Raw genomic sequence first — 62294 nt, 5'->3', positions numbered from 1 at the left:
CAGGGAAACCAAGATTCTAAAGACAAGGAGCTTACGTTTTGGTGGTCTGTGAAAGTGAAGGAGGAGAATGGGACTGAAAGAAGAACAGAGAAAGAGCATGGAGAAGAAGCAGCGGCAAGATGCAGAGCCTTCCTCCCAAGCTGCCCCTCCATGGTCTCCCTGACCCCTGTCCATTTGCCCCTCACTGCCAGTGATGGATGCAGAAGAATGAGGACCTGCAGGCAGGAGGCCTGAGGAGCTGGGTGCATGTGGTACCAGCCCCTGAGAACCCTTGTCTCTGCTTCCCAGGGAGGACATCCAACTGTTTGAGCCTGGTGATGAGGGTTAAGCTTTGGCCTGCTCACATAAAGAGGGCAGTGGGAGCCCACAGCTGCTCAGTGGGAGAAAGATGTGGCAGTTGGCTTCCATAAAGATTACAGCCTTGGGGTAGTTCTCTTCTGTTCTATGGGGTCACTAGGAGTCAAAAATGACTGAATGGCAGTGGGATTTGGTTTCTGGAGTTGGGGAGTTGGGAAGGAGCCCCGGTGCACAGTGGGTAAAGCCCTCAGCTGCTAACAGAAAACGGGTGATCTGAACCTACCAGCTGCTCCACTGGAGAAAAATGAAGGAGTCTGCTTCCGTAAACGATTGCTGCTGTTGTTGTTGTTAAGTTGAGTCAGTTCTGACTCATAGCGACCGTATGCACAAGAGAACAAAACACTGCCCGGTCCTACATCATCCTCACAATTGTTGTTAAGCTTGAGCCCACTGCTGCTGCCACTGTGCCAATCCATCTTGTTGCCTTGGAAACCCCATGGGGCAGTTCTACTCTATCCTCCAGGATCATTATGCGTTGGAATAGACTCCACAGTAGTGGTTTGGGTGGGGAGCAAAGGGGGTGATAAAGGGAAAGAGCCCCTGGGTGGCACAAATCATTAAGGTGTTAAACATTTAACCAAAAGGTTGGAGGTTTGAGTGTGCCCAGAGCTTCCTTGAAAGATCAGTTCTACCATAAATCAGAACCAACAAGAGAGCCACTTGCTTTTTGTATGAAAGGGACAACCCATGCGCTCCACCCAGCACTGCGACATCTGTGCGTGATGGAGGCTTCAAGACACGCTACCCCTTGCCGCAGACTACCACATTCTAGGCTTGTCACTGTAGCCAGGTGAGGGTGGCTGGCCACAAAAGGGAAACACCTGTGGTTCTTTGATTTAAAAAAAGAGGTTTTCTCCACATGGATGTTTCCCTCACCCATACGCTCAGTCCCAAACAAACCCTCACTGCTATCTGCCCTGAGCGTCGTTGGCTCCCTCAGACAACCAGAGCTCTGGAAGGTGCATCTGCAGACTACCCTTGAGTGGTGAGGTCCACCTGTCAGTCTGCTCAGTTTCTAAGCCTGGGCTGCTCCTGAGGTTGGAGGGAAAGGTAAAGCTGACATCTGCATGAGCCAGAGACAATAGGTGGGAAGTGTCCCAGTGCAGCCCTGTGACAAACGGTATTAGTAGCTGTAAATGTAGCCAATCCCTTTAAGAGCAGCAGGCATTAGAGGGATTACCTCCCCCTCAGGTCCCGGGAGATGAATGCAGTGACCTACAATACAAATGAGATGCTTGTGCTCTGCTGCCAGCCAGCCCCTCCTCAGGGAAATCGATCACCTAGGGGCCCAGATAGAACCCTGGTGCCTTGGAACCCTGGTGGTGCAGTGGTTAAGGTGCTCAGCTGCTAACCAAAAGGTCAGCAATTGGAACCCATTAGCTACTTCACAGGCAAAAGATGCAGTAGTGTGCTTCTGCAAAGATTTACAACCTATGGGGCTGTTCTCTGTCCTACAGGGTCAGTATGAGTTAGAATCGACTTGGTGGCAGTGGGTGGGTGTAGGCTGTGTCCGTGTACCCCCAGACCTTCATCTGCCCATTTTCTTGGCCCCTCAGCAACCAACTAGCCAGACAGCACACCCTCTGGGACCTCACAGTGGAAGCCCAGAAAGATCTCTATTTCTACTTCAATCCGTTTCCTCTTGGTTTTATTTATTTACTTGCTTTTGGCCCTTAGCTGCTACAAGGGGTCCAGCCTCCCTTGGCCCCCCAGATTGTGAGGGAGTTGGGTGATGTCACAGGCAGCTTGCTCTGGGCTCCAGAGACCAGCAACCTAGAAGCCTTAGGGCTTGTAAGGCTGTCTACCTGCCCCAGCAGGACAGCAACTCCACAGATAGAGGCTGGGATCTCAGATGTGGTGTGGGCCTCCAGCTCACCTGGTGTTAGAGCTGCTCACTACATCCATGACCTCCTCCCCACACCTTCCTATGGTCTGCTCCATATGTTGCTTTGGCGGTAAAACGACCCAACCACCCCCTTCAGTTACTCTGCCCTATGGTTCCCCCCCACGGTGGCCCTGGATACAACGCCTGGTCTCCCGGATGCCTTCCCCTCCAGCCCTTCCCGAGTCTATAAATGGGGCTGTCCTCTTTGTTGGCTGTCAGGCAGCGCCAAGGCACAGGTCACTGCCTGCTGAGTGTGTGGGAGGGGAGAGACCTAGCTTCCCACAGCTGCCCAGAGGAAGCCATGGGAACCCTTGAAGTGCAGCCCCCACACCTCCTGCATTAGCCTGTCCTCCCCCAAACCCTGTTCCCTTACATCCAGCCCACTCCTACTACCAACTGTTCTGATCAAGGCCATAATAGATGACGCTGGAAAGTAAGGAGGAAAACTGGCACAGAACTCAAATTCTTACAAAGACTCAAGGGACCAGGTGAGATGAAAGGAAGGTGCCCCAGTGGCACTGTGGGATAAGCATTGGACTGCCAAGCACAGGTCAACAGCTCAACCCCACCAGCTGTTCCATGGGACAAAGATGAGGCTTTGTGCTCCTGTACAAACGTACGGCCTCAGAAACTTCAGTCGAATCACTATGAGTCGAGATTGACTCAATGCTTGTGGGGATGTTTTGGTTTTGAGAGTAAAGGACTCCCCAAGACTATCACCCTGAGATGCTCTTTAAACCTTAAACCAATGATCCCTGAAGTCACCATTGAACTAAACAACAGATTGGCTCAGAAGATAAGGAAATATCACTCAGGAGTGATATTCCCTTATCACTCCCATCAACTCCCTTACAAAATCTCTATGAGATCAAATGGGCAAAAATTACTCCAAAGCAAAGATGAGAAGGTAAAAGGGAAAGAGAACTCGAACACTGGAAATGGCACAAAGTGGAATGAACGAGAATGCCAATAAACACTGTGGCAAATGTAACCATCATCAATGACTAATCTGTGTAGACATTGATAAACAGGAACCTAATTTGTTGTGTAAACTTTCACCAAAAGCACCATAAAATATTCAAGGGTTTTCACAAGTACGTGGGAAACTTCCATTAACTTTCCATTCCAATGTTCCACTAACTTTTTGAAGACCCTGCTATTAAAAAACAAACATGTATATATATACACACAGTGTGAGTGTGTGTGCATGTGTGTGTGTATATTGTTGTTAAGTATCAGCAAGTCGGTTCTGACCCATAGCAACCCTGAACAGGGTTTCTGAGGCTGTAAATCTTTACGGGAGCAGAAAGTCTCATCTTTCTCCCACAGAACGGCTGGCAGTTACTATGCTACTGTTGTTGTTGTTGTTAAGTGCCATCTAGAGCTCTTTATATATGGATTCCTGGTGTGGCACTGTGCTGGACTGCAAAGTTGGTTTGAACCACAAGGTCAGTAGTTAAAGTTCACCAGCTGCTCCTCAGAAGCCCTACATACAGTTGCTATGGGTTAGAACTGACTTGATTACACTTAACAACTATTTATCGATCTACACTTGTATACATACATGTATGTATATATATGGAGTCCTGGTGTGGCACTATAGGGGAAATACTAGATTTCTAATTACAAGGTTGACAGTTTAAGCCCACCAGCTGCTCCTCTGAAACCCTAAACAGAGTCTGTATGAGTCAGAACTATGTAGGGTTTCTGAGAAGCAGCTTCTGGGTTTGAACCACCAATTTGCAATTCAAGCTGACCTTGCAGCCCAGTGCTTATCCTACGGCAAAACACCAGGACTCCAACATACATACAGTAACATAATACACACACACACACACACACACACACACACATATATATATACACATGCACAAATGGAGTCCTGTATGGCACTGTGGGTTAATCAGCTAGACTGCAAAGTCAGTTTGAACCACAAGGTCAGCAGTTCGAGTTCACCAGCCGCTCCTCAGGAAAGGGTCGCTATGGGTAGGAACTGACTTGACGGCACTTAACAACATCATATATAGAGAGAGCGGGAGAGAGGCTTTTGGAGTGGCGCTGTAGGATCAGGATTGGACTTCGAACCACATGATTGGCAGTTCAAACCCATCAACTGCTCCTCAGAAACTCTATACAGGGTCTCTATGAATAGAAGCAACTCAACAGCATGTAACAACACCATATCTATAGCTTTATACATATAAAGATAGATAAAGAAATAGACATGTTATTGTTAGTTACCATCAAGTTGGTTCTGACTCGTAGTAATTTTATACACAACGAATGAAACACTGCCCTGTCCGGCACCATCCTCACAATCGTTGCTACACTCGAGCCCATTGCTGTGGCCACTGTGCCAATCCATCTAGTTGGGGGTCTTCCTCTTTATCAATGACCCTCCACTTTACCAAGCATAATGTCCTTCTTTAGGAACTGGTCTCTCCTGACAATATATCCAAAGTATGAGACATGAAGTCTTGAAATCTTGGCTTCTAAGAAGAACTCTTGCTGTATTTCTTCCAACACAGATTTGTGTGTTCTTCTAACAGTCTACAGTACTTTTAGTATTCTTCTCCAACACTATAAATCAATTCTTTTATGGTCTTCGTTATTCACTGTCCAACTCTCACATGCATTTGAGGCTACTGAAAATATCATGGCATAGGTCAGGCACACCTTAGTCTTTTAAACTGACATCTTTGACCTTGAACACTTAAAGAGTTCTTATGCAGCAGATTAGCCTAATGCAGTACATCATTTGATTTCTTGACTGCAGCTTCCATGAGTGTTGATGGTTGTCTTTGACAACTTCAATTTTCTCTCCATTTGTCTTTGATGTTATTTATTGGTCCAGTTGTGAGGATTTTTTGTTTTCTTTCCATTGAGGTGCAATCCTTGCTGAAGGCTGTGGTCTTTGATTTTCATTAGTAAGTATTTTAAGTCATTTTTGCTTTCAGCAGGCAAGGTTGTATCATCTACACATCACAGGTTGTTCGTAAATCTTCCTCCAATCCCAAAGGAGGATCATATACTCTAGTTTCTCAGATTACTTGCTCAGGATACAGATTGAATACGTATGGTGAAAGAATATTACCCAGGTGCACACCTTTCCTGATTATAAACTATTTAGTGTCCCCTTGTTCTGTTCAAAGGACTGCCTCTTTGTCTATTTACAGGTTCCTAATGAGCACAGTAGTGTTCCATAATATTCATTCTTTACAATGTTGTCCATAGATTGTCAAGATCCACACAGTTGAAAGTCTTTGCACATTTGATAAAGCACAGGTAAAAAAGCATTCTCTATTTTTAGGCAAGATCCATGTGACATCAGCAGCAATATCCTTTGTTTCATGTCCTCATCTGAATCTGGTTTGAACCTCTAGCAGTTCCCTGTCAATGTTATTATTGTTAAGTGCCGTCGAGTTGGTTCCAACTCATAATGACCCTGTAAAGGGTTTCTGAGGGGCAGTTGGTGGGTTTGAAACATTATCCTTCTAGTTAGCTGTCCAGTGTTTAATCTAAAGCACAACAGGACTCCATGTATATATACACTTTGTTAAGTGCCGTAGAGTTGGTTCCAACTCATAGCGACCCTATATAGGGTTCCCAAGGAGCAGCTTGAGCTTGAACCACTGACCTTGAGGTTCAAACCAACTTTACAGTCCAGCGCATTAGCCTGCAGTGCCACACCAGGACTGGTATGGAAATTCTCAGTGTTTCATTGGTCCATACCACAAAGTGGTGGGGCTTCCAAGATGTTGCTGATCCTGTGGGCAGTGCCTGGGCTGGCGTCAGGATGCCTAGGTTACAGTCCTGCTCTGTCACCAGGTCACAGGAATTTATTTATATTTATATTTCTGTATGCATAAACATTTGCATAAATATTTCCATACCAACCGTTTTTAACGCATACAATTCAGTACCATCAAATCTATTCGACATGCTGTGTGGCTGTCACTACAATCTGTTTTCCAGTTTTTCCATTGCCCTTAATATGAATGCAGTGTCCCTCCAGGAGACTCGGCATTTCTGAAAACTACCAGAGGATGCTGTTGCTGCCAGTCCTGACACCACACTTGAAATAGCAAAGGTCGAGAAAACCTCTCATACCCCTTCTATCATATCAGATATCCCATCTGGTCTCTATGTGTGTGGAATTAACTAGCCAGTTAATTGGTCAGTTCCCTGGAGGACCTCAGGTAGAGCTTGGGGCCAGGCCGGCTTACAGATCCAGACCCACACAACAACACCTGCTCAGAGGCCTGCATAGCTGAGCTTCAAGTTCAGGGACTCTACACAAATACCCAACTGGTCTGAACACACTGTTGTTGGTGTCGGTGGCCTGCAATCTAAGATATGGGACCACCATGAGTCCTTAGAGCATTCGGTTCCTTCACCAAGCAGATGAGGCCCAGGGGGAGAAACTCTGAGACTTGCTGAGAGGGAGTAACTCCGGTGATTCTGGACAAAGCTTGGAACACAGGTTCCCCAGACTCCCAACCCTTCATCAAGAGTTAGCCACGCTCAAAGAACCTCTGCTGAGGACCACCTTCCCAGCCTCGGTGACTGTCAAGGTCTTCAGATTCCCAGCGCTGTGCTGGGTTGCAATCATTAATACCGGGCAATTCAGGCAGCACAGATTTCCCTAAATAACAGCCAACTCCCACGCACAGCAGCATCCTCACACCCTACTGAGTCTCCACTCTGTGCAGGGCCCTGGACCAAACCCTGTGGTCCTTCAAGAAAGTTCATGACTTGGCCTTCACTGCTCTCTCCCTCAATAGACATTGCATAATCTCTAGGAGTCACTGAGGCATTGGACTGGTTCTTGCAAGTTGATAAGGGAGAACTGTGATGAAGAATGCCATGTACCAACTTGGCTAGACTGTGGCAGACATTTGAATGGCTGCTATTCCTCAGTGTAATCACCTTCCATGATGTGATCTGATGTACTCAGCCAACTCATTGAAAGGGGAGTTTCTATGGTGGTGTGGCCTGTCTCTGGTGTATAAGTAAATGTTCTGGTAAGTTCACTCTCTCTACCCAGTACCCTCCTTGGCATCTGACCTCCAGTTTTTAGGGTTTAAGCTTGAAGAAGTCTCCAGCTTGCTGCCTGACCTGAAGATTTTGGATTTTCCAGCCTCAGCAACCCTGTGAGCCAGCAGAGGTCTCCAGCCTGCCTCCTGACCCAAGATTTGGAACTTGTCAGCCTCCACAACTGGGTGACCACTTCCTCACAATTGTGTGAACCGTTTTCTTGAAATAAATCTCTCTGTATGTATTGAAGCTGGGTTCTATGAAGAAAAACGTGGCATCAGGATTGGAGGAAGACTCATTAACAACCTGCAATATGCAGATGATACAACCTTGCTTGCTGAAAGTGAAGAGGACTTAAAATATTTACTGATGAAGATCAAAGAGCACAGCCTTTGGTATGGATTATATCTCAATGTAAAGAAAACAAAAATCCTTACCACTGGACCAAAAAACAACATTCTTATCAATGGAGAAAAGATTGAAGTTGTCAAGGACTTCATTCTTCTTGGATCAACTATCAACGCTCACAGAAGCAGCAGCCAAGAAATCAAACGATGTATTGCAGTAGGCAAATCTGCTGCACAAGACCTTTGTAAAGTGTTGAAGAGCAAAGGTGTCAGCCTGAGGACTAAGGTGTGCCTGACCCAAGCCATGGTATTTTCAATAACCTCATATACATGCAAAAGCCTGACAGTGAATAAGGAAGACCATAAAAGAATTGATGCTTTTGAGTTATGGTGTTGGAGGAGAATATTAAAAGTGCCATGGGCTGCCAAAAGAACCAACAGATCTGTTTTGGAAGAAGTGCAGCCAGAATGCTCCTTGGAGGCCAACATTGCCAAACTTCGTCTCTCATACTTTGGACATATTGTCAGGAGGGATCAGTCGCTGGAGAAGGATATCATGTTTGTTAAGGTGGAGGGTCAGAGAAAAAGAGGAAGACCCCCAATGAGATGAACTGGCCAAGTGGGCATTGAAGGACTCAAGAGTGGCAACAGCAGTGAGGTTGGCCCAGGATCAGGCAGTGTTTCGTTCTGCTGTGCATAAGGTCGATATGGGTTGGCACCAACTCGATGGCACATAACAGCATATGTATTTCTACATCTTTTTCCCTAGCTTTGCTTCTCTAGAGAACTCAGACTAACGTATCCCTTGGCAGGGAAGACAAGGGAGGTGGTAGGTGATCCCTTCTTCCTCATCATGTCCACCATGGCCAACATCTGGGATGAGGTACAAGAGAGAGGTGTATGTAGGGTGGTTAAGGGTGAATGCACCCTCTTGGCCCCCATGAAGAAGGTGTCCCCTAAGACCATAGATTGCAGGCTCCTGATTTGGAGATCTTCTCTGAGGAGGAACACAGAAATAGCTGCTTCCCCAACTCTGTGAGGTTTCCACACCAGCAGGGAGACTCCAGGCCAGAGGATAAGAGAGTATCTGGGGAGGATTTTGAGAGATCCAGCCCTGCTTTTGCCCCAGTTCTTCCTGGCTTTGAGGCACACAGAAACCTCTGTCCCCACTGGGATCCCTGTGACCTAGTGACAGAGCAGGACTGTAACCTAGGCATCCTGACTCTAGCCCTGGGCTCTGCCCACAAGATCAGCAGCATCTCAGAAGTCCCATTACTTTGTGGTATGTGCCAATGAAACACTGAGAATTTCCACCAGGTTTCACTCTGATGGGGCAGGAGCTGTGAGGGATGAACGGGAAAGAGATGGGAGGGGATAGGTGCAGATGCTGCCTGTCACCAAGAAGTCCTCTGGAGAAAGGGTGTGGAAAAGCACGTGTTAACTACCTCCTCTACCCTGTTTGACATAGAGCCCCCAACTGCAGAGGTCTCCAGCAATGGATGGCTGAGAGATATTGGCCATCCATGGGTTCCCATATAATTCTGGAGGTCTTGGTGGTATAAATAATAAATGCTTGACTACTAGATGAAACATTGGCAGTTTGAACCCACCTAAAGGAGTCTTGAAAGACTGGCCTGGTGATATGCTTCCAAAAGGTCACAGCCTTGAAAATCCTGTGGGGAAAAAAAAAAAAGGATAGAAAATCCTATGAAGCAGGTCCACTCTGATCCATCCGGCATCACTAGGAATTGTAACTGACTTGATGACAACAAACAACAGTATGGTAGTTCTTCTGGGGTGAGTTTCTCCCCATAATGAATACACACTGAGATCAAGTCATCGGGGCAACAGGCTTCCATCGGGAACCCACTGCGGACTATTCTCTTGGGTTAGGGATCATTCTGTCTTTCCCATCTTTCTTATATTTCTAGGGTCCTGCACCAAGTAGGTATTCAACAGAAGCTGGAATAAAAGGTCTGTGAGCTACCTGTGGGAGGTCCATGGACATTTCCCATCTTGGGTTTCTGTGACCTTAGAGCTCTCCCACCCTGGGCTCATCTGGACAGATCCAGCAACAAGTCCCAGCTGCAACTTGATGCCTTACACTGAGCACTGGCCTGGTGGCAAATCCTGGAGGCTCCTTTTCTTAGTCCAGCACAGTACTCAGGCTCTATTTCCCATTATCCCTGTGGGTAATTTTACCCACCAGAGCGTGGGAGCAGCAGATAACCTCTTTACACTCACCCAGCAGGAGCGGTCTGAAGCCAGTTACAACCACAGGGAGCAGGCTGAGTGGTTAGCTGGCAGATAATTAACTGAGAAATTCCCCACAGTCCTCTGCAAACTGCTGAGACAGAGAGGAGGAGGAGCCAGAACCCATCACTGAGCTTTTTACCCAGAATTCTAGGCACTCAGGAGGAGACAGGGCCCTGCAAGTCATCAAGTCAAGTGTTGGCAAAGATGTGGAGAAACTGGAATCCTCTCAGTGGGATGTAAAATGGTGCAAGCACTGTGGAAAACAGTCTGGCCATTCCTCAAAAGGCTAAACAGAGTTATCATATGAGCCAGCTATTTCAAGAGAAACACAAACATCCATCCACATGTACAAGAATGCTTTTAGCAGTGTTATTCACAATAGCCCAAAGGTTTGCTGTTGTTATGTGTTGTGTAGTTGGTTCCAACTCACAAAGACCCCGTACAGAGTCTCAAAGGCTGTAAATCTTTACGGGAGCTGAAAGCCTCATCTTTCTCCCATAAAAAAGCTGGTAGTTTTGAACTGCTGACCTTACGGTTTGCAGCCCAATTTGTAACCACTATGCTACCAAAGCCCAAAGATAGAAACAACCTAAATGCTCATCAACTGATAAGTAGATTTTTAAAAATGTGGTATATAATATAGAATATATAACAATAGAATATTCTTTGGCTAAAAAAGGAAATATGTGGTACAGGCACAGATTGCTAAAGACACAAATAGAGATACTCCTTGGATATAATAACCAAACACCTTCTAACACTGCTTTTCTGGGTCTAGAAGCTTAAGATCATAGTCCCATGGGACAATGCAGTCAATTGGAATAATATAGTTCCTATACTTTGGGCATGTGTTCAGAAGAGACCAGTCCCTAGAGATGGACATCATGCTTGGTAAAGTGGAGGGTCAGGGAAAAGGGGGAAGCTCCTCAATGAGATGGAACGACACAATGGCTGCAACAGTGGGCTCAAACAACAATTGTGAGGCTGCCACAGAACTGGGCAGTGTTTCATTCTGTTGTGCATAGGACAGCTATGAGTTAGTACCAACTTAACAGCACTTAACAACAAAAACAGTTCACAAAAAAATCATGATCTGCATCCTAGTGAAGTAAGCTGAGACTGGGGTCATAAAAGCTTGCTAGAGGTCACCTAAGCCACAATGGGATCTCAACTCACCAGGAGCAAAACAATAAGAAGGCAACCAAAAGTGCAGAGAAGAAGCAAATATACAAGAGCCACATCCTCAACTACTCTGAGACCAGAAGAAGTAGCTGGTACCCGGCTTCCACCACCACCTGTTCTGCCAGGACCACAATAAACTCACTGCCTTTGTGTTAATTCCAACACACAGCGACCCTGCATGGAGTTTCCAAGGTTGTAAATCTTTTAAAAACATTTTGAGACTTTTTTTTTTACATATACACAATGTAATTCAAGCCCAAGAAGTATGAGGGAAAAACATTGGAGCTGCTGGTGGGTTTAAACTGCCGACTTTGAAGTTAACAGTCCAGTGCTTATCCTACAGCACCATCAGATCTCCTAGGGTCACACACACACACACACACACAGTTGGTCACAAATAGATATACCCCAATACAGAGAGTCAGGACATAAACCTTAATTCCTGATATCTTTGCCAATGAGTTTTCCTCCTACTCTCTCAGGCTACCTCTGGAAGACTGCCATATGTCTAGGCTTGAATTACATCATGTGAGTAAAAAAAATTTTTAAGTCTCAAAAAAATGTTTTAAAAATAATTGTCACTATTTCAAAGCCTTGTCATCACCCCAAACTACAAACTATACGATTAAGCAGCAACTCCCCTTCTTCTCTTTCCCTCAGTCCCTGGTAGCCATAACCTACATGTGCCTCCATGCATTTGCCACTTCTACATTTTCCCTATAAATGGGACCATACATTGTCCTTTTGTGTGTGTCTTTCACTTGGCATGTTCTCAAGGTTCATCCATGTTTTAACTTGCATTCAGAAATGATTTTCTATTTATAGTTGAATAATATTCCATTGCATATACGGATCATGCTTTATTTACAAGTCACCTGTTGATAAGGTACAGATGATTTATCGATACTTTTTGGTTACTTTGAGTAATGCTACAATAACTGTTAGTGCACATGTATCTGTTGGAGTTTCTGCTTTAAATTCTTTTGAGTGTATGCCTAGGAGTGGAACTGCTGGTTTATATGGTAACTGTCTGAGGTACTGGCAAAATGGGGAGGGAAAGCTTCTCAGAACATAAATGTCAGTGAGATGAGCATAAGTATATGCAAGGGGGCTTCAAACAGTCTGTGGAAAAAAATCCATTAGCTTTTAATTCCATTTTCCATGAACTTTTTGAAGACCCCTTGCATCCTACAGATTTCATGAAGATGGGAAAGGAGAAATCTCGTTTTAATGCCATCTAAGGGACCAGTTTCAATATGCAAAGAAGGACCATTAGTTTATAGCTGAGACCAAAGCACATTTCCACTCCCCACAGGCTTGTCCCCATCTGCTATTCAACAATATTGTGCCTTGTTTACAGATGAGTCTAGCCAGGTGTTTTCCTCAGAACCTCCGGGCTCTCCGGAGGGAAGGGGCCCTTGGGGAGACAGCCTTCCCTATCAGATCACCTATGAATGAGCGAGCTTTGACCACATCCTTGCCAAGCTTGGGATTAGAAATCAGCTTGTCTGTTGAACATATACAGAGTATACACAGTTCAGGAACTGCTAAATTGATTCTCAATATGTAAACTGCTGCTCGTATCCTGGTATACACGTGTTTCATGGGGCACTGGATCTGGACGGAAGCCTAGAATCTCAGAGCTGACTCCTGGACACTAACACACATAAACATGGTCAAGTTCTCTTTGTATGAACAGAATTCTTGTGCTCTTAGTGGAGGGGGCAGATCCAGTTAAACTGGGTCAGGGGCACATCCCTGAATGGAGGGCCAGAATCAGAAAGGGTTGTCTTCTGAACCGGAAATGGGTGTAGCCAAGAATTAGGAGGGAAAGGGACTACGGGAAATGTCATGTCTACAAGAGCATGGACAAACCCGGATGAGAGAGAGGAGGGCTCTTTTCAGATTTCAGCAAGACTCACAGTATTCCGGTAACACACCAGTATAAAATGGAACTCATGTGAGACTAGCTGCCCCAGCTTGATGAACACGAGGTTATTCAGATAATACTGGACCAAAAAGAAAGTGAAGAATTAGTCTAACAACAACAACCACAAAAGGACAAAAAACCAATTAATAATAATAATAATAATAAGCAAAGGATTTAAATAGACACCTCTCCAAAGATACACAAATAGCCAACAAGTACATGAAAAGTATCCTATGTCATTCATCATTAACCAAAAACCAAATTCAAGCCCACAGCCATGGAGCCGATTCTGATTCAGTGACCCTGAAGGACTGCCCTATAGGGTTTCCAAGGTTGAAACCTTTAAGGAAACAGACTGCCATACTTTACTCCCACAGAGGGCATTGGTGGTTCACACCAACCTTTTTGGTTAGTAGTCCAGCACTTAACCACTGCTCCACTATGGCTCCTTCATTTGTCATTGTTGTTGCTAAGTGTTGTTGAGTCAATTTCAACTCATAGCAACCCTGTATAGGGTTTCCAAGGAGCAGTTGATGGGCTTCAGCCGCCAAACCTGCAGTTAGCAGTCCAAGGCTTATCCTGTAACACCACACCAGGAGTCCTCATTTTTCATCGCTGTTGTTAAATGCTGTCAAGTTGGTTCCAACTCACAGCGACTCTGCATAGGGTTTCCTAGGAGCAACTGGTAAGTTTAAACTATTGATCTTGAGTAAAGTGCTTATCCTACAGCACCACACCAGGACTTGATAATTTAGCACAGAAACCCAAAGCAGACTAGAAAGCCCATGGTGTGGGTAGTGGTTGGTTCCAACTCACAGTGACCCTGTATAGGGTTATCTGAGGCTGTAAATCTTTTTTTTTTTTCCCTGCAGATGGGATTTATTTTTATTCCCACTCCCTGGGAACAAGCAGAGGAGCAGGCCAGGGTTCCAACCACAGACCATCAGAATTGGGTCTGGGGTCCTGCCACCTCTCTTCGTTACAGGGAGGACTGCAGTCTTGAAAGGTGGAGTGGCTTGTCTGAGGTGGCTAAGTAGAAGGTCCAGTGCCCGGGACATCAATGGATGCTGGAGGCAGATACATGTGAGCTTGAATTCCAGCTCTGCTACTCGCTTAGTAAGTTCTTGATCTTTTGTTAAGATTTCTTGGTTGTCAAAAGGATTTTAAAAAAATAAACACCTAACATTTCCTCTGTTACCAATGTTGACTCGTTAAATCTTTGTAATGGTTATGCACTAGATCCTCATTATACAGATGAAGAAACGGTGACACAGAGAAGTTAAGTCACTTGTTTAAAGTTGCACAGCTAGTAAATGACCAAGTTGGGATTCAAATCCAGGTTGAGAATGTAGGTGCAGTCCTCTCATTCCTGTCTGTGGATTTGGGGGCCCCGAGGAGTGGGCACTAGGGCTCAGAAAGGATCCCAAGATATCAGAAGGTTGGATTATGACTGGTGGTTTCCACACCCACCCTCCCTGACTCCACACCTCCAGGCCAAATGAGAATGGGTTTCAGGCAACTGGAGGTGGCCAGTGGAGTGTAAACCATTGATTTCCAACTATAAATAAACCTGCTCTATGAGCAAAGATGCTCTCCAGGTGACGAGGTTCAGCAACTCCATCTCCCTTCCCAACTGCTGTGCGGCACACACCCGGGGACCTTGACACCTGGCTAGGCCTCTGGAGTGACCGGGCCCAGTGCAAGTCAGGTCCTGGACCACCTGGCTTGGGGTCCACCCTGTTTGATCAAGTTCTTCAGGGAAGGGAAGGAGCCCCAGGTCCCTGAGCTACCTCTGCCACACGACCACACTGTCTCTAAGGACCCGAGGGGCGACTCCCTGTGAAAAACCATAGGGCCCACTGTGAGCTGCAGCCTGGGCAGAGGGTGGGAGCCAGGGGGTCAGCCTGCTTCCAGGGGCTCCCCCTGGTTGCTCACTGCTGCCCCTGGGCCACAAAGTACTCTTCCTCCTCATTGTCCTCTTCGTCCTGCTGGCTGCTCTGGAGCAACAGCTCCAGGTCAGGGCTGGAGCCCAACCCCTTCAAGGGTTCTGGGCCACCTCTGGAGTGCAGGGTTTTGAGGGCGACGTGCAGGGAGATCCCTGAGAGGCAGAGGGCGAAGCCCAGCCAGTTGAGCAGGCTGATCTGATCGCCCAGCAGATGTGCAGCCAGCAGCAGAGTGCAGACTTCCTTAAAAATGCCAGCAATGGAGAGTGTGAGGCTGGAGGTTCTGGATACGGGGAGGAACTCGGAGAAGCCCAAACCAAAGGCGCGAATCCCGCCAATGAAAAGGCTCCCAAGAACCCACAGAAGCAGCCCCGTGTCCTGGAAACGGAAGATTTTTTCCGATGTTGACAAATGAAGACCTTCAAATATGGCAAAGAGCGGGAACAGTCCCAGGAACATGAGCGGCTGCAGGTGGAACATGGTGTCAATGGGATTCTGGAGTCCAAGCTCAGCTTTCTGCAGCAGCATCTGGGTGAGGGTCCAGCGAATGCCACTGATGAACGAGGCCCCCAGCACCAGGGCGAAGCCCTTCATGTTGAACTGTGTGGACTTGTAGGTGAACATGAAGAGGCTCCTGGCGATGAGGAGGACCACCAGGACCAGAGCTGCTCGCTAGTAGGACAGGGGGATGGTGTAGCTAACTCTTGGGTTTCCAGGACCAAGTGTTCATCCAGCTCCTCCAGCTTGAAGATCAGAGAGATCAAGATGAAGAGGACGGCAGAGGACTTGGTCATTGTGTACAGGGAGACGGTGATGTACAGGAAGCTCCAGTTGGACAAGCCCATGTCCAGCACCATTGCCAGTGCTGTGGGGGCCACTCTCCTGAGGTAGTCGGTCCAGCTCAGCAGCACGCGAGCTCTGTGGCTGGAGCACTGCACCAAGGCCCGGGACAGGGCAGAGAAGAGGAAGATGACAGTCAGGTGAAGCATCGTCATGAAGAGCGGGAAGCGAAACCTCTTGGTCAGCTATTTGTTGTAGAAGGTGATGCTGATGGAGAAGCAGTAGAATAGGAGGCCCAGCCCCACGGTCAGCACCGCCTTCCACACAAAGGCCACGTCCGGGGCCCACCGCCCCACTGGGTGAAGATGGAGCACAGAAGCCTGTGGAACTGGCCCCCACACTCCTGGCTAGGATTTCACCTCCATGGTTCAGAATGGTCAGCGGTGCCCCGGGCAGGGTCCTCACCTGCGGGGCTGGTGGCCTGGCCTGACCTCTTCCATGGGGGGAAGCTGAGTGCAGGACTCACAGGTCCCCAGACGGTGCCCTAGAGAAATGCAAGGGCAGTTCTGGGGACTTGGGCAGCCATGCCGTTGGGCTTCAGGTCCCACAGGAGCAAATGCTGACAGCGCTCCAAGCCTCATCCAATCTTGTCCCCTCACACGGGCCTCTAGGAAGTACCAACAGAGTGACCTCTACCCAGGGAACTCCCGAGGCTGTAAATCTTTATGGGAGCAGGAAGCCTCGTCTTTCTCCTGCGGAGCAATTTGAACTACCGACTAAGCAGTTAGCAGCCCAGCTCGTAATCCACTGTGTTACCAGATCATTTATCACTAGGAAAATGCAAATCAGAACAGCAATGAGACGTCACTTCACTTCCAGTTGCTGTTGTTGTTGTTAAGTGTCGTCCAGTCAGTTCTGACCCACAGAGATTCTGTATAGGGTTTCTAAGGAGTGGCTGGTGAGCTTGAATCACTGACCTAGATGATCAAACCGACTTTGCAGTCCACCGCATTTACCCACAACACCATACCAGAACTCTCTTCCAGTAGGAAGGCTATTCTCAGAAAAATGGAAGATAACAAGTTTTGGTGAAGATGAGGAGAAACTGGAACCCTCCCCTTGTACACTGCTATTGGGGATGTAGAATGGTACAGCCACTGTGGAAGGAGCTTGGCAGTTCCTCAAACAGTTAAACAGAAAATTACCATGCTGCTGTTGCTGTTGTTATTAGGTGTCGTCCTGTTGGTTCTAACTAATAGCAACCCTACTTACAACAGAATGAACTACTGCCTGGTCCTGTACAAAAACACAAGTGTCAGTTCATCTCATTGAGGGTCTTTGTCTTTTTCATTGATCCTTCACTTTTCCAACCGCTTCTCCAGGGACTGGTCCCTCCTGATAACATAACCAAAGTACATGAGATGAAGTCTCTAGATCCTAGCTTCTAAGGAACATTCTGACTATACTTCTTTCAAGACAGAATTTGTTTGCTCTTCTGGCAAATACTTTCACGATTCTTCACCAACACCATAATCCAAAGGCATCAATTCTTCTTTTGTCTTCCTTATTCATAGTCTAGCTTTTGCATTCATATGAGGCAACTGAAAATACTATAAGGTTTGGGTCAGTCCTCAAAGTGACATCTTTGCTTTTTAACAATTTACAGATATTGGTCTTTTGAAGCAGATTTGCCCAATGCAATACATTGTTTGATTTCTTAACTGCTGCTTGCATAAGTGTTGACTTTGGATCCAAGCAAAATGAAATCCTTGACAAGTTCAATCTTTTCTTCATTTATCATGATGCTGTTTTTTGGTCCAGTTGTGAGGATTTTTGTTTTCTTTACTTTGAGGTATTTAATCGGTGCTGAAACTATAGTCTTTGATCTTCATCAGTAAGTGCTTCGAGTTCTCTTTGGTTTCAGCAAACAAGGTTGTGTCATCTGCCTTCCTCCAATACTGAAGCCACTTTCTTCATGGAGTCCTGCTTCTTAGATCCTTTGCTCAGAACACAGATTGAATAAGTATGGTGAAAGGACACTGTGGTGCACACCTTTCTCAATTTGAAACATTCAGTATCCCCTTGCTTTGTTTGAATGACTGCCTCTTGGTCATGTACAGATTCCTCATGAGCACAATGAAATGTTCTAAAATACCCATTCTTCACAATGTTACCCATAGTTTATTATGATCCACATAGTTGAATGCCTTTGTATAGTAAAATAAAACACAAACATTGTTTTGGTATTCTTAGCTTTCAGCCAAGATCTATTTGACATCAGCCATGATATCCCTTGTTCCATGTCCTTTTCTGAATCCAGCTTGAATTTCTGGCAGGTCCCTGGAGTCCTGGTGTGGCACTGTAGGATAAGTACTCGACTGTGAGGTCAGTGGTTCAAACTCACCAGCTACTCCTTGGAAACTCTATACAAGGTTGCTATCGGTCAGAACCAACTCGATGACTCTTAACAACAACCCTGACCATGTACCCTGGCAACCATTTTTAAATTATCCTCAGCAAAATTGTACTTGCATATGAGATTAATAATTTCTTGGCACAGATGAGTGTTTCCAGCTCCACATCAGTTTGTTAAAACATTTCAGCTGCCATTCCGTCGTCAAGTCCAGGAACCGTATAAGCCAGCAATTCCACTCCTGGTATATATGCTCCAAAGAACTGAAAGCAGGGACTCAAACTGATCCTTGTAAACCAGTGGTCATTGGTGTCCTAATTCCACCTCTGAGAGATGTTCTGGGATATTTGTTGCTGATAATCGTATTCCTATACCTTTTTCAGTAACTAATAACCTGCGTTTTGGTTCTTGTGTGCCACCTAGTTGGTTCTGACTCATAGCAATCCTATTTAGGGTTTCCAATAGCAGCTGGTGGGTTAGAACTGCCAACCTTGCAGCTAGCAGTCCAGTGCTTCTTCTACAGCCATACCAGGACACCAGCTAATAGGCATGTATATATAAAATATTACAGCTTTTTGCTTTGTTTTTGTTCACTTAACAGTAAGATGAGCATTCCCAGGTTGTTACCACACTTCATGAGTAACCAGGCAGGCTGCCACCTTAAAATTTTCCAAGATTTTCCCTTCCTGTTAGCTAGTTGGCAGAGAGGTCATTTTCTGTCCAGTCTGTGCACATGGGCCCCCACTTGGAGGGCAGTGCTCACTCGCAGAGAAGTTTGGTAAAATCTTCTAGCAGCATTCTGTCCATCCCTCTGCAGGCCACCACTTCATCTGGAATCTTCTCAGATTCACATAGGAAGAGAGGTCAGCAAGCTGAGTAATGCTGGGATTGCCCGCTTCCCTGCAATATGGGTCAGCAATGAATAAAAACACCTGCCTCCTGGGGCCCTACAGTAGGGCAAGGAAGACAGTGACCACAAAGCACTTTCAGTCCATGTTGACACCTCAGTATAGTCTAGAGATGCTGCCATGGGCATCCTTGGGTCAGTCCCTCTTGTCCAGACTCTTGTTGCTATACTATTCCCACTCTCTGCTCACTCCAGAGGGAAGCCGGGGGCCTGACTAACCCAGACCACACAGTCCCATTTGACTAGTTCCCATGTCTCCCCACTGTGCCTTCTCTTTGCTGACAAAATCCCAAGGGGAAATAGTCCCCCAGGTTCAGAGCTTAAGAATTTAAATGTACAGAGACGGCACCTGTTGCAAACCTGTTCTCAACTCCCCTCATCCTCTGCGTGCCCCTTGGCAGATTATGTGTCTGTGTGTCCGGTGCAGGAGGACTGGCAGGTATCAGGTATGTCTACGCATTCTGGTGCCACCTTAGGCCAGGGCTGAGAGATGTGTGCCATACCTTCCCACCCGGCTAAGGATACCACACTTATCATTCCCTTCACACCAAGGCCTCCCAAATCTTCTCAAGTCTGAATGAGCACAAGTTCACAGGCTGGTGATAGGCAGACAAGGCTAGGGAAGCCCCTAATCTTCCTCAGGGCACCAAGTAGGAAAGATCTGGAACCCTGAAAGACCTCTAGACCTTTCCTCCACAGGGCTTTCCTGCCAGCCTGGACCACCTGCCCCATCTCAGGGCCTGGGAGCTTGGTGAAAGCCCACTAGAGGGCCAAGGGATTTAGCTGCAGGGTCCAGGAGCCAGAGCGTGGGTTGAAAAGCGGAAAGAGCTGTGGACTAGGCGGCAGCAGGGGCCCTACCATGGGTCTTGCTCCTTGCATCGACTGCTGAACCTCCTCACCCAAAATTGCCCAAGTTCTCAGGCTGGAGAAGACCCAGCAAGGCATGCCAGTACACAGGGCTGGGTCTGCATATTAGCACACAGATTGTACTACCCACCCAGACAACTTCTACCCACCCCTCAAGTCCTAGCCCACTTGCTCCTCCTCCTAAAGACTGATTTTGTGATGCACAGTCTGTTGAATGATATCTTATGTACTCACACACCTGTTTGCTAGGCAAGGCTATCCAGAGGAGAAATCCAAGAGGGTGGATTACCACACATGGTCATGGTTAGCTGATTACAACAAGAGCAAACAGCTCATCTTAGCCAGTGGTTGTCAAGCTTGTATTCACTGCTGATTCTGTCTGTGCATAACACACACACACATCAACATGTAATCCACACACACAAAGATATACATACTGTATCTGCAATATACACAGACACAAACACTACATAGATAATACACAAACAGCAACAATATGACAACACTTCACAACAGCAACAACAACCTTAACTTAGAGTCATGGTGTGGTGCTGTAGGATGAGCAATGGACTGCTAACCACAAGGTCGGCAGTTCAAATCCACCAGCAGCTCCTTGGACACCCTTCACAGGATCACTATGAGTCACTTAGCACCACCACCACCAACCCTAACTTAGATCTAACTAACATAAACCCTAACTCTAGGTCTAACACTAACCCTCAACTTAAGCCTCATCCTAACTCTAACCACATAAATGTGGGTTTTTTTTTTAAGATCAAAATTCAATATTAATAGAAGATCTAATGTTTTCTTCGAGGCTGTGTCTTGTACCCCACTTTGGAGGTCACCAGTTTTAGGCAATAACCACGGGCTTCCCTTCTTACGACTCCTCTAGTACTTGGAATCCAGAATCCACAATTCTGATCTCTCTCCTCGGGTCTCCTCGGGTCTCTCATTTTTCTCTGGCTGAACTTGAGGCTTGTTGTTATAGTTAAGTGTCATTGAGTCGGTTCTAATTCATAGAGACCCTTAACAGGGTTTCCAAGGAGAAGCTGGTGGATTTGAACTGCTGAATTTGTGGCTCACTGTCCAGTGCTGATCCTACAGTACCACACCAGAAGTCCAGGCTTAGGCAAGTGGATTCTGTTCTGGCAGGACTCGTGTGTCAGGTTGACCTGCATCCTCAAGGGCCTGGCCCTGCCCATCAGCCTGTGCTCGGAACATGCCCTGACGTGTAGGTGGGGAAACCGCCTGGGGAACCACAGTCTTCATTCCTGGGACAGCTCTCCATTTCTCAACCCAGTCAAGAAACCACCCCCAATCCCAGCCGCTTCTTATGGGGCTCAGAGTGGCCTTCAGATCAAGGGTGGGAAGCGGCTGTGGGTACCAGGGTTCCGGCCTCCTGCTCCGGGCCAGCAAGGTCAGGGGGTATCCACGGGGTGTTTCCAGGTGGAGAGGAGGGCCAGGGTTTGGATGGAGGGTGGGTATGAGAATGGCAGCCAGAGAATGCATGTGCCCATTCCAGAAATCCCCAATCAGGCCTCTCTCACTGCTCAGCTTCCACACGCAGCTGTCATAAATTCCAGCCCCACAAACAGCATAGCCAGGCCTCTGCCAGCTGCTCTCAGCAGCCGGGCCAGGGAAAGCCAGGGGCCTGGATTCCAGCCCCCACCCTCGGTGCAACCTGAGCACACAACACCGTTACATCATCTACAGGACCCACTGTGAAGTGGAAATGGGGGCTTCCTGTGCAAAATTAAGACTTTCTAGACAGCGACAGCAGAGCATTAAAGCAGGACCCGGGGTCCCGTGTGTCTGGAGGGATTCCTGCCCAGGGAGCAGGCCTGTGAGCAAGGAGGCCCGGACCCTCCAGAGCAGTCATGTTTGTCCATCCCACCATCTCCAGCTGCCATTCAGCCAACTCATTGCGGCTCCATAGGTAGACACTGGTGGAACCGTGTTTTCTAGTATTTTCAAGGACTGATTTTTCAGAAGTAGATCACCAGGCCTTTCTTCTGAGGTGCCTCAGGCAAACTTGAACCTCCATCCTTGTGAGTAGCAGTCAGACACATTAACCTTGTGCCCCACTCAGAGATACCCTCCCCCATTCCCCTAGCTCCTTCTGCTCATCACACCGTCAGGAGTGGGAGAGGTAGGCCATGTTTAGAGGGGACCTGTGGAGCAGAACAGGTAAACATCCGGTCCACATCAACTAACAGGAAAGAGTCCCCTAAATAATCATAGGATCTATCACTGAAGCCAGAAATTCACTAGGAGGAACCTGAACGAGTTCCCATCCTCACTCCATCAGCGCCAGCCCCATGTGAGGCAAGAATATGTTTCCACCTGGGCCTGATCACCTGGGCCAGACACGTCCATCTTTAGGCCTCATTTTCTACACCTGTGAGTGAAGACAAGGCTTCCAAGGCTGTTAGAAAATCACCATCAGGCCTAAAACACAGAAGAACCCAAAAGTACACACTGAATACCAATGAGCTGGAAATCATAAAGGTGATCTTAATGGATTCAGCCAAGTCATTTCAGATGAAGCAGATGCTTCCCACTTCTGCAGTCTCCTCGGGAGAATTCCAGAATGGGTGCATGCAGCCAGTCAGAGGGGTTTTCCTGTGTGTGTGTGTGTGTGTGTGTGTGTGTGTGTGTGTGTGTGTGTGCATCAACTACACAGTGGCCCGTGAATCCCTCCTGGAACCTCATCCAAGCACTGGAAGGCATAGGGGAAAGTTTCCAGGGTTTACTAAGGAAATGCATAGGCTCATCTGAAGGCAGGGTGCAGGTTCAGTGGTGCCCCCCACCCCCCTGCCCCCCTAGCACCCAGTCCTCGAAGTTGGGCAGGGACTCCCCTTGGTCCTCTTTCCCTGGGGTTAAAAGAGTCCGATGACACCGTGAAAGGCAGGCTTGGCTTCTGCTTGGCTGATGAGAGTGACTAGTCGCTGCCACTCCCTGTTAATTGTTGTCCTCTGTGCTGCTGGCTCACAGCCTCCCACTAATAACAATGACAAAAGTGGCATGTCATGGGAATTACAGTGTCCGGGCCTTTAGGGTTATTGGTCCATCCACTCTGATTGAGCTACTGCCCACCCACTGCTTCTCACCCAGGCTGAGTCACTCGCTGCTACCACTTGCCCTTGTCCAGATGGGACCAGAGTGCTTTCCAGAGCTACTTAAGTCGGTCCCTAGGAAGTCCAGATGCCTCGGCCCCAGAAGCTTTACAATCATTCATTCACTAGCATCTAGGTAAATATTGGTGTGGCACTGTGGGTTAATGCATTGGACTACAAAGTCAGTTTGAACCATAGGTCAGCGCTCCTCCGAAACCCTATACAGGGTCGCTGTGAGTTGGAATTCACTCAATGGCACTTAACAACAACAGGTTAATATTGGACATCTGGTGTGGCGCTGCAGGATAAGGGCGGGACTGCAAACTACCAGGTCAGCAGTTCAAACCCTGCTGCTCCTTGGAAACCCTGTACAAGGTCGCTATAAGCCAAAGTCCACTGTACAGCACTGAACAACAGTAACATCTAGGTTAATAAGGAGCCCTGGTGATGCTATAGGAAAAGCACTGGACTTCTAGCTACAAGGTTAGCAGTTCAAATCCACCAGCTGCTCCTAGGAGAAAGATGAGGCTTTCTGCTCCTGTAAAGATTTACAGCCTCAGATAAAACCCTATGCAAGGTCGCTATGAGTCGGACTCAACTTCATGGCAGTGGTTGGGTTGGATTTGGGTTCTCTGGGTTAACTGGGACAAAGGAAAGAACCATTCCTGAAGCCCACAGTATAGAGGAGTCCCTGGGTGGTATAAAGTTATATACTTCATTAGTAACCAAAAGGCTAGATGTTAGAGTTTAATCAGAGGTGTCTCAGAAGAAATGCCTGGCATTCTACTTTCAGAAAGTCAGCCACTGAAAATCCTGTGCAATGCCGTTCTACCCTGACACACATGGGGTCACCGTGAGCTGGCATCAACTCAACAAAAACTGGCTTTCCCGTGGAAAGAACAACAAGGACTCTAGGGGCAGGTGGGTCTCCTTCCTGCTCCACTTTCAATTTCTGCATCTGTAAAGTGGGTTCATGTTGGTGTTAGCTTTGTGTACTGTCAAGTCAGCTTCAACTCATAACAATCCCATTCAGGGTTGCCGAGAACTACTGGGCGGGTTTCAACTGATGACTTCGAGTCCTATCCTACAGCACCACCAGGGTTAATGTTGTTGTTGTTGTTAAGTGCCGTCAAGTCAGTACTGACTCATAGTGGCCCTGTATAGGGTTTCCGAGGAGCGGCTGGTGAGTTTGAACCGCCAACCTTGTGGTTCAAATCGACCTTGTAGTCCAGTGCATTAACCCACAGTGCCACACCAGGGTTAATGTTGTTGTTGTTAAGTGCCGTCGAGTAGATTCCGACCCATAGCAACCCTGTATAGGGTTTCCAAGGAGCAGCTGGTGAGTTTGAACCACTGACTTTGCAGTTCAAACGACTTTGCAGTCTGATGCATTAGCCAACAGCGCCATACCAGGGTTAACAGTGAGGCTTAAAAGAGGTAATGGACATCTTTATAAGAAACACATGGGTAGTTACTAGGAGCTACGTCTTGAGTGTTCACCATAATGTGTAAAATGCTTCCCATATCAGAAATGAGGAGACCCAGTTGAGTATGTGGAGAGGGTGAGGCACCAAGGTACTGAATGTGTGGACATTAGGTTACTGCTTGGTGTTAACTGTCCCACCCATGTGCCTTGCCCAGAGATACAGGCAAGGCTGCTCCGAGCTTGTGGTCAGTTACTGCCTGGAGCAGTGGGCACCACATCTAGGATGATCTGCTCATGCTGGCCAGGGACCACGAGGCAGGACTCTGCCCTATATAGGCAGAGCAAATAGCAAGACCACCAGACAGTTCCTGAGTAGATGTGGATGTAGAACGTGGAATGGGTCATCAGTCAGTGGATGAGAGAGACAGGCAGGCACCAGTCAGGAGCATAAGGGAGAAAGCAAATCCAAGGTACCTACTTCGCACGCTCCTTACAAACATGGCCCCTTAACCAGAGATGACCCAAGTAGCCGGAGGGACCTCAATCAAGCACTGCAGGAACTGGGTTGGTGTGCTGGGTCTGCTGGACTTCAAACCCCACCCAATGACTGTTGCCCACGGTCCCCTGGGAGAGGACAGAGTAACATGAGCAGGTTTCAGTGAGTTTGAGGAGAGACCGAGGCCCCTGGGAAAGGGATAAGAGTGACAGAAGAGAGGCAAGAAGACATCTGAAATGGATTCTGCTTTTTCCCAGTTGGATTGCTGTCAGGTCCTAGAAGGAAACCTGCTTCTTCCCTTCCATTGAAGGGTAAATAAGTTGGAATCCAGAAACCCAAATCTAGTGGCTCTGCCATTAACTGTGTGACCCTGAGTGGGTCATCCTCTGGGCTGCCTTGGAGTCCTATCTATATTATGTCACCTCCTAGACCCTTTCATATCTAATTCTGAGATGGTCACTTCCTTTGCTGTCCCCTTTACCTAGGCCTCCTAGTCAATAGGCAGGAAAAAGGGGCCAAGCCAGCTGGACCCATGCTGTGTCCCCAGCTGGGCTGCACAGGCCACGCCCTCTGGCTCTGAGCCAGGGCTCTGCCCTTCCTGGCATCCACTGTGACCCCAGAACCACAGCTGGGACTGGATTCCAGACTAAATATGGAACCTCCAATAGAGGCTTTAGGTCCCAAATCACCCCAGCTATGGAGCCTCACTCTGCCCATCCCCTGGCCGACCCAAAATGCTGATTCAGAAATTCCACAATTGGACAAAAGCCAGACAAAGGCCAAAGAGCCAGAATGACTGTGAACTTTCAGAACAGTCAAAACCAGGCCACACAGAACCGTTGTCTTTACTAAAAAACAATGGCAGCCAGCTGCCGGCTTTAATAGAACAGAAGATTGTAGAACAGCCAAGTCTCAGAGTGTGTGCAAGTTTATTTTCCAAAGTGGAAAAATGATGAAAAACTAAAAAACATGATAGCCCCAAGAGACAGTTCCCCGTCTCCTTTGCTGAAATGCACCATCACATCTAACACAAAGCCCACCGGACATCAGTCCCCCAGCTCTCTGCCCGCACACAGAGAAGGGTCCCACACATGGTAGCACCATGGCTACCACAGTCCAGGCTGACAAGTCCAATGCTGGGTTCCCCACCTACAGCACCAGGCTGAATCCAATCCTCATGTGAGTCCCGGTCTAGCACCATAGGTACAGAGGACCTCGGAAGGGCATACCATGAGAAGACACACCATGGACACCGCCAGTTCTGAGCATGTTCCTTGCCTGGGCCTTGGCTTTCTCTCCTGTGAAAATTGTCATCCCATCCTGATAGTCTTTCATCTGTGAAGCCTTGGGAGGGTTTATGGGGGTGGGAGTAGGTTGGGAAGGATGAAGTGCGAGAGGGACAGGACACGGCTGACCCTTGCCCGCACTGTGGCTAAGGAACAGCAGGGAACAGTCCTGCTTTGACAAAGGGCAAGTGACATTCATCTTTGCATGCCAGCATTCTACCTCATGTGGGTTGTGATGAGAAAAGAGATTGCAAAGATGGAAGGGGCAAAGAGAAAGGCTTTTCTTGTTTAAAATTTGCATTGATTGGTTTCCCCAAAAAAGTTATGTTGAAGCCTAAACCCCTGTACCTGTGAATGTGACCCTATTTGGAAACAGGTTGTTGCTGTTGTTAAGTGCCATTGAGTCGGTTCCGACCCATTGCGACCCTGAACAGGGTTTCCGAGGCTGTAAATCTTTACAGGAGCAGAAAGCCTCATCGTTCTCCCACGGAGCAGCTGGTAGTTTCAAACTGCTGAGCTTGTGGTTCACAGCCCAATTCGTAACCACTACACTACCGGAGCTCCTTTTCGGAAACAGGATGTGGTGTTAAAAGTTACTTTTTAATTTACCACAAGTGGTTTGACCTTTGTCCCTGTCCTCTGTGAAATACCCCTCCATTGGCCACACCTGAGGGCTTGTGTTAATAAGTAGGAGCCAGTAATGAGGGTGAGGACAGAAACAGAAAACAGTAATACTGGAGGAAGCTTCCTGAGGGAGAGAGTCCTGGAAGGAGCACTTCCTGGGGAAAGGATGTGCCCCCCACTCCCAGGACCTTTCCACACCTCGTCCATGCACCTCTTCCTGAGGCTCCCAAGTGACTCCTGGGTGGTGTCTTGCTGTTTCTGCCTGTTCATACCCTATTCATCCGAGTTGTGTCTTCTGTTCTAATAAACCCCACAACTCTAAGTACAATGTTCGAGTTGTGTGAGAAGTGGCAAAGAACTACTGAACTCGGCAGAGGAATCGAGAAAGTTTCCTGGGGAAGAGAGCCATTGGTGTCGGAGACAAGGGAGGAGCTGGGCAGTGGAGACTTGCTTCATCTCTACTTCTTACAGGTTCCTATTCATTGAATTGTTTGTTGACCGGTTTTTTCCTTTTGTTAAAAGTAGGATGACCTCATTTACATAACAGTGGAGTCCAGGTGTGGCACTGTGGGATAAAGCACTGGACTGCAAGGTTGATTTAAGCCACAAGGTCAGTAGCTCAAACCCACCAGCCGCTCCTTGGAAACCTTATACAAGGTCACTATGAGTGGGAACCGACTTGATGGTGCTTGACAACAACAAAACCTGGGATGGGGTTGGTCCTAAACCTAATCCTTTCTGAGTGGTCTCTTATAAGGGGAAACAGACATGGACAAACAGACACACAGACATGCACAGAGACATTCACTTAAGGCAGATGCCATGTGGAGACAGAGGCAGACGTGTCTACAAGACCAGGAACTCCAAGGATTGCCAAGGTGTGGTGTTGGAAGATAAGCACTGGACTGCAAGGTCGGTTGGAACTTGCAAGGTCAGTGGTTCAAACTGACCAGTCACTCCTAGGAAACCCTATGCAGGGTCGCTATGAGTGCGAACTAACTTGACAGCACTTAACCACCACCTCTGGAATGGAGTACTGGTGTGCAAGGTCAGCTGGAACCACACAGTTGGTGGTTCAAACTCACCCGTCTCTCCTCTGAAGCCCTATACAGGTTTACTATGAGTCAGAAATGACTTGATGGCACTTCACAACAACAACATTAGAGCTAAAGGAGACAAAGGCCTTTCCCCTAGAGCCAACGCCAAGAACTCAGGCTCCTAGAAATGACAAGGAAACACATTTCTGTTCTTTAAAGCCACCTGTTTGTGGTATTTCTGTTTCAGCGACTAGGAAATGAGGACTCAGTCATAAGGGGGGCCTGGGAAGGGCAAGACTGGAAGCGAATCCCGTAAGAGGCCAGAGCTGGCACTGACTCAGGTAATAGAACGAAAACAGCAGGCAGGTGAGAGCTTAGGGCCACAGTGTGGATACATCCATGGGGCGGGGTAGGGAGAATGCAGGACATGTCAGGAGGGGGAGGGTATAAAGAGAGACTGATGGGAGAGCCAGGTTTGGCTTTGAGTGACTTGTTAGATGACAGCAGAATACCCCCCTAGGGAATGTGAACGAGATGCCCCAGCCAGATTTAGTTGTCCAGGAGGCAGTCAGGTAAGAAAGGGGCTGGAATCAGAAGGACTAGCCTGGTGCAGAGGACAGCTGTGATGATGGTCAAGAGCCCTTTAGTGACAGTCAGGGCCACTAGAGGGGGGCTGGGACTAGACCCTGGGAATCCCCACCTTTCACAGTCCAGAGAACAAGCACCTCTGGAAAGGTGTGGAAAAGGAGGAAGGCCAAAGGCAGTGAGAACTGGAGGGTTAGAGTGGTCTTTGAAAATGAGACCATCAGGAGATCGCAACAAGAAGTTAAAACAGGTGCACTGAGGGAGGCGCTTAAAGAGGGTACAGTGAGTCAGGCCTGCATTACTGTCCCAGAAGGAAGTGTGCTCTTGGGAGGCTTGTTCACTTCTGGACCTCACCAAAGAGATACTCCAAATGTGGTTACTGAGAAAGAAAGAAAGGAGAAATAGAAAGATCCAAGACACAAATTTAACCAGAGGTTTCCCGTTATCAACACACTGATGCCTTGGTGACTCCAAAGATGCTTTTTGGCAACACGTAGAAGAGATCTGTTATATTTTAGTATTTCCTTTTTTAAAAAATTATTTTTATTGTTTTACTGTGATAAAATATAAACATAATAAAGCTGCAGTGCAGAGAAGTATTTAATATCTCTTCTAGCCAGTCTTTGTGATCTCCCACCAAACAACATTTTCCCCTGCTGGGTTTTGGTAAGAGAAGGTGGGATAAGATACTGGTAGGATGATATGAGTCAGTTGTGAATGGTTAACAGGGTTAACTATGATGGTAAAATCTTGGAACTCTGACATGTATAAAACGAGTCATCTCAGAAATAGGAATGGGGGGGGGGTCCTCACTGCCATCAAAGAAGAAATAAGTGAGAGTGGAGGGCTCTTTGGCCCCCAAGATTCCTGTGCATTGAACCTCCTCAACCCAGGAACGGAAAGCTGGGGTACCAGAGGAGTGGCAGAGGAGCAGCAAGAGAAGAACCAAGAACCAGAGCATGAGACAGAACGGTGGGCTTCCCAACCCACAGAGACAGTAAAGCTGAGTCTGGGTAGGAAACTTGCTTACAGAGTGGGGTGCCTCTAGGCATTTATGGGGCAGGAGGTGGGGTGCTGGATTTGCTGACTCTGGAGCTAGAGCCCAGAGCCTCTAGGTTACAGCTTATGATGGAGTGAGGAGTCCTATGGGCATTTAGTGGCAGCCCTAAAAGAGCTTTGTAACTTTGTCAGCCTGTGGGCACGGCTGTCCTGACTGGAACAACTGTGCCCCGAGCATTTCTGACCCTGAGTTCTGGTGTGGAGCTGTGGGTTAGTGCGCTGGACTGCAAGGACAGTTTGAATAACAAGGTCGGTGGTTCAAGTTCACCAGCTGCTCCTTGGAAACCCTATACAGGGTCACTGTGGGTTGGAACCAACTCCACAGCACTGAACACCTTTCCTAATAAACCCTGTGACTGTAAGTATGGTGTCTAAGTTCTGAATAGCCACTGCAAACACTTACTGAGTCCAGTTAAGTAGAGTGTGTTGTGGGAGGAATGATTGCTGATACCTTTATATTCTTTTGTAAAATCATTGATCAACTCAGCCTTTTTTACACATAAAATTCCATGACACTGATACGTTCGTCATGTGGTACACCATAACTGCTATCCATTTTCAAATTCTTTCACTCTCATTAGTAGCGTCTTAGTGCCCCCTAAACCGAGACCCCTCTGCAGTCCTCGCTTTCTAGAGACAGCATAATTCAGTCAGGTAGAAATCTGGTGAGGAGCAGAAACATACAAACAGGAGGTTTAAGGATTTTGTTTTTCTATAACTTGGAAGTTTAAAACAGTTAAGCTTTATGCGTACCATATGTTTTCAAACCCACTGCCAGTGAGTTGATTCTGACTCATAGTGACCCCATCTGGGTTTCTGAAATTATAAATCTTCAGGGGCGCAGAAAGTCTCATCTTTCTTTCGCAGTGTAGCTGGTGGGTTTGAACTGCCGACCTTGTGGTTAGTAGTCCAGTGCTTATCCTACAGGACCATCCTTGACATATGTCTTAAACATACCATAATCTTTTTGTGGCTAGAACTTGGGTTCTAGAGATATTTAGAGTTGAAAATGATCTAGATCTAATTTAGCCTTGTTGCTGAGTGCTGCAGAGTCAGTTCAGACTCATGGTGACCCTGTTTTAGGGTTTCTGAGAAGCAGCTGGTGAGCTTGAACCACCAACTTTGCAGTTCAAATTGACCTTGCAGTCCAGCGCATTAACCCACAGCGCCACACCAAGACACCAAGTTAGCCTTGTTGTTGTTGTTGTTGTAATGTGCCGTGGAGTCTGTTCTGACTCATAGCGACCCTGTACAGGGTTTCCAAGGCTGTAAATCTTTACGGGAGCAGAAAGCCTCATCTTTCTCCCGCGGAACAGCTGGTAATTTCGAACTGCTGACCCTAAGGTTCACAGCCCAATTCGTAACCACTACGCTACTAGAGCTCCTTAAGCCTTAGCCTCTCATTTTACTGATGAAAACAGCAAGGCCCCAAAATACTAGTTGGTTTGCTCAAAGTCATGCCATTTATTAGTAATGCAGCTAGGACTAGAACTCATGGCTCATGACTCTCCTCCAGACCTCTGTAGCTACAAACCAAACCAAATCAAATGTAAATCATATTCTGATTCCATTCAAAATAGTATGATTCCACCTTAGCAGTTTGAGAGGTTTCATCATATTTAACACTGTGCCATCCATACATGCTATATGATAAAGATGACCCTTGAAAACACAGTAAAATAAATCAGACAAAAAAACCCATACACATATGTAGAATAATCTCACTTACCCATGTAATAGGAATAGGAATAGGCAAATACATGCAAATCAAAGCTAATTAGTCACCAGGGGCTGGAAGGGTGGGGGTGGGATTGGAGAGGCAATGCTCCAAAGGTACCAAGTTTCTATTTGGGGCAATAAAAAAACTTTCAGAAGTAGGCAGTAGTGAAGGTTGTATAATATATAGTAAATATAATTAACATCATTGAATTGTACACTTGAAAATGGTTAAAACGGCACACAAAAATTGTACCATCCAACAATTTGGAGTACATATTTTTAAAAAACTGACTCAATTCCGTTTTTACAGTATTCAGAGCAGCTGCATATAGTGGTGTAGGTGGTTTGTGGTAAACAAGGTGCCCAGGTGGGGGGCTGGGTGTGAGCTGAACCTGTCTGCACACCACTCACCTAGCCTTATGCCCAGAGACGGAGCTCCGTCTGCCAACAAGGGGACCTTTCCAGTTCTTCCAGAAACACTGGATCAGCCAGTGCTGGCTGGGTACCACTTTGGAGTTAAGTTCATTTGTTATAAGACTGAGTCTTCGGTTTTCTTGTTAGCATGGCCAACATGCACAACAGAACTAAATGCTACCTGATCAGCTGCAGATTGGACTGTTGTGAAACCAGAGAGTTTTCATGGAGTGATTTTTGGACGCAAATCACCAGGCCTTTCACCCTAGTCTCTCTTCATCTGGCAGCATCACAGTAACACAAGCTTCCATGGCCAGATGGGTGGTGCCTACACAAGGAGAGACATTGGCTAGGAATCGAACCCACATCTCCCACATAGGACACAAGAATTAGGTAGGGATAAATGTTAAAGACAAACTGGAAAACGAGGGCTTCACATATAAACTAAAACCAAAAATAAAAACATGGAAAGCAAATTTACAAAGGAAGAAATAGAAAAAGTCTATGAAATCATTGAAAAGCTTCAAATTCACTAGCAATCACAGAAAAACAAAGGAAAATGAGATATAATTTTATATCTATCAAATTTGGAAGTCGTGTAGAGTAATGCTGATACCCAGTGTTGGGAAACAGGTATTCCCACACTTTGCTAATGGGAGTAAAGTGTTTACAATCTCTCTTTCGTAACACAACTGGGCATATGCAAGCATAAAAAAATTCTTATGTATGCATAATCAGAGAATGTGTCAAGGAGATAGATAACCAACAATGTCTTTGACAATCCACCCGCAAGTATGTCAGTAGGAAAATAAGTGAAGAGACAACAAACCCCCAGTGAAGCATCCTCTTTGAGTCCTAAGCATTCTGAGTCAGCATCAGCACCACCACCAAAATGCTCAGAAGTGACAACTCAACCAGCATGTGCACGTGGTTAATTTTTTCTTCCCTGATTCAGCTATTGTTGTGTAGGGGGGTGCTGCTGGTTAATGCGCTGGACTGCAAAGTTGGTCTAACCACAAGGTTGGCGGTTCAAGCTCACCAGCCACTCCTAGGAAACCCTATACAGGGTCGCTATAAGTCAGAATCAACTTGATAGCACTTAACAACAGTGAATTTGAACCACTGACCCTACAGTTAGCAGCCCAATGTTTTAACCCACTGCACCACCAGGGTTTTGTTTGCACCAAGGAACTTTTTATAGCTGAGTTGTTATTAACTGTCATCAAGTCTGTTATTACTCATGATGACCCTGTATAGGGTTTCCAAGGAGCAGCTGGTAGGTTTGAAGCACCGAGCTTGTGGTTCAAACCGACCTTGCAGTCCAGTGCTTATCCTATAGCACCATACCAAGACTCCACAGTCAGCTCCAAGCTTTTCCCAGCCACCAAGAATTCCCTCCCTAACAGCTTTAACACAGAAAGAAGAGGCAGCTGTCTGTGGCCGTAAAGGTTTATATTCTCAGAAAACTTAAAGGAGCAGTTCTACAGGGTTACTGAGTCAGAACTACCTCAACGGCCGTGAGGAGTTTAGATGGTGCCAACAGGTAACACACTTGACTGCTAACTGAAAAGTTGGCAGTTCAAGTCCACCCAGAGGTACACTGGAAGACAGGCGTAGCAATCTACTTCTGAACAGTCTGTCATTGAAAGTCCTACGGAGTACAGTTCTATTCTGACACACACAGTGTTGCCATGAGTTGGAAATGACGCCACCGCAACTGGTTTATAAAAAGTCATGAGGTTGAGGCAGGAAAAGATAATGTTAAAAGAGAAGACATGAAAACCAGGAAGGGAGTTCTCGGTGCTGGGGCAAGCTTGGAGCTGACTGTGTCTCCAGAGTAAAGCCCCAAGAATCTCTAAAGGCTGGAGCTGTCTGCATTTCTTGGATGCTTTAGGCCCCTCGGAGGATCAGGATGAGAATCCCACAGGTCCCTATCTACTGCTCTACCTCTTAGAAGTGTAGATGCTTCAAAGAGAGCCTTCCAGGGTAGGGTACCACCCAGCCTGTAGGGGTGCTGGTCTTGGCCTTTCCCATTGAATCATCCCAATGGGAAGGAGTGGTTGTAGGTGTCTAAGTTGTGTTCCCAGGCTCCACCCAACCTCAAAGAAAGCCATGGGCTCCCTTGGGCATCAGCAATGCCACACACTGGCACTTTCTGAATTTTCCCAAATGCTGGATCAGTCTCAGGAATCTAGATGTGGGATTCAAATAAGCCAGGGCCAGAATCAAAGAAGGGAATGAACTGTAATATAATTGCCCTCCTTTGCCATGAGACCAGAAGAAATGGACAGTGCCCGGCTACCACTAAGGAGCGTTTCAATCAAGGACCTAATTGTTGAATCTTGATTAAAAGAAGGAAAAAGGGTAGAAGAGAAATTCAAATTCTTATTAGAAACCACATTTGCTGCAGAAAAGGAAGGTGAGAACAACTGCCTAATCAATGTCACTGAACACATGGAAACTGTTGGACTGGTCTATGTTTTGCTATGTATGCTCTCCACAATAAAAATGAACTTTTAAAAAAATGATAGCATTGAGCTCTTTTAAATATTCTTTGTACAAGATTAAATGAACAACTGTCACTAAACACAGACAAGAACCTTCAGACTTAGAGAGTCTAAATCACTGTTGGTAAAACAATATGGACAGACAACTGGCATAACGTAGTCCCCAAAGACAATGCTCAACATTCAACTTGGATCTTAAAAGTCCATGAGCAGCCATCTAAGGTGTGACTCTTAATCTCTGTGCAAAAGAAAGAAAAGTGATAAAAATTGAAGATGCTTGGAATCAGACCAATGGAGCATGTGAACATCAGTTTCCATGACTCTGAGATGCCCAGTTGCTCTGAAAGGGATCATTTTAGAAGGTCCTGGATAGAGTGGGAGAAAATATGGAACAAAACTCAAAATTATATTTAAAAAAAGAAAAGAAAAGGGCTTACTGGTTAGAAAGAAATTGAAGGAACCCAAGACTATGGCCCTCAGCCACCCTTGAGGTCTGGATAGGAACTCACCCTCATGATCTAATCTTCAGCCAAGCAGTAGATAGGTATATAGGGGGAACAACAAGGGCAAGGTATCCTCACCACAGAATGGTCAATCATTCAAAATCAAAAGGGCAACATTTACCTAAGGAGTTGAGAAGTGATGGGAAGGAGGGTGGAATAGAAACAGGAAGCACGGGGAGACAGGGGGATAACTGCTGTTGCTGGAGGATTGCAATCACTGAGCTGAAACCCTTGGTTGAAAATTTTACTGTACACGTATGTAACTTACACTTTAATAAAACAGTTAGTATGAAGCGGGTAAAAAATGGCAGCCATAGGCAGCATATCTACAAATAAATGGTACAAAGCTGAATTTCAGGCCTTGGACACTTTGAGAGATGGAGGAGCGGAGGGAGAGCTAGATAGAGGCTATATGATTGGGAAGAAAAGTGCCTGAGCCAAAACCACAGGAGTATACCAGCTCTCCACCCCAGGTGGAAGGCCCCAGGGCCTTCTGGACCCTTCTCTGAGCCTCTCTTCTATAAATCAGCAAGATGGACTAGGCCTTTACTTTCTAACAGTGGAGCTCTGAAACCTACAGATTTGGGGTCTCTGTCTCACTTCCAGAATCCCACACAGTGTGAGTTTGGGGTATAGCATTTCATTTGGTAGTTGCTATTACTTGCCATTAAGTTGGTTCCAACTCATAGCAACCCTGTATAGGGTCTCCGAGACTTTTTAAATCTTTGTGGGAGCAGAAAGCCTCATCTTTCTCCCATGAACTAGCTGGTGGGCTTGAACCTCTGATCATGTGGTTCACAGTTCAATCATTATCCTATGGCATCACTGTGCTCCCTGGGAGTTGCTAATGTTCAGGGTCTAGTACCAGCATTTGGGAAGTGTGGTCAATGTACTTAGAAAGGTCATGACCTCCAGTGGTCACATCCTCTGGTTCTTTCTTGAAGGACCAGCAACCTACACCTGAGAAATGTGTAAATAAATAGGATGAGCTTGGCTGAAACACTGAAAGGCTTCTCATTCTATATCAACTGTCTCCAATCAGGAGCCCACCACTGACTAGAAATCCTGGAAGCATTTGTGGAAGGGAGACCACATACAGTGGTGCAGTTTGTGTGCTGCACAAAGATGTCCACCCAAGACATCACCAAGTCAGTAAGGAGCCAGCTCATCCCGCATGTGTCAAACCATTTGTCCTGGTGCAAGGCTGCAGCCACTATGGGGGCCAGAGGTGGCGTGGGGACGGGGTGAAGGAGGTATAGGGGGTATTGTCTCCAAAATTCAGGCTTCCAGATAAAAACCAATTGCCAACTCCTGGTGACCCCAGGTGTGTCAGAGTAGAACTGTGCACCATAGGGTTTCCTAGAGCTGATTCCTCTGGGTGGAATCAAACCTCCAATATTTTGATTAGCAAATGAGCACATTAACCATTAGTCCAGTCCAGGCACTCCGTCCACCAACATAAGAGTGTCTTTTGCTAATTCTCACCAAGGTGCTGTATAGGTTAGTAGCAGGACCGTTGGCGGAAGGACCAGGACCATGAAAATATTGATGTTCTTTCTCCAAAGCCCTGGCTCCCCAATACAAGAGAAGGCACTTGACCCATCACTTCCCCAACCCCATCTGCTCCCTGAGTTCCTGGTCACAAGGACCCACTTGTCCATCCAGACAAGATATGCCTTTGATGTCCCCACTTTCTCTGCTGCCTACTAAGCTTCTTACCGTCCAGTTCCACAGACAGAGCCCATTGTCCACCATGTTGTGTGCCCAGCACTGGGGACAGGGTGTGTGTGAGACAGGAGGCTCAGACCCTCAAGACCTTCCCATCTTATCTGAAAAATCATGAAACACCTATGACACAAGGAGCAAGGAGCATATCTAACGGGAAATGCCGTCTGTTCCTCACAAGCCTACTTTGGCTCGGTCTAAAAATAATCCAACTCCATCCTCCCCACCAATCTACAGATCTAAGAATAATGCAACCTGAATTCAAAGCTCTCTTGGGTTTGGTCTCACTCTTCACCCTATGATGCCTAAACACTTCACACTCCGAGAAAATGAGGTAACAAGGCATTCATTAAATTTTCTGCACATCAAATTCTACAAATTACCAGTTGGACTGGGCTCCTTTTCCTTGATTGCCTAGTGCCGAGTCGAAGGCCTAACAAGAAGCCAGGAGCCCATGCTGCGAGCACTGAGGCCCCACTCAGCTGGGGCTGGGGGGCATTTCCTGGGGGGCAGACAGAGTGGGGCTCACACAGCTGGTGTGACTTGCTTGGGGGTGCTCGTGTTCACCAGATCAGCATTCATAAGGAAAGCTTTCTCCTTCCCTCTTTCTCACTTTCCTTTATATACTGGATGGGAGGTGGTAAGGGTGTGGCTAAAGGCTTCCTGGAGGTGCTAACTCTTATTCGTTAGGAGATGCGGTGATGAAGTGGTTAAGCACTAGGCTATCTAAAAGGTCAGTGGTTCAAACTCACCAGCCACAGTGGGGGAAAGAAAAGATTTACAGCCTTGAAAAGCCTATTGGGCAGCTCTACTGTGTCCTATAAGGACATGAGTCAGAATGGACGGCAGCGGGTTTGTTCTTTCAGTTCTTAGTTCCCAGCTTAAAAGAGTGGGTGAAACTTGGCAGAGAGTGAGTGGGGGGCCTGCTCCTTGGAGAGAGGGCAGGCCGAGTGGTGTCCTCACACTGCGGTGGAGTCCAGGCTCTGCCCCTTATTAGTGTGTCACTTTGAGCAAATTGCTGAATTTTCAGGCTTTAGTTTCTTTATTTCTAAAATAAGGGCTAAATGACCTAATGTCAATAAATTGTGTAGCACAAAGAACAACTCAAATAACAGGATTATTACTACTAATACTGGTAATGCAGTCCCTGTGTGGTACAAATGGTTAACTAGCTAAGCTGCTAACTAAGAGGCTGGTGGTTCAAATTCACCCAGAGGCACCTAGGAAGAAAGATCTAGCAACCTACTTCTGAAAAATCAGCTACAGAAAACCCTATGGGAGCACAGTTCTACTCTTACACACATGGGCTCACCATGAGTCAGCATCAACTCCGTAACAACTGTTCTTTTAGCACAGATACAACCACCACCAGCATCACCACTTACTAACCTACGCTGCCTGGGAGACCCGGAAGGTAAGCACACTGCCCCTAGGTCAAGAAGCACATGGCACTAGACAGACAAGTCACTGTGACCCCATACATGGCTCAGCAAGGATCCTGAAGCTGGAGTGCAGGACAGATGAAAGGGGAAGCCCAGCATACACAGAATCCAAGCCGGTCACTGGGCCCCTAGGGTTCTTCTGCCAAAACATCTCCCAAGTTCATCCTTCTCACCTCGGTTTCACCTGCCCCACCCCCAGGTCCCACCACACCAAGGTCAGCCTCAACTCCTTCCTGTCATCTCCCCCCATCCCCACTCCCCAAACAGGGAAAGTCTCTCCAGGTAACAATTCTCTAACAAAAGGGCATTAAAAACATACACAAACCTTCCACAAACACCAAAGACAGACATGAGCTACAGGGGACCTGGCCCAGGGGCAGACTGGATGGGGAGAGCTTGCTTCCTGGTCACTGGTTTTACATACAAGTGTCCCCTGCTCTTGTGTGGTCACTCTTCATTCCTCAGCTCTGCTTCCTCAGAGGATGTGCCAGAGGTTAGACACGTGTCAGAGAGAAGATGTGTGCAGCAATGAGAGGGGTACCCCAGACCCAAACTGGGCGCACTGAAGATTAAGTGTTGTCGAGTCGATTTCTACTCATAAGGACCCTACACACAGTTTCCAAGGAGCAGTTGGTAGGTTTGAACTGACAATCTTATGGTTTGCAGTCCAGAAGATGAGTCAATAAAAACCTAAGGTGGTAGAATCTTTTCTGCAAATACAAGGAACAGAGTATGTAAATTTCTGGACTCAGGGCTGATAAGTTATACATGCTACCAGGATGACCCTTGAAAACTTATGCTAAGTGAAAGAAGGCCATCACTAGGGGTCATATGTGGCCCTTTATATGTATATATATATCCCATTTATCAGAAATGTCCACAACAGGCCAATCTATAGAGAAGAAAGGAGATTCGTGGTAGCCTAGAGATTGGAATACCGGATTTGGAGAACTCTGGAAAGTGACTGCTAATGGGTATGTGGTTCCTCTTTGATGAAAGTGTTCTGGAATTAGATAGTGGTGATGTCTGCACAACTTTGTGACTATACTACACACCACTGAATTATATACTTTACAAGACTGAATGTGATGGCGTGTGAATTACATCTCAATAAAGTTTTTGTTTTTTAGGGAAAGAACTAGAGAGGAGGGTCACACATCTATGGGCTGTGGTAATAAGGACCTACCATCGAGGAAGATAACTGGAGTGAACAGAAAGGAGGCTCAGGTGTGAGAAACGGCAGATGGAAGGAAGGACGCAGTCTCAGGAATCGGGCCTTCACGCAGCACTTGGCTGCTAACCAAATGCTGGTAGCTCAAAGCCACACAACAGTTCCACAGGAGAAAGGCCTGGGAAACCCCTCTAGTAATGATTGTTGTTGTTGTTGTTAAGTGCCGTCGAGTCGGTTCCGACCCATAGCGACCCTGTACAGGGTTTCCGTGGGTGTAAATCTTTACGGGAGTAGAAAGCCTCATCGGTCTCCCGCGGAGCGGCTGATAGTTTCGAACCGCTGACCTTAAGGTTCGCAGCCCGATTCGTAACCACTACGCTACCAGAGCTTACAGGCTAGGAAACTCCTGACACATGAGATCACCATGAGTAAAAGTCAACTCATTGGCATCTAACAACAACAGGGTGAAGGAATAAGGCCGCAAACAAGTATATTTTCTTCTGGATGTGATTTTGGACACCGTCTGCCGCAAAGCTGAGCGCCTTTCACCACAGCTGCTGTGGGTCAGAAACACATGTCGAATTCCTTTCACTCAACCTCCCTCAGATGGACAAGGCAAGAGTTTTCAAGAGCTACAATTTCTTTTTGTGATTTTTCTCCTCGCATCTATAAGGAGCTCTGGTAGCGTATAGTTACAAGTTGGGCTGCTAACCTCACAGTAGGAAACTACCAGCTGTTCCGCAGGACAAAGATGAGGCTTTCTGTTCCTGTAAACATTTATAGCCTTGGAAACAGTATACAAGATCACTATGGGGCAGACCCAACTCCATGGCATGTAACCACCACCTCACATCTATAACCCCAAGTTCCCGAGAGCCAATTGGATTCCCCAGTCATTTGTTAAACTCAGTATCACACCACAACCTGGGTGTCCTAGGCAGGTCCCTTTCCTCCTGGCCATTCTTAGGGAACAGAGACCATGAGAGGGAGCTGGAACCGATGCCATGGGATCTCACACCCTGCCCTCCACAGATGTCCTCTGGTCAGGTTTATGCTTTGATGTGATATTTCCTGAGCAGACACAGTGATTTCTCTTCAGTAAAATTCCTCAAAATACTTCTGAGAAGCTCCCTGAGGGCTTTAACTGTCGTGACTTGTAATATAAAGTACTCTCACTTTACACATTCCACACAAGGGATCTTGAAGTTGGAGGAATTAACAATTTCAGCCTTCTAGAATATTCTCCCCTCAATGGAGAAAGTCATCAAACAAAACAACAAAATCACACAAAAAGACAAGCTCTCCAAAGCCCCCAAACACCAAGTTTAATAAGTAGAAGAGGAATTACAGCCAAAATAAGATCATTTTAAAAGGTACATTTGGGGAGGACAAAACCCTGCTTATGACTTTTTAAAATTTGTTTCTCTGTGTCACCTGAAAATCCTATACTTGTGGCCTCACTGGACCCACGTTTTATTAGATTGTGGTGGGGGCTTAGCATCAGCGATGAAATGGTTAAGCCTCAGCAGACACAGTGGGTCTCTCCAGTCACGGTGGGTTTTGCCTACTTATTTCTGTTCTGGTGTTTGTGTTGGCTGAAGCAGAGAACCGCACTGAAAAGAGCCCTCGAGTAGCAAGCGAGGTCCAGGCCGATGTAGGGAAAATAGACAGAAGCCCCGCAAAACCAAACCAGTTGCAGTTGAGTGCATTGCAGCTCATGACAGCCCCATGTGTGCTGAGTAGAACTGCTTCATGGAGTTTCTGTTTTCAAGGCTGGGACCTTTCAGAAGCAGATCCCAAGGTCTTTTTTTTTTTTTTTTCAAGGCACTTCTGGATAGGTTTGAACTGCCAGTCCTTCATTAACAGTTGAGTGCTTAACTATTTGCACCACCTAGGATACAAAAAGGCCCACCTCAGGAAAGGCAGCAGCTCCAGTTGGCCAGGCCCCTCCATTTGTTGTTGTTGTTAGGTGCCATCGAGTCAGTTCTGACACCTGGCAACCCTGTATAGGGTTTTCAAGGAGCAGCTGATGAATTTGAACCACCAACCTTGCAAGCCAGTACATTATCCCACAGCGCCACACCAGGACTCTAAGAGAAGAGATGTTGTGTTGTTGTTAAGTGCTGTCGAGTCGATTCTGACCCATAGCGGCCCTGTATAGGGTTTCCGAGGAGCAGCTGGTGAGCTTGAACCGCCAACCTTGCAGTTCAAGCAGCTTTACAGTCCGCGCATTACCCACAGCGCCACACCAGAACTCCAAGAGAAGAGATGATGGTGGTGGTGGTGGTTGTGGTTAATGTGCCATGCAGTCAGTTCCAACTCATAGTGACCTGGTACAGTGTTTCCAAGGCTATAAATAAATCTGTACGGGAGCAGAAAGCCTCATCTTACTCCTGCGGAACAGCTGGTAGTTTCGAACTGCTGACCTTGAGGTTTGCAGCCCAATTTGTAACCACTATGCTCCCAGAGCTTCTTAGCGCCCCCTCCATAGTTACTGTGAAATGCCTATATCTCATGGCTTCACAGTACAAATGGGCAGTCCAAAGGAGCAGGAAAAATAATTCTGTTGGAAGGGTTTCCCCCTCAGGCTGGCAGCTGGCCTGGGCAAAGACCAAAAGGCCACATGTTTGGCCTCCAGGCCTGCACTGCTCTGACACCCACAGCTCTCGGAACGTGGGCCCTTCCTCAGCGTGTGTTCCAGTCAGGGAAGCAGGCAAACCTGGATGTAGTGTGGCACAAATCTCACCATCTGAGGTCAGAGAGGGCCAGCCCACAAACACGTATTGTTCTTGGGGAGCTCTCCCCTCGGGGGCTCATTGTTCAACAGTGCACATTTACTGAGTGCTGTGCTGGTCTGGCATGCGCTGGGCCCTCCACAAATGTTTGCTGTTGGCTCCCTTGGGGTGGAAAGCAAGATTTGGATTTGGGCAAAGCACGCTTACTTACTAAAGCCTTAATCCAGGCGGAGACTGGATTACCATGGAAAAAGAACACAAAACAATGTGGTTGTTGTTATTTACTGTGGGCAAGGCTTGGAGCCAGCACTACAACCCAATGTATGTGTGTGCAGAGAGCAGCCTTCATAAAAACACACACCAGGCAGGGCACGATTATGTCCTAGTCTGGGGCACAGAGATCGTCCCACAAGAGTGGGAACACATGGATAAATACAATGTGAGGATGATAGTCGTTCCTGGGCTGGGAGAGCCTTACACCAGAGCACCTTAATTTTACTCACGTTGCAATGCTGTTATCCAACCACATCATTGTGAAACCCGCGAAGGCAAAAGAAAAGTGAAAATTAATCTAATTAAAGTCGACAGTGTTCACAGTAAGGACAATTCTGGGATTTTGCCAAGAGGCTTTCTCCCCAGCTAGTTTTGTGGGAAAAGGGCACGAGGTTGGGAGCCTGGCAGCTGAAGTGGAGTTCTGGCTCTGTCCCTCAGCTTCACAACCCTTGCCTCACAAAATTGCTATTGTTGTTGTTAGGTGCCTTCGAGTTGGTTCTGATTCATAACAACTCTGCCCAATAGGATGAAATACTACCAGGTCTGTGCCATCCTCATAATCGTTGTTAAGCTTGAGCCCATTGTTACTGCCACTGTGCCAACCCATCTTGGTGGGGGTCTCCTTCTTTTTCACTGACCCTCAAGCTTACCAAGCACGATGTCCTTCTCCAGGGACTGATCCCTCCTGATAACTTGTCCAAAGTATGAGGGACGAAGTCTGGCCATCCTGGCTTCTAAGGAGCATCCTGGCTGTTGTTCTTTTAATACAGATTTGTTCATCCTTTTGGCAGTTCATGATATTTTAAATATCCTCTAAGACCATAACTCAAATGCATTCATTCTTCTATGGTCTTCCTTATTCATTGTCCAATTTTTACAGAATTGCTACGTGGGTAATAAAAAACGTAAAGGCCTTAAAACCATCACTTGTCAAGTAAAACCAACTCACGATGACAGCATGTGTGTCAGAATGAAATGTGCTCCACAGGGTTTTTAAAGGCTGATTCTTCATAAGTAGATCACCAGGTCTTTACTCCTAGGTACCACTAAGTAGACGGTCCCCTTGTACCTGACTACATTTGAGTCCTACCTACTGACCCTGCCCCTTGGCTTGCTTAGCCATCTAAGGAGGACGGGCTGGGCCTTTCCTCCTTCTTTCCCAGATCCCTGACTACCACCCCCAGGAGTCCTGGCAACAGAGGATTCAGAAAGAGAACATCTTGAGACCACCACATTGGGAGGAAGCCCAACCTAACCATAAAGAGATGAATATCATGTGGAGAAAAACTAATGACCTCAGCTGACAGCAAGACCCAGGCTGCCCTGAGCTGGTGACACATGGGGCAGAGATGAGCTGCCGGACCCTCCCCCAAGCCCTGCCCAAACTGCAGAATGAAGAGCAAACAATAAAAGGTGATTATGTCACTAATTTTTGTTTAATTTTTATTAAAGAAGGCATGAGCTATGGAGAAAAAACAAGAGAGAGAAAAGAAATGGTGAGTAATGGGCCGGGGGATGCAACTTTAACCAGGGAAGTTAGAGAATGGCATAAACTCATTCACCCCAGAGCAACTTGGAAAGAAGAAGAAAATGCAATCATCCTGAGCTGGGTCCAACTCCCAGCAGCCAGCACCTGCCTGAACAGAATGGTGGCAGAGACAGCCCCCTCTTCAGGGTAACGGCAGGAAGGAGCTTGGAGACAGTCTGAGGAAGGGGCAGGAAGGAAGAGGTGAGGTTTGGTTCTGCTGAGCAGGAGGTGAGAAGGGGCTAAGCTCACTGCCAACCACACCTGGGGGGGGGCCACTGGTGACATCAGATGCCACTCCCTGCAAGGTGACCTTGCATCACTGCTGGGAATGCCACATCCTGCTTCCGTACAATGGTGCTAGTCTCATGGGGATGTGAGGAGAGCCCAGGGCAGTGCCTGACAGAGCACAGCACAAGTGGGGAGTATTTATTACTCAGCAATCTGAGCTTGCACGGTAGTGGACACCCAGCAGGTTTACTTGAGGGGTAGCTGAATGCAACCCTTGTTAGTTAGATCTGACCTAATGGTACCCTCTCCCCAACACCACCATGGCAACAGAGAATTCAGAGGCAGAATGTGTCTTGAGACCACCGTGTTAGAAGAAAGCCCACAGAGATGCCAGGTAGGAAAAAACTATGTTATCACTTATCACAAGAACCTGCCTTTCAAAGGTTCCCCATGGTCTAGTTCAGGGGTCTCCAAAGTAGGGTGCTTGAGTGACCCACTGGGACATGATAACAAAAGATCAAAACTTGCTTTTATATCTTATCCTTTTAAAATGTTTTTGATATGTTTTTAAAAACGTATATGGTACATATGAGTACTAGTGTGGCGCTGTGGGTTAATGTGCTAGACTGCAAGGTTGGTTTGAACTGCAAGGTCAGCAGTTCAAGCTCCCCAGTTGCTCATTGGAACCCCTATACAGGGTCGCTATTGGTCGGAACCAATTCAACAGCACTTAACAGCAACAGGGCCTTTGTAATCTATCCTACCTAGTACTAACCTAACTTACTCCATGTTTGCCCTGTTGCTTACCCCAGCTTCTGTGGAACTTTTGTAACTCAAGGACAGATATTTTGTGTACAGTCATCTGGAGATGCCGGGAGAGTCATTAAGACATTGAAGAAGACTGTACTTTTCTTATTGTTTTCCCCATTGTCATTGTCAACATTTACAGCTTGTGAATCTCTTGTGACTATGGAAATGTAAAGTAGCTGAGAAAGCATGAGACTAACTTGGAGTGTATACTCCAGTGTAACAGTACAGAGACTCTACGGGTTCTAAGCACTGTGTTAAGACAGCCTGCGCTGCTGCTAGAATCCCCACTGGTGATCCCTCCTAATTGAACTCCTCTTTTTCTAACTTGGAGTTGGTGAATTTGGCTCCACGGCTCCAGGGCATGAACACTTACTAGGAGTTAACACCTTCTTCTCCTTCTAGGACCATTTCAAACATCTCCTCCATAGTGGCATACCACCCCATATCAACAGCAATAGCCCCTGAAGGGTGAGAACGCTGACTGAAACTGGACTAGCCAAGTCTTCCATCACCTACTAGCTGTGTAATCTTGGGCTAGTTAATCAGCCTCTCTGAGCCTTGATTTTAAGATACAAGGCCACTGGGGAGGCTACCAGTAAATGAAGAGGCTGGCACCAGGCCCCCAGGAAAGCCCTCTTCTCTCCTCTGCATTTCCACAGTCTTTGTTTATTCTCACTGATCTGTTTACTCCTATTGGCCCCATCAGCAGGAGTTGTGATGTATTCACTCATGATCCCTCAGTCTGCACAGGTCTGACTCCCAGCAGGTGCTCAATCACTGACCATCAGACACAACAGACTAGAAGCAACCACACTTCCAAAATTAGGGATGACTGAATGAATCAAAGTGTAGACAGCCATGTAAGGATGGTCCTTGCATGCTGATATAGAAGAATCTACAGAATATCCTGTACCTTTAATCTAAGCAAAGGGAAAATAAGAACATATGCCGTGCACATGAAGAAATATTAAAAAGAGAAGCAAAATATAACTACAAGTGCTACTTATTTGGTTATTTGCTTTTACAATCTTATCTTTCACATTTGTACACTGGACCATTTATGTGTGAAAGAAGATGTCTGGGGTTTCTTTAAAATAATACATGGGTAGGGGAGTGGAGGGCAGAAGGAAAGAACCAAATTTAGCCATGGGATGATAACCGAAGAAGCTGAGTACACAGGGATTCATTATACTAAGCAATCTACTTTCACATCTCTTTGAAATTTTCAATAATGCTTTCTAAAAGCAATGGCTACCTACAGGAGTGGTAAAAACAGAAGGAGAGGGTGGATGAGATGGGTGGTAACAAGAATTGGCACAGCGTGTCTTTATTTATTTATTTTTTCTGGTTGTATAATTTATTTTAATTAATATTTAGAAAAGCAAATACATCATTTTTTTTAAACACAATCACCTTGTTTTTCAATACAGTTTGCCCATCTGTCAACAAGCTTACGTATTCCCTTATTTAAAAATGTTTTAGGCTGAGCTGTGAACCACAAATGCACTGCTGTCTTCACTTCCTCATCAGAGGTGAAGCTCTGTCCTCAAAGAACTGCTTTCAGGGGACCAAATAGGTATTTTGTTTTGTTTTGTTTTGTTTTTTAATTGTTGTGAGTTGCTGTTGTTTCAGAGTAAACTACTCCATAGTGATTTCATGGTTGTAACCTTAATGAAAGCAGATCACCAGGTCTTTATTCTGTGGCACCTTTAGGTGAGATTTAGTCCATTCAGTAGGATTTCATAATTCACACTGTTGTATAACCATCACCACTCTCTAGTTCCAAAATATTTCCATCACCCGCCCCCCCCAAAAAAAATCTCCAAAATCATTAAGCAGTCATGGCCCTTTCCCACCATGACCCTGTTCCTGGCAACCACCAATCTACTTTCTGTTTCTATGGATTTACCTGTTCTGGGCATTTCTATGCATTTACCTATTCTGAGCATTTCATATAACTGGGATCATACAATAGGTGATCTTTTGTGCCTGGCTCCTTTCACTTTGCCTCAGTTTTTCAGGTTCCCCTATGCTATAAGCTGTAACAAGTATCAGAACTATACTCCTTTTGTGGCTGAACATTATTCCATTGTATGTTTATATCACATTTGTTTTATTCATTCAACTACTGATGACACTTGGGTTGCCTTCAGAGCACATCGTTTTATTTTTATTTCATTTTGGACCCTGTATGTTCTTCAAAAAAAAATTTTTTTAATTAAATTCCAACAGACAATGAATACGGACCACAGTGAAGGCAAGAAACCATTTGAAATATAAAAGGAAAATGGATCATAAATTATAATTATTCATATTTTTGTATGTGGTTATGCCAGACAATGTACAAAAGTCTTTCAAGCATGAAACACCCATTTGTGAACTTTTTAAGGCCAAGAGTTGGAAGAGTGGGAGATGAGACTGGGCTGTGAGGGTCCCCACCCCAGGCCAGAATCAGGATGTGATGACATTTGTCACCACCACATTCTAGCCCTAGAGTGTTTCCAAGTTGCTCATCTTCCTACCTACTGCATCTGCTCTTCAGTCACGAGTAGGGCTGCAACTCTTGGGTCCACCTGGAGCATCAGACAGCTGCTAAAGAGGATGCTTCTTGATTAACCAAGAGCAGCCCACCTAGAGACCCCAGGGAGAATTTGGGGCAGGATTACCACACCATTTCCCAGAGAGGTGGCCCACAGTGAGTAAAAGCAAATGGTGCTTCCTCCATGTCTGTGTATGCAGATTTGAAATTCACATAACATACAATTAACCTTTTAAACCATTTTGAAGTAAACAACTCCATAGCATTTAATATACTCACAGTGTTGTACAACCACCACTTATAGCTACTTTAAAAACACTATCATTGCCCCAAAAGAAAACCCTACACTCATTAAGCAATCTCTCCTACTAACCCTTCCCCTGAACCTGTCTCAATGACTTCTGCTATTCTGGAATATAAAAGGAGTCGTAGAGTATGTGACCCTTTATGTCATTAATTTCACTTTGTTGTTGTTAGGTGCCATGGAATTGGCTCCAATTCACAGTGACCCTCTATACAACCAAATGAAACACAACCCGGTCCTGTGCCATCCTCACAATTGTTGTTATGCTAGAGCCCATTGTTGCTACTACTGTGCCAGTCCATCTCACTGACCCTCCACTTTACCCAGCATGATGTCCTTCTGCAGGGACTGGTCCCTCTTGATAACATGTTTGAAGTATGACAGACAAAGTCTCACCATCCTGTCTTCTAACATGCATTCTGGCTGTACTTCTTCCAACACAAATTTGTTTGTTCTTCTGGTAGTCCATGGTATTTTAATGTTCTTCTCTAACACCATAATTCAAATGCACCAATTCTTCTCTGATCTTCCTTATTCATTGTCCAATTTTCATGTGCATATGAGGCTACTGAAAATACAAGGGCTTGGGTCAGGTGGACTTTAATCCTCACACTGACATCTTTGCTCTTGAACACTTTAAAGAGGTCTTTAAAGAGGTACAGGAGTTTGCCTAATGCAATAATACATCATTTGATTTCTTGACTACTGCTTCCATAAGTGTGGAATGTGGATGCAAGCAAAATGAATCTTGGACAATTTCAACCTTTTCTCCATTTATCATGATGTTATTTATTGGTCCAGTTGTGAGGATTTTTGTTTTCTTTACATTGAGATGCAGTCCATACTGAAGGCAGTGGTCTTTGATATTCATCAACAAGTATTATAAGCTCTCTTTGCTTCCAGCACGTAAAGTTGTATTATCTGCATACTGCAGGTTGTTAATGAGTCTTTCTCCAGTCCTGGTGTCACGTTCTTCCTCATGTAAACCAGCTTCCTGGATTATCTGCTCAGCAAATAGACTGAAGAAATAGGTAAAGAATACATATTCTTTCCTGATTTGAAGCCATACACACCTTTCCTGATTTGAAGCCATTCGGTATTCCTTTGTTCTGTTTGAATGACTGCCTCTCAGTCTATATACAGGTCCCTGATGTTAAGTGTCTGAAATACCCATTCTTTGCAATGCTATACATAGCTTGTCAAAAATAGTTGAAAGCCTTTGTATAGTCAGTAAGTCACAAATAAACATCTTTCTGGGATTTTCTGCTTTCAGCCAACATCCATCTGACATCAGCAATGAGATCCCTCATTCCACATCCTCTTCTGAATCCAGCTTGAATTTCTAGCAGTTCCCTGTTGATGTACAGAAGTCATTTTTTAATTATCTTCAGCAAACTTTTACTTGCATGTGATATTAATGATATTGTTCTATGATTTCTACATTCCATTAGCTCACCTCTACTTGGAATGGGCACCAATATGGATCTCTTCCAATCAGCTGATCAGTTAGCTGTCTTCCAAATTTCTTGGCATAGATGAGTAAGCACCTCCAGTGCTACGTCAGTTTGGTGAAAGATTTCTACTTGTGTTTCATCAATCCCTGGAGACTTGTTCTTTGCCAATGCCTTCAGTGCAGCTTACACTTCTTTCTTCAGTACCATTGGTTCTTGATCACATGCCACCTCTTGAAAGGATGAACATCGACCACTACTTTTTGATGCAGTGACTGTGTATTCCTTACAACTTCTTTTGATGCTTTCTGTACCATTCAATTTTTGCTCATTTGTTGTTGTTGTTAAGTGCCGACCAGTTGGTTCTGACTCATAGTAACCCTGTATAGGGTTTCTGAGGAGCAACTGGTGAGCCTGAATCACCAACCTTGCGGTTCAAACTGACCTTGCAGTCCAGTGTATTAACTGACAGCGTCACATCAGAATTACATTTTCCTCAGAGAATCCTTCAATATTACAAGTTGAAGCTTCAATTTTTTTCTTCAGTTCTTTCAGCTTGAACACTGCTGAACGTGTTTTTCCCTTTTGGTTTTCTAACTCCAGGTCTTTGCACATTTCATTATAGTACTTTACTTTGTCTTCTCAAGCTGCCCTTTGAAATTTTCTGTTCAATCCTTTGACTTCCTCACTTTATTTGTTTTATCATCTCTATGCTGGAGAGCCATTTTCAGTCTCTTCTGATATCCATTTTGGTCTTTTCTTTCTTTCCTGCCTTTTAGTGACCTTTTGCTTTCTTCTCTGTATGATGTTCTTAATGTCATCTGCCAGCTCTTCTGGTCTTGAGTCATTAGTGTCTAAATGCATCAAATTTGTTCTTGAGATGGTCTCTAAATTCAAGTAGGATATGTTCAAGGTCATATTTTTACTCTTGTTGACTTGTTTCAATGTTCCTTACCTTCAGATTAATCTCACATATGCTCAATTGATGGTCACTTCCACAGTCTGCTCCTGGTCTTGTTTTGGCTGATGATTTTGAGCTTTTCCACCATCTCTTTCCACAGATATAGTCAATTTGATTTCTGTGTATTCTATTGGTGAGGTCAATTTTTAATAAATTGTTTACAAAACATTATTTGCCATGAATAAGTCATTGGTATCGCACTATAGGATAAGCATGGAACCACAAAGTCAGTTTGAACCACAAGGTCGTTGGTTCAAGCCCACCAGCTGCTCCTTGGAAACTCTATACAGGGTTGCTATGAGTCGGAACTGACTCAAAGGCACTTAATTAACAAGTCACTGGTCTTACAAAATTCTATCATGTGGTCTCCAGCATCATTTCTATCACCAAAGTCAAATGTTCCAACTACTGATTCTTCCTCTTTGTTTCCAACCTTCACATTCCAATCACCAGGAATTATCAATACATCTTGATTATATGTTTGATCAATTTCAGCCTGAATAAGTTGGTAGAATTGTTCAATTACATTATTATTGGCTTTAGTGTTTGGTACATAAATTTGAATAACAGCACTATTAGTTGGTCTTCCTTGTAGATATATAGATATTATCCTATCACAGACAATATTGTACTTCAAGATAGATCTTGAAATGTTCTTTTGATGATGAATGTGACACTATTCCTCTTCAATTTGTCATTCTCAATGTAATAAACCATATGATGGTCAGATTCAAAATGGCCAATGCCAGTCCATTTCAGGTCATAATGTCAAGGATATCGAACTTTATGTGTTCCATTTCATTTTTACAACTTCCAGTTTTCCTAGTTTCATACTTCGTACATTCCATGTTCGGACTATTAATGGATGTTTGCAGCTGTTTCTCCTCATTTTGTTTTTCAAGCGTCATGCATGTTGTAACATATATCTGAACTTTATGTCACATTAATGCTGAATTTTATTCCATTACATGACATGAATAGGTATATTCTTTCAGCTCTTGGGTTTCCACCTTCTGGCTACTGTGAATGGTGCTAGTATAAACATCTGTTTGAGTTGTTAGGTACTATTGAGTCAGTTCCAACTCCTACTACAGAGACACTGCAGGGTCTGGGTCCTGAGCCCTCCTCACAATCATTGCTACTATTGATCCCATTGTTTGACTATCTACTTTCAGGTCTTTTAGGTACATATTTCGGAAGGGAATTGCTGGGTCATATGGTAATTCTGTGCTTAACTTTTTGAGGAACTGTTAAACTGTTTTCCACAATAGCTGGATCATTTTACATTTCTACTAGCAGTGTGAGGGTTCCAATGTCTCCACATTCTCACCAACACTTCCTTGCAAGAGGGTTATCAGGGCAAAGGTTTTTATGGTGCCTACACCTCATGATCCATCTGTCCTACACATTTAACATGGAGCAGATCATTAAAATCTCAGTTCAAACCCACCAGCCACTCCACAGGACAGAGATGAGGTGATCTGCTCCCTCAGGAGTTCTACTCTTACAGAGTCACTGTGAGCTAGAATCAACCTGAAGGCATTGGGCTCAATGGCCCTATGGAAGGTGCCCTGGTAGCACAGTGGTTAAGTGCTCAGCTGCTAACAGTAAAGTCGGAAGTTAGACCCCACCAGTCACTCCATCGGAGAAAGATGTGGCAGTCTGTCTCTGTAAAGATTTGTTGCTATTGTTGTTAAGTGTTGAGTTGTTTCCAGTTTGTAGCAAACCTCTCTACACAACAGAATGAAACACAGCCCGGTCCCGTGCCATCCTCAGGATCATTGTTACGCTTGAGCCCATTGCTGTTGCCACTGTGTGAACCCATTTTATTGGGGGTCATCCTTCTATATTCATGGGGAAACCCTTTAGGGCAGTTCTACTCTGTTCTATAAGGTCACTATGTACGAGTTGGAATGGACATCAATGGGCTTGCTTTATGGGCATGACCTTGTGATGTGGTAGTGGTGGTTATGTGCCCTGAAGTCAATTCTGACCCATAAAGATTTCCGAGGCTTTAAGTCTTTATGGGAGCAGAAAGCTTCTGATATAAGTACTATTATTACGCCCATTTTGCAGATGTGGGAACAAAGCACAGAACTTTATCCCTGATTTCTCAGGCAGACTCTACAGTATGATAGAACACAGATGTAGAGTAGAGGATGTGCCCTTAGGTCCTGGTGTCATCTGCAAAGTTCTGGACAAGATATATACTCTCTCATTGTATCGTGAGACAGTAGCATAAATAAGACCTGCCTACTGAGGGGATCGTTACATCTATCAGTCAGAATCCTTTTGTGTGTGAGAGAGAAATAAGCATCTAACATGTTTATAGCTCTATGATTTTAGCTTTTCCGTCACTGGCAGCCAAGCCTAATTCTAACAGACACAACTGTATAAAAGTCATGCTAATTAAAGTCATTTGTATAGACTCACCAATAAATAAATAAATAAATAAGACCTGCCTAGAGAGTCCTGGTGTGGCACTATAGGATAAGCACTGGACTGTGTCCTAGTGTGACACTGTGGGATAAGCAGTGGGCTGCAAAGTTGGTTTGCACTGCAAGGCCATCTGTTCAAATCCACCAGCCACTCCTCAGAAACCCTATACAGACTCAGAACTGACTCAACGGCACCTAACAACAAATTAACCACAAGGTCAGCAGTTCAAACCCACCAGCTGCTCCTTGGAAGCCCTATACAGAGTTGGAACCGATTCAGTGGCACTTACCAACAACAACAAATCCCAGGAGGGTTCAGTGGTAGAGTTCTTGCTCACAACCAGCTAGCACAGACTAAAAGTTGGTGTTCTGTGCCAACAGCATGCTGAAGCAGTGAAGGCCCAGAAGCTCAGGGCTTCCAAGTCTCCACGTCACAAGAGGAACACAGGAGGGGGGTGTGATGCCTTGAATTGATTACATATGGCTTTTCTATCCAATGTCTTCTTAAATCCCACCTAGTGATTGGGTGGGACCATGCACATAAGGTACGTTGTTGTTGTTATGTGCCGCGGAGTCGGTTTCGACTCATAGCGACCCTGTATAAGGTTTCCACAGCTTTAAATCTTTTTCCTGAGCATAAAGACTCATCTTTCTCCCACATGTTGTCACATTTGTTGTTGTTATGTGCTGTGAAGTCAGTTCTGACACATAATGACCCTGCATAGGGTTTCCAAGGAGCAGCTGGTAAGCTTGAATCACTATCCTGCGGTTTAAACCAACCTTATGGTCCAGTGCATGAAGGTATACAGGCTCTAAGGTTGAGATTGGTTAGTTTTGCCATCCAGCTAGACTTAAAAGGAGCCATCTCAGAAGTAGGAACTGATGGTCCCAGGACCATCAAGAAGGAAGAGTGTGAGTGGAACGTCAGATCCCTACCTAGAAAAGCAGGCGACAGTAGAGGCAGTGGCATGGAGAGACAGAGCAGCTGTGGGTTCTAGGCCCATGGACTGAGTAAAGCTGAGTGCTTACAGGCAGGAGACTGGCTTGCAGAATGTGCCCTTTGAGCATTCAGACTGGCTAAAAGAGCTTTGCAACACTTGCCCGAGCAGGACAGAGGCCAAGGGACCACATGGTTGAGAGGCTGAAGACAAGAGTGAGGCGTGCCTGCAATACAGCAGACAAGAGGCGTTCCTGACTGGAGAACTGCTGTATCCTGAGTGGGTTTTGATCCTGAATTGTACCCTGTTCACTTCACTAACAGACCCCATACTCGTGAGGATTGTTCTGAGTTCTGTGTGCACATTTGCAATGGATTTTTGAATCCAGATATGAAGCAGAGAGTGCTGTGGGAGGGATGGTTGGTGTCAGAAGAGGGTAAAAAGGTTGTATGGTGGAGGCATGCCTGACCTCGGCTTCATAGGAATCGGCCTTGGGCTCATTGCGAGCTTGATTCTCTTTCCTCCTTGAGAAGCCAGGGGACTTCACACGTGGTCCCCGCATGGTTTTTGTGAGGGGGCCTACATAACAAACAGGACATGGAGCAAATCGAGAAACACCTAATTAAATACTATAAAACCAAGGCCCTTCCCCCTTCCTCTACTTTTAATACTGAACATAATGGCAAACTGAGCCAATTGCTACTCATGGGGAAAATAAAAGTGACATAATACGCAAAAATTAACACAGCTTTCAAGTAAGTAGATGAGGAGATTCTTCCCTTACATGTGTTTTAGCGCAATGGTAGCACCCTATTTACGATAACATCAATTTAAGTTGTTAAAAGCATACCTATAAAACCACATACTGAGTATCTTAAATAAGTACCAAACTTCCAGTTTTCAAAACATCCTCCAAATTAAATGACTCCAATAGTTAATTATGAGATGAGTGAGCTCCAATATTCTGCTAGAATGATCTGGAGGAGAGCCAGGCTTTGAGGACATTCAGAGGCCTGAGGGATGTTGTCCATAGCACAGGAGCTGTCCCAGAACCGGTGACACCAACCTGTACCCGACCTACCCCACTTCCACTTCAGCAAGGCCCAGACACCAGGCCTCAAACCCAGTGGGCCTCATGACTTGCAGTTCCCGTCATCCCAGGTGCAGGCAAGGCACCTGGAGAGAGATGGGACCCCACCCACATTTCCATGCTACAGAACAATCCTCCTGCCTCTGGGATGCTCGTTTACCAGCTCCAGCCCCAACCAAGAGCAAGCCCCAGGCAGAGTAGTTACCAGGAGGTGCAGTCAGCAAAGATGTCTCCTGAAAACAAGGAAGACCCCAATCTGGAGAGACCTCCAGCCACGTCAGAAGGGCAAAGAGTACCTGAACTGAACACAGTGGGAAAAATTGGGAAACATAAAAAGTCTTTCCCCTAAACCACAACTCTCAGCTAAGAAGTCACTGGAATCCCAGGTTAGCAGTCTTCTACCATGCTGGGGGAAGAGGTGAAAAGTTGGATGCTGCTGACATGGGGAGGTGGCAGGGCCCTACCAAACCTCAGAGGTCCCAAGTCCCGTAGCACCAGGCACATGGGATCCCAGGAAAAAAGACGGGCAGCAAATGCTGAGAGCAGGGCAGTTACTTAGGACCAGAAGACTAGCCAGAATTCCAAAGAATAAACTCCCCCACTAAGATCCTGGTGTGGCGCTGCGGGTTAATGTGCTGGAATGCAAAGTTGATTTGAACTTGAAGGTCAGCGGTTCAAGTCCACCAGCCACTTCTCAGAAACCCTATACAGCATTGTTATGGGTCAGAGCCAACCAACAACAAGATCCAGGAGAGCTGAACACAGAAGTCCCCTTCCAACCACCCTTGAGCTCAAGGCCAGCTTTCTATTAGCAGTAAAAGCTTTTCACCCTCTCCACCCTGCTCCCATGACAGTTCAAGGCCCTGAGGGCAGGATGGGCTGTCATTCCTCCCTGCAGTGCCCTTGGAAGCATTCTCCATTTCTTGGAAAGGAAAGACTCCATCAAGACAGATCATCTGCATACAGGGGGCCCCAACTGCCCATCTGCAGCCCCTGGCTCCTACCTTACCAAGAAATGACTGCCCTGCTCTTATTGTTCTCCTTAGAGACCTGTCCCTCTGGTAGTGTAGTGGTTACGAATCGGGTTGCGAACCGCAAGGTCGGCAGATCGAAACTACCAGCTGTTCCGTGGGAGAAAGATGAGGCTTTCTGCTCCCGTAAAGATTTACAGCCTCGGAAACCCTGTACAGGGTCACTATGAGTCGGAACCAACTCCACGGCACATAACAACAACAACATAGGGTTGCTAGCAGATGGGGTGGCGGTGGGATATCAAGTACTGGGTGACAAGCAGCTGGGCTTGGTCATTACAGAAGCAGAAAGCACAGGTTAGTTGGGTCCCTGGGGGACTGCCTGGATAGGGCTTTCAGTTGGGAAATTTCCTTTCTTTAAATTTATGTTTCTTATAATAATGGGCCTGGGTTCCTATCTTATAACACCAACACTGTTATACAGGGTGGCTGTGAGACAGAATCAGCTCAAGGGCACCTAATACCATCACCAAACTCGTAAAAGGAGCAATAGTGGCAACAAGGTTACCGCTTGGCTGCTAACCCAAAGACTGGGAACTTCATAATACGTGGGGCTGCTGCAAGTTAAGATGGACTTGAAGGCACCAAACAACCACAGACATCTTTTAAGTCCCCCGAGGCAGATTTCTGGTTATTGGACAGCAGGAGGTGAGAAGGTGACATTGAGTGTGGGCAGCTGCCCATTGCTGACTTTCTGGAGTTATGCTAAGGTAAATCACTCTGACCAGAGGTTTGGTTCCAAATACATTTACCTGTTTTAATAGGAACTGCAACATGCCTTTGTCTCAGTTAGTGTTCTGAAATGTAGACCCTACTCTCTGAGCAGCTAGGTTTATTGGGCATCATTTTGAGCACTCTGGAACCCTGGTGTGGATATATAGGATTAGCATTAGACTGTTAACCTCAAGATCTGTGGTTCAAACCCACCAGCTGCTCCTCGGAAACCTTACATAGGGTCGCTATGAGTCGGAACTGACTCCATAGCACTTGACAACAACAACAACAATGATCATTCTAAGTGAGGAAGAGCTGGAGCAAGGAGACTAAAGCTAATGAGGTACCAGCTCCAACATGGAGTGAGCAGTCACAGACACACAGGAGTGTGGAACCCGAGTGACCTCGCCTCACCTTCTTGGGGCCTGGGAGTCTCTCTCCTCAGTGCTCATCACAGTCACTGTGAATAGCAGGCTCCTGACGGTCCTTTGAAAAAGCTAATCAGCCCGAAACTGCCTCACCTCCCTCTGAACACCCTGAGCCTTAGCTAACTGGACCCCTCCGAGGAGACTCAGCCAGGGTGGCCATGGGCAGCTCATGAGGGCTGCGGAGAAGGGGAGATGGGTCTTTGGCAGGAGCTGTGAAGGAATGGGGACCCCAAAGATGATACAATCCTGGATGCATTCACATAGAATTAGAGTCCGGTGAGGGACGGGGCTGCTTAGAGCAGGCCCCAAGCACTGCATCTGTTCCAGGTACCCATTTTAGGAAGAGCACTGCTTAGAGGTCTAGAGTAGAGTCTATAACCGATTCTGGACAACCTGTAAGGAAAACCTTGAAGGACTGTCTACTACTCAGTGGGGGCGGCACAGACTTAGTGACCCTGGGAATAGGTCAGGATGTGAATTCTGTGAGGCAGACCTGGGTCTAAAACTACTGTTGCTAGGCCCAATGAGCAGGGCTGCCTGGTAGGCAGTGAGCTCCCTTCTTTGAAGGGCTGTGGGGTGGGTGACACCTACAGAACTGCCAGTCCTCCCCAGCTAGAACCTCTCCCATCCTTCAATTGTGGGGAAAAGGGCCCCAGAGGTCCCCAAATAGTTCTTATAAACCCTCCAAGATCTGGTGTGAGCCAACCAGAGCAGAGAGCCTGGGCTTCTAGCAACTCCGGAACACCCTGTCTCTCCTCCTTCCCTGGATTCCTGCCTCTCTTGGAGCCTTGGTGGTTAAGCAATCAGCTGTTAGCCAAAAGGTCATCAGTTCAAGCCCAACAGCCACTTTATAGGAGAAAAGACCTGGAAATCTACTTCCATAAAGAAGCTAAGCCTAATCCAAACCTTCTGCCTTCAAGTCAATTCCAACTCATTGCAGAACTGTCCCAGAGGGACTGCAAGGCTGAGCATTTTTACAGAAGCAGGCTGCCGAGGGGGGGCTAGTGACTTCGAACCACAAACTTCTTTTCAGTTAGCAGCTTAGCTTTAGCCAATGCTCCATCTATAACGATTCCAGCCTAGGAAAACTGATGGGATAGTTCTACTGGGTCCTATAGGGTCACTATGATCAGAATGCACTCACTGACACACACAGCAGCAGCTTGCAGCCCACGCCCCTGCACGAGTATAACCCATTCGCTGTCAGGCAGACACTGAAGCGAGTCAGGTTACATCACTGTACCTCAGGCCTGGGAGGAGACACAGGTGAAGAGCACTGTGTACATGGCAGTGTGGCGAGCTGAACGTCCAGTAACGTCCACACACTTCCCGCTAGAGAGCCAGTAGGGCATGCTTTAGAGAGCCAACTGTTCATTTGTTTTCTCCCTGATAAGTATGGTACGTGACCTTGGCCGAGTCACCTGTTCTCGCTCGCCTAAATGTCCGCATTGGAAGAGGGACATTAGCACTGCCAGATCCCTGGCCACTTCACAAGAATGCTGAAGTCATAATTCCTGGTGCCAGGGACAACAGCACAAAACAAGGTGATAATATAGCTGGTCACGGCAGTGGGCAACCACCTCCTTCCTGCCCCCACAGACAGCCCGAAAGCAGGCTTGCTCAGCATCTCTTGAACCACCAGAATCTGAACACTGTCTCCAGCCACCAGGGCATAGAGCTAGAAAGATTTGGATTCTAGAGCGATAGAGGTCATGAGCAGGCCGCTAGGGAACAAGGAACTTTGAAATCCACTCAGCTGCTTTTCTAGTTCTAAAGTCTATTACAAATACATTAAGCAAACTTGGCTCTAATGAGGTAACTAAAAAATCACTAAAATCCCATGGGGATAGACCAGGCCCGGGCGGCCTGAGATTTATAACCAAGGCCCTGAGAGTTTAGACAAGTAACCCACCCAACCCACTCCTTGTTCTCGCCGCCCTGTATTTTGTCTGTGTTCCTGGAACCAGCCACACTTCCCCCGACCCCCTGTCATCCAGCAAGGTCTAATGGGAAACAGAAATCAAATTAAGTGAAAGACACAGAGCTCCTTGGCTGTAGCTGGGCTCCTAAGAAGATTTGTTGCACTTGTGGTTGGTCTCGCTTGGGCACTAGTGAAGCTTCAGGCAGGAGTTCAACCAAGTTTTGTCCCAAGGAAGAAAACACAATGACATCATTTCAACAGCAACCCTTTCCCCAGACCCATCTCTGGAGACAGCTCAGAACCCACATGCTCAAAAGACCCAGAAGAGGGCTTGGCACAGGGTGGGCATAATTCCTACTTCATTGAAAGCATTAATGTTATTAGGAAGGAGCAAACTACCAAACCACAGGCGCACCTGGTCCAATCAAGCCATTCTGGGGCAGCTACCTAAGGAATGGGCAAAAGCTGAGAACAATGGCACCAGGTTTATCCCTCTCTCCTGTCAACCCAAGCCAAGAAGATAATCCCTTCCTCAGAAGCCTGGTACTTGGATCTCAGAATGAGAAGATAAGGAGCATTTGATATGATCTCACGCAAACACTGAGGTTACCGAGGAGAAAAAAAATTCAGTGACCTTTTCAGACTCCACCCTGGCATCACCTGCATTACAGATTGAACTGTGTCCCAAAAAGGCAGGTTGAAGTCCTAACCCCTGTTTCTGAAGATGGGACCTTGCTTGGAAATAGAGTTTTCTTGTTATTTCAATTTTATTGTGGTGAAACATATGCCATAACAAGACAACGTCATCTCAACACCTTCTCCATGTATGACTCAGTAACACGGGTTACATCCTTCATGATGTCCAACCATTCTCAATACCCTTTTCCAAATCATTCCACCACCATTTACAGAACCTCAATACCTCCTCAAACAAAACGTGCCCCTTTCCAGCTCCCTCCCACCTCTGGTTGTTGTTGTTGTTGTTGTATGTGCCATGGAGTCAGTTCCGACTTATAGCGACCCTGTATAGGGTTTCCGAGGCTATAAATCTTTTTGGGAGCAGAAAGCCTCATCTTTCTCCTGTGGAACAGCTGGTAGTTTTGAACTGCTGACTTTAAGGTTAGCAGCCCGATTCGTAACCACTACGCTACCAGAGAACACCTCTGGTAATCACTAATAATCTTTCCTTCCTTTGTTGTTGTTGTTGTTATGTGCTGTGGAGTCAGTTCCAACTCATAGCGACCCTGTACAGGGTTTCCGAGGCTGTAAATCTTTACAGGAGCAGAAAGCCTCATCTTTCTAGCATGGAACAGCTGGTAGTTACCAACTGCTGAGTGTAAGATTAGTGGCCCGATTCGTAACCACTACGAAAAGTGCTACAATGAAGTGGCACGGGGAAGTGAGGTTTCTTTTTCATTGTCAGTTAAATGAAGTCATGCCAGAGTGTAGGTAATACTTCTGATCCCTTTGTAAGTAGTAGTTTATAAAAGGGCAGAAGAGACGAGGAAACGAAGTCGCACACAGGGGAAAGACAGCATGGAAGGACAGTACTGTAAACAGTAAAGGCATGCCAAAGATTGCTGGCAGTCACCAGAAACTAGGAGAGAGGCATGGAACAGTTCCTCTATCAAAGCCCTCAGAAAAATCCACACAGCCAACCGCCTAAATTTGGACATCTAGCCTCCAGAACTCTGAAAAAATGAACTTCTCTTCTTTAAAGCCGCCCACTTGTGGTGTATTGTAATAGCTTCTGTTGTTGTTAAGTTGATTCTGACTAATAGTGACCCTGGATGAGTTCTGGTAGTGTAGTGGTTACAAATCGGGCTGCGAACTGTAAGGTCAGCAGTTCGAAACTACCAGCTGTTTCGTGGGAGAAAGATGAGGCTTTCTGCTCCCGTAAAGATTTACAGCCTCGGAAACCCTATTCAGGGTTGCTATGAGTTGGAACCGACTCCACGGCACATAACCACCATATGGTACATAGTGGTTACAAGTCGGGCTGCTAATCTCACAGTCAACAGTTCAAAACACCAGTGGTTCCATGGAGAAAGATGAAGATTTCTGCTCCCGTAAAGATTTACAGCCCCAGAAACCTTAGACAGGGTTGCTATGAGTCGGAACCGACTTCATGGCACACAAACACCACCACCATAGGATTTCTAAGGAGTGATTTGAACCACTGACCTTGCAGTTCAAATTGACTTTGAGGGCCAGTGCATTATTCTTCAGCGCCACACCAGGACTTCATAGAGGCCCTAGAAAGCCAAGATACCTACAAACCACTATATGTGCTGATGGAGAGTCAAAACCGGCCCTACCACTTACAAGCTATGTGACCTAGGGTCAATTCCTTAACGTCCCTGTGCCCTGGTCTTCTTGCCTATAAAATAAGAGGCTGGGAAGACTAGTTGAGATAATACATGTAAACTGCTCACACAGCACCTTGTGTTGTTGTTACTGCTGTTGCTGTTGTTAGGTGCCATCGAGTTGGTACCGACTCATAGCAACCCTATGCACAACAGAACGAAACACTGCCCGGTCCTGGGCCAACCTCACAAGTGTTGCCGCGCTTGCGCCCATTGATGCTGCTACTTTGCCAACCCATCTTTCTGGGGGTCTTCCTCTTTTTCTTTGGCCCTCCACCCTAACATACATGATATCCTTCTCCAGCGACTGGTCCCTCCTGACACTATGTCCGAAGTATGAGAGACAAAGTTTGGCCATCTTGGCCTCCAAGGAGCACTCTGGCTGCACTTCTTCCAAAATGGATCTATTGGTTCTTCTGGCAGCCCATGGCAATTTGAATATTCTCCTCCAACATAATAACTCAAAAACATCAATTCTTCTATGTTCTTCCTTATCCACTGTCCAGCTTTCACAAGCATATGAAGTTATTGAAAATACCATGGCTTGGTTCAGGTGTACCTTAGTCCTCAAGCTGACATCTTTGCTCTTGTTAGCTGCCATCAAGTCGGTTCCTACTTATAGTGACCTTATGCACAACAGAACAAAACACTGCTCAGTCCAGTGCCATCCTCACAACCATTGCTGTGTTCTGAGCTCATTGGTGCAGCCACTGCTATACTAACAATGATCAGCTTTAAATGAATTATGATAGATTGCCCGCAGGTTTCAGAAGAAACACCACCTGTTCAGTTCCTGCAATCTCATGCATCAGGCATGTCCCCACCGTCCAGACACAGGGGCTGACAGAGCAAAGAAGCCAGATTTTCCAGCCACACAGGCCTGTGTTTATAGCCTGGTGGCTTACCTGTGTGACAGTTGTGACAGGGACAATGCTAACCTCTGAAAGGGGAGTGGAGGGGACATCTGTACAAAAGGATGATGAGTCCCATGCCCAAGGCTATCTACACCAAAAGCAGCCCCCTGAGGTGATCCCATCAACCAGCAACCCTACAGCACAGAGCAGAATGGCTGCACGGGGTTTCCGAGGCTATCTAAGCATCGTGGAAGCGGACTGCCACGCACACCTTTCTCCCATGCCCATGCTGTCCTTGTTGTTAAGTGCCATGAGTCAGTTCCGACTCATAGCCACCTGTCTAGGGTTTCCAAGGAGCTTCAACTGCCGACCTTGCAGTTCAAACAGACCTTGTGGTCCCGTGCTTATCCCACAGTGCCACACTGGGACTGCAGCTAGGATTAAATATTCATATGGAGCCAAGAAGCTTTTAGCATAGGGCTTGATGTACAATGCATGGCCAATGACCTGTTTTCATCCTTAAAAATACAAAACAAAATCCACTACCATAGAGTTGCTTCTGATTCATAGTGTTACTCTAGGACAGGGTAGAACTGACTTACAGGGTTTCCAAAGGTACAATCTTTATAGACGCAAACAGCCATATCTTTCTCCCACAGAGTGGCTGG

General features: G+C 46.2%; 1 pseudogene; it reads right to left on the bottom strand.

Moving 5' to 3' along the window:
• Positions 1-14925: 14925 nt before the first annotated feature.
• LOC102826682 lies at positions 14926-53784 on the bottom strand (annotated as a pseudogene).
• Between the last annotated feature and the right edge of the window lie 8510 nt (positions 53785-62294).

The sequence above is a fragment of the Chrysochloris asiatica genome, unplaced genomic scaffold (assembly GCF_000296735.1).
Source record: "Chrysochloris asiatica unplaced genomic scaffold, ChrAsi1.0 scaffold00015, whole genome shotgun sequence".
NCBI classification, from domain to species: domain Eukaryota; kingdom Metazoa; phylum Chordata; class Mammalia; order Afrosoricida; family Chrysochloridae; genus Chrysochloris; species Chrysochloris asiatica.
Note: the sequence above shows the minus strand (reverse complement) of the source record. Positions and strands in the feature narration are given on the sequence as shown.